Source organism: Anomalospiza imberbis, chromosome 8, assembly GCF_031753505.1.
Source record: "Anomalospiza imberbis isolate Cuckoo-Finch-1a 21T00152 chromosome 8, ASM3175350v1, whole genome shotgun sequence".
In the NCBI taxonomy this organism is placed as follows: Eukaryota; Metazoa; Chordata; class Aves; order Passeriformes; family Viduidae; genus Anomalospiza; species Anomalospiza imberbis.
Genome location: NC_089688.1, coordinates 18,910,884 through 18,971,831, shown reverse-complemented (window position 1 = coordinate 18,971,831; position 60,948 = coordinate 18,910,884). Strand labels below are relative to the sequence as shown.

The following is a 60,948-nucleotide window of genomic DNA, read 5'->3' as shown; positions in this document are numbered from 1 at the left end:
GAGCTCTGAAATGCTCTGCTGGTTATATCTGTTTGATTGGGCTTTTGGCAGCCAGATTAGGTTTACTGAGCCATTAAAAGGAAGGAAAACAGAAAAGCAAGAGGCAGCAAAATGACCACGTGCATAGATAACAATTCCAGAGCAGGAAGTAAAGAAGGAAATGGTGCAGTAAAGGTGATGTGAGGTGGATGCTGCTCAGGCCTAGGTGAGACAACTCCAGCACTGCAACCTCCCCTGCTGAGCACACATTCAGCATAACCTCGGGATCTTCCTGCCCACCTCTGGCAAAATGGTACTGTTTGATTTGAAGTGCTGAGGACACAGATGGCTTTTGGGATATGCATCTGGCAAATCAGGTCAGGTACTCCTACTGTAACCCAAATCCAAGATACCTCCTAGTAATTGACAACTCCTGGTATCTTCATTATACCCATTGATCACAAAACTGAATAGGAAGGAATTTTTTTCAAAAACTCTATTATTATTCTTCTTCAAAGGCCACTTGAAGGTAAACTTCATCTACTGGCTTGCAGTTGTACAGAGATGTGTTTTAAACTGGAGAAACCAGAAGAACTAGACTATGAAGGCACGTGTTCTTAGACACATTTTTAATAAAAAAGGAATGCACGTGTACAAGTGAAAATTTCCATGTTAGAAATGTTCTGTTGAGTTTGCATTAACTCCAGGATACCTAAGGCAGGGTGAAGAGTCAGTGTCCTGCCCTTGGCCAGAAGCCCAGCATGACCTATCAGATGTGGTGAATACTATTCAGCAGTCTCATTCACACAGTTTTCCTCACTTGAATGCTGGAAGAATAATTCATCTGCAGGCTAAGCAAGGCAGTAAGGGAAAAATTAGGTTGGTTGGAGGTTGGAGGAAGACTCAGCCCTGGGTAAAGAAGAGATGGAGGCTTCTGTTGACAACTTGTTCAGTCCTCAAGCTTGAGTCTTAGCTTTTTTGCAGGTTGGCACTGCTGTTTCTTCCTCCTCAATCTTGCGAGGCTTCTTCACCGTGTACACAACGCCACAGGCACTCTTTCGAGTTTCTGGAATACACAAGCAGAAGCTGCAGTACCAGTACCTCAAATACTGAAATAAAATGCATTTAAGGCACACTCAGTTCAGGTGTCCATGTTCCAAACCACAGCTGGGCATGTTGAGCAACCAGCCAGTCAGCACACACAGCAGGGAAGCAAGCTGCAAGGGCAGGAGCTCGGGATTCACTGCATTACAGAGTGGAGAAACTAGCAGGGGAAATAACATGGTGGATGTAGAATTATAGCAAACCAAGGAAAACCAAGGTCTGCAGGGGCTGAGGAACTGCAGAGACACAAAACCATAGTAAACCAGGCTTAGTCAGTTCAATAATCACAGAAGGACACATTCTTGAAGCACTGTCAAAAGCATTTCTGAGCCAGACATACTGTTCCTTAAAAAATACTAAAAAATGCATCCACGTACCCCAGGATTCTTAGACTATGTGGGCACAACTGTATTGGCAGAGGATCCCCTACATACCAAGGAAGTATTTCATGGTATTCAAGAATTTTTTTTACTGAACTCTCAACATTATCATGAAATACTGGTCAAATAACCTACAGAGCCCAATCCAATTTTGTAATTACAGGTGGAAAGCTTCTCTGCAAAATTTGAGTTAGAAGAGATTCCCTACAAATACTCTATTAGCAGAGAGGCTCTGCAAGAACCCTGACAAAATATATTGACTTGTTCTGGGCAAGTATCCTCTCTGGGACAAGGGAAATGACACTTGCTATTTAATTTCACAGATAAGATAGATGACAGGCTTGAGAAATCCCACATAAATTTGATAAACTCTGTATCGCTGGGTAGATGAGCAGCAGGCTGGAGGAGAACCTGTTGATTTTACCATGAGTTTGAAACGATCCACACTAAAGAGTGAGTCAGAAATAATCCACGTATGAAAGCATCAGAAAGGGACGTGACTAAGGTTGCTTCTGCACACATGCTGCAAAAGGGAAATGCAAAACACATGCATACCCATTTTTTTAATGTCAATCACTTAGTTTTTGTCAGTGTCATCAAGATCAGCATTCAAACCTTTCTGAAATGGGATAGTTTCACTATGAAGCACAGCAGCAGGTCCCTATTTTGGTTCCACCATTTATGACTCATTAATGTGGTTGCACGGGTCCTCCAGCACAGACAGCACCATCAGTTCAGCCACTGATTTGTCAACATGGCAACAAGGGAAAATAAAACAGCCTTGCCACACAAGCTCCTCTTCATGCATTGGACAAAGAAGTAAAACCCTGATCTGACTTGTTCTGTAAGGTCTCAGAGAATATACATCAACAAGAACTTAGTTTAACAAATGCAGGTTACCTAGAGGAGCTTACAAGTGCTCACCTCCATGCAGCATGGTGGCTCTGCAGTTGGTGGACACAGCTGCCTTTGCTTCACCTTCTGACAGGCCAAACAGCAAACCTCTGTCACTGCTGCTCAGGATCAAAACACACACAACAGGGAAGGCTCTCTGCACGATAGGTTTGCTTACTCTACAAGTAACTGGGAATTAGCAAAGCTGTAACTCAAAGTGACATTTTGCATAAGGTTACCCAGAAGCAGAGAAATGAGGCACCCAATTCTCCTGGCTGCAGTTCCCCAGCAGCCCTCCTGGAAAGCTCCTGGCAATGCTGCTTCTTTCCAGACAAGAAGCTGTACTTTTGAAAATAAAAGCCTGTCAATGCTGAAACATTTTAGATATGCATAATTCAGAAAAGAAATTACCCCACAGAAAATTTCAGTTTTGGGGACAGGGCACTGTCTGATACAAAAGCATTATGCTGAAGTTTCCAGCCACCTTTAGCGGGGATGACACCACCTTAGCTATGTTAATTTGGGTTGAACCTGACTGCTCATTTTAAGAGGGAAGAAAACGTTGTGCATAAAATCCTTCCAGGCCACACAGCCTCCCGCATGGGTCTCGTGACTCAGAGCACACTCCTTTCCCTTCCAGGGACAGGCCAAAATATGTGCTTCTGGGATGAGGAGAGTAATAAAAATGCATCTGAACTCCTAAAAGAAGGGAAGAAAAGACACTCTCCTTTGTTTCCAGAACACAATCACTTATTTAACATTACATGTGTAACTAAGGACTGGAAAATCCTGAACAGAAATAGTTACTGCTCAGATAGGAACTTCTAATATTACATAAAAACAATTTATAGCTTCTGCTACCAAAAATGTGACACTTTGGAGATACTAAGAAATAATTTCTCATTTGGTTCATAGTATCCTTAGATTTTTATGGGTTTTATTAATTTCTCCATTTACACCCACGCAACATTAATGCACATCACAACAAAACATTCCTGTAGCTGAACACAAACATTATTAGTTACAGTGACCTCTCATGCCAGCCCATGACCAAGATCTGTTGCTCCTTCCACACATACTCAGAGCCCTGATTCATTGAATGGGTCATAAACAAGTGCCACTGTATAAAGTTCAAGGACTGTAAAGGATAAAAAGAATTTCAAAAGCACTTTAAACTTTCCAATGTTACTACTAACTGCTGCCTTTGACTTTGGGAAAGGATACAGATTAGCCACATCGTAAGGACCTCGGAGCTCTAGAGGCTAAAACAAAACAAAGAAGTTTGGATTTGTGAACGCCAAGCTGACGGTGTGAGCAGGCAGGGCAAGGCTATCAGATAGGCAAGATTAAATTCTATATAACAGCAAGCTACTGAAGATAATAGCAAATCAAGCAAATACCACTATTTTGGCAAACAGAGTCTCCATCTGGGAGAAAACTATCATGGAAAATACCATAGCAGCAGCAAAAAAAATCCCCCAAAAACCAACAAAACAAAACAACCAACCAAAAAAAAAGTCCCGAAACCCACAATACAATTCTTTGGTAATGGCAACCATATTTAAACTTATAATTTTTATATGTTTAATGTGTAATTAAAGCTGTATTTTCAGCCACAGATAAATCTCCAAACTGTTCTGACTCAAAAAAAAATCATCTGGGACTTACCCTTTCAGCTGCACTAGATATAACTATGTTCTGGAAAACAAAAGAGAACAAACATTCATCTGTCAGACAGCATCAAGAAATGAAAAAAAAAATTAGCAAGATGCAAAAACTTTTTGGGTATTAACTAAGTTCAGGCTCAGAGCCATATTAAACATCAGAGTCTCTGATGCCCTCAGATGAACTCTGTCAGGGTGGGAATCTTAATTTGGGGACATGATAGACTTAGGTACTGCCCTGTCCTCTACACAGATGGGGCACAGGCACAAGCCCTCCCTTGCAATTACAAACCTCTCACAGCCAGATAGGAGATTAGTAAGTACATCACATTTTAGAGGGATAGACTAAGCAGTATAAGTGTGCAGAGTGATGGCATTAAGCAATCACCTATCAGCCTGTATCTCTCATAATGGACTTCAAAGTGCCCTTAAGGGTAAAGAAAAAATGCAGAGCTGCAGGCACTGTGTTAAGAAGTGTCCCCTTTATTTACACCAGCTGAAAAAGGTCCCACATAAACAACAACTCACCCTGAGCTGTAACAGAAATGGATTCAGGAGTCCAGGATCCCCCAGAAGAAGCTTACAGAAGGCAACTGTGCCTTCAGACAGTTTGGTGCTCCCAGATTTTCAGCCTATACTGTTGCAGTACCACTCAATGCTAAGCATTCATGTTAGCCTTGACCATACCCATACTGGTTCAGAAAATATATCTACACTTAGGCAGTGGCTGCCACTTTGTGCCACACACTCATTTCTCTCAACACTGACACCCCTATGAAAATCACCAGGCAGAGAAATCCTTCTCCTTTCTCTCCCAAAAGGTTTCTGCAGAATAGGTATGTGACTACACTGGGGCTGGCGGATCCCACAGCTCAGCTGCCAGAGCTCTTCTGATGCTAAGCTCCAAGGATGCTCACCTGGGGTGAGCCTGTTCAGCTCAAGTGGTAACTCTGCAGCAGCAAAATCTCCTTGCACCTTTTATTATACTGAATAAAAGGCCATGGGAATTCCTGCTTGAGTGGGTGAGAATTAGAAATGTGCTGAGGCAGAGACAGACTTTCCCTCTCTGACATCAGTACCACCAACACATCACACCATCTCTGGTTTCAGGGTGGGGCTTTAGATCCCTTCCCCACACTGCTTTGCTGGCACTGGAAGAAAATGCCCTGTGTGCAGCTAGATCTCAACAGCTGAAAGACCTATGTAAAACTGACTGCACGTTCACACTGTGCCCAGGGTTCCTCATGTGCTGAGGAGAAAAGGATGGGACAGAAGACTCTGCCTCACCATTAGGAAAGCCAGAAGCAGAAGCAATATACACATCAAAGTGACTTAACAGCACACATCCTGATGGAGCCTAGGACATTTTTTTTTCTGAATAGTTCACCTTTAAAATGACTACACTATGAATCCAAAGGTGCATTTGAGCCTAAGTCGTGCTGACTGCAAAAGTTTGCTGGGAAAATTCAAGTCTCCTGCCCCAAACTGTAGCAACTAATGCCTGTCACCCAGAGGAGCTGTATGAGACATCTCAAGCCAGCACAGGATTGTGGATCACTGCTGTGCGTTGGAGATATGCTCTGCCTGGTTCAAGGGCAACTGGCTTTCACCAGGGGAGGGGTAAGATGGAGGAAGAAGACAAGAGCAGATAAGAAAAGCACTGCTGGCAAGTGAAGGAGCAGCAGGCAAAGGCAAATCCAAGGCAAGAGCTAAAGGGAAATCTAAAAGGCAAAACACTATCTCCCCAGGTAAAGCAGACAGCAGCTGTTCAGTACACTGCTCCAGGCAGCCTCCAACTCAGTTACCAAAACACAGGAGGTGAGGGACTGTGGCTATAAACACCTTCTGTCTGGCAAGGCAGGGGAGTTTCTCCTTCATTCCCTGCACATTTTAACGTTTTATAGACACTGCTCAGTGCCAGCTCTGAGAACACAAGTAAATTTCTGAAGGTTTCTCTTCCCTGCTATAATAGAGGAGGAATAAAAGGATCCAAAAGCTACTACAGGTTCAGCAACTACATGTTACAGAACATGAGTGTTGCATGCCAGATACCAAAAGAAGCAGTCTACGGACCAGGCATCCCATGTTTCATTTAAACAAGGGCCTCTACCTCAATGACAGAGGCAAACTCTCAGTGAGGGCCTCTCTAGTAACTATCTCTGCTGGTCCACAACCCACTGAATCTGGAGGCAAAGAAGAAAGACAAGCTAGCAGTCCTCTTCTAGTGCCCAACAACAACTTGTCATGTGCAGCTCCAGCTGATTTACCTTCCAGTCACAGATGAAACCCTAGACTGACAGATGCAGAATGAAAGGGCACTGTGAACAGACTTAGCACCTGAACATCTCATTTGCCCTATCCATGACATCAACTCAGCTGGGGCTCTCCAGTTCATCAACAACCACGTGAGAAGCACATCCTGAACTGCACAGAGGAACAAGGAGCAATATCAAAAAGGGAATTCCAAGGAAAGTGGTCTGGTGTGTATAGAAGTCATGTCCAAGTCAGTACTTCATTTCATTAAGTGCCAGAGCTGGGCTTCTCAGGAGAAGCTGTGCAAATACTTAGCTCTTCTGTAGCACCAAGGAAATGAATCTGTTTGGCCCACCCTGCTGTTCTACAAAAGCTGCCATGCTTGAGGAGAACTGAGGTAATGATGGATCTATTTTAATTTACCTTCCAAGCTCTACATCCCACTTCAGATTTTTCAAATCCAGCTTCTCTGGACTAGCTACATGTGGCAGAGGCCATTTACAATACAGAAGGGGGAGCTACAATTTCTGTTACATTTGATATGACCCCCTATTAAAAAGCATGGCCTGAGAGGACACAGCATAACAGCTTAATGTGGTAGCCTGGGAAGAGGTAAGTTATGAAAGCAATGGGTTACAGGCATCTCAAAGTTACTTCTTCCTTGGGTTTCAGTAGCATGGAAGAATGCAGTTCATCTGACTGCAGCAAAGCCTTGGCTGACAGCCACCTAGCTGTTTGGTCTATTTTGGACACAGAGAATTTACTTGTCAACAAAACAAGGTTTCTACTTTTTTCTTATTGTTTTCTAGCCCCCATATTCAAAGTAGACAGTCAAAAGAGCTTTTGGTCAATGAGAAATATGAAATGGAGGATTTTAAAGAAATACATGAATTCCAGTTCTAGTGCAAACCTTAGATGTCTGGCACTTAAATCTCCCTCCATCCCCTCCCACCTTTGTTTTGGGAATTGCATACCATAACAACACATGGGTTGTTCTGGAAAAATAATCTAACAGCTTGACAGCTTAAGAAGAAAGCATGCAGTGGTGCAAGACTGGAAGTATCTGGAGCTACAGTGATTGTGTCCTTGTGTTAGTAGGCCAAGATTTAGTTACAGCTTCAGATATCCAAGCATCAAACTCATTTAAAATGGCTCAGTCTGTACAACTCCAAAAAAATTTGAACTGATTTAATTAACTTGTTTTCATTTTGAGAGCTTACCTTTCCTTTGCAGATCTGCATCAGGCTGATGGCATTTGAAATTGTGTATCTTCTCATAGTAGAGTCTTTGATGGCAGGCGTGTAAAGAAGTTCAAAGTAAATGCCTCGATCTATTGCCTTCACATGAAAGACAGTGATCAAAAATCAAAAGGAGGGAAGCCTAACGATCTAACAACTGCTATCTGTTACTGGTGCAGCTTATTCTCAGTTTAACTGTGTCACATACAAAAAAAAAAAAATAAGGCAGAATTGTTCCAGTAAGAACACAGCATAGCATGAAAGAGAGTGGGGGAAGGCTTCACTGTACACCAGATACAAGTGCATAAATCTTGGACGATAGATAAATGAGGTTTAACAAACAAATACCAACCACTTATTTGCTGTAATTGGCTATTACTAATATATACACACTGTCACAGAGTTGAGGAGACAGATAACCATTGCTGGTTATCTGTTGTCTTTGAAACTTTGAGGACCCTATTCCCCTAGTCCCACACCCTGCTGTAAGAAAGTTCATCACTTCCCTCAGCAGCCAGGTATGGCAGATGAAGAATTCCTCCTTGCACAAAAGCAGCAACAAGGACCCTTCTTCTCCTGTCTCACAGCATACTCTGGTGTTTGTGACAACGTTAAATAACAGTGAGTCACAGAAGAGGTTTCAAATAGTAATACTGGTTACATTTTCAGCTGCTTTGACACCCTTTGCTATGTGTCAAAATGCCTCACCAAAAGCTTAGTATTCTTTTTGCAAACAAAGAAAGGTTAAACAACTTGCACACAGTGTGCTGGTGATAAAACACAATGTAAAGCCAGAAGCTCTTTGTTCCATGGCAGTCCTACATTTGCATGAAATTATACTCTCTATTTACACAAATATTATTAAAATATGCTGCAATGGTAATACTGTAAGAGAGTCCAGTAACTGAATACAGCTGGAATTAATCCAGCTCCCACCCATGCATGACCTCTGTATGCAAGCACAACGGAAGCTATACGTGCATCAAATGTTTTACACAGAACTGGCCTGACAGCTGCAAACAACAGAGTCCTGAATTTATCAAAACCAAACAGGTGATGGCAATACACCAATTTCCAGTCCAGGTGATTTTTAACCTCATCCCTACCACTTCAGCTGCCTGCCAACCTGTCTGGCATTGTAACAACCAAAACTGACTGCTCCAGGATGCACAGACCTGTCCAACAGACTGCCTTGATGCTGGGAGTGTGGAAGATGAGAAATAGCTTGCAAGGAAAATGTCTCCCAGCACAGGGCTCTAAGAGCCACACAGCTCCTTACCTGGGCCAGCTGCTGTAGTTTTAGGCAGCTAGGGTACTTTCATACAGTGTTTCATACAAAATTGTTATTCCAAGTGGAATGTTGAAATCCTCAGTTTACTATAAATGCCAATGTATTATTTTTATTCTGTCTCAGAATTAATTATAGTTCACTTTGAATTTTTATTCTAGGTCAAACTTTGTAAGAAAATGAAGTAGGATTACTAGCCAATTCCAAATTTAAAATATTGAGAACTAAGTTCTACATCAGCCAAGAATGCCGATGTGGAACGAACCTTTACATATATTCAGACAAGAAAACAAGTTCCTGTAAGAGTATGTTCAGATTAAGTTTTCTGGCAAACTACCAACAGCAGGCAGAACTATATTTGATCCACACTGATAGCCATCTTGGGTCCCACATCGCATATTTAGCAATGCTACATTTGGTTCATTTACCAAGACATTCTTTTGTCCAAGTATGGATTCAATACAGTTGTCTTTCACGTAACCAGCACAACATCCTTCTCCTAAATTAACACTGCCATTCACATTTCCTTTATTTTAAATCAGAGGGCTGTTTATCTGTTTTGACACAGCTGTACCATTTCTGGTTTGGGAAGCAGCTTTGTCAGCAATCACACCATATCTCCCTGCTTAGCAGCACAGTGGCCTTAAGGCTCAGTTTCCATTCCTTGGGAACACCACTTCTGCCTTCTTAAGTGGGGGACAGGAGGAAAAAAAGAAAGAACATGCATCACTGTGTATTAAGTGCTGCGGTGGAGGCCCTGAAGTGAAGGACATTTGAAACAAAACTATACATTATGCAAGAAAATAAAAGAACCGCTTGGATAGGAATGGTGGGTGGAAAGCAGTAGGGAATTAGACTCAAATTTTGTATTTAATGTCAGTCTAACAGCAAGAATACAATTTAGATGTAAATTTACCATATTCACAGGGGGCCTTCGGAAGTAGAATGGCAGCTTTTCTGTTACATTTATGCAGACCAGATCCACATCTAGTGTTGTGCAAGCAATCTACACCAAAGAAATAGGAACAGATTATTAGATATGACAAAAAGTGCATAACCAACTTGAGGTGCACTAATATTCTCCTTCATTTCTTAATGCAACAAATGTCTCTCTGGGGTGAGTTCAGTTTTAAAATTAAGAGGTACTATGCCTTGCAGGTATGCCAATATAACAGCATCATTTGAGACTTAAAACCCAAGTCTTCCCTTTCTTACAGAACTAATTTTCCAATAAAATAATGGTCAACCCCAAAGCAGTACTTACTTCTTTGTTTTTCTCTGACAGAGAGCATGCAGAAGCAATGCTGGCTTTTGACAAAAGAACTCACAGATAATAAAGACCAACCCCAGTTTAGAAAGGGAAGAGCCCAGGAACTGCCCCATGTCCCATCATGCTCTGCCTCCAGTGCAGCACCTGTTCGTTTTCAGGATTAATTACTTTTACCAGAAGCAATAGAGAAAAGAAAGAAAAAAAGCAGAATGTGACTGCTGGTGCTGCATGCCATATACTGGAGACCAATCCTTAGAGCCTCCCTTCCCTGGCTGGTTGCAGCTCCTCCTGACAGCCACACCTCTGGGAGAGTCTGGAAACAGCACTGAAGACTACAGTTTAAGAATTTAGCTTTGAATTCACAGAACAATTTACAGGTTGTATTAAAAGATGGAGGACGTGAACAAGGGGCAGAGGCTCCTCACACTGAAATACAGGGAAAATTAAGGGGACCTAAAAGGGAGTCTTTGATTTACATTAATCTCATGCACCCAGGGTAGCCTATATGCCTACTCTGTAAGGATGATTACACAGGGTCAGATTAACATCTGTAAGCAGTGCTGTAACAAAGAAGGTAAGATAGGATGAAGAGGTTGAAAAGGAATTTTCTGTGCATAGGGGAACTCTCTGCACTCAGAAACCTGGTAGCAACTGCTCCAAATACATCTGGGCCAGGTGCCAACCATTCATTCCTCCTCCCACCAGCACAAAAGCAGTGGGGGCTGTGAGGAGCCCCAGGGGTAAGGGCTGCTCTAACACAAGGCACACAGTGCCTGGCAAACTGGTCATCTACCAGTTTGTTCACATGGAATTTGGATGGAGATGATAGCAGAGGCCCAGCTTTAGGAATGTTTCTTAGCTGTTGACAGCACTCTCTCCTAGACAAGACAGCCACAGTACACATACAAGCAAACCATAAGGTTTTTGAAGTTGAAATGTCTCTACCAGGACATTCAGACTAAACTTTTTCTTCATGCCCTACCTTTATCTTTATCCTCCGTTAGGCAGGACATGGGCTGCCTGTGGAATCTATGGCACAGAACTAGACTTGCAAGAGGAAGTTCAGCCCTACTACAGTTAGCTTCCCTCCTTTTCTTACACGAGGTACAAACTACTACACAGAGGTGATTTATGGGAACACACACAGAACAAATAGCTCCGAATCATGCCCTAGAAAATGTCAGTGAGGTCATAAAAAATTCAGGAAGAGATTATGCCAAAAATTAAGGAAAGCAAGAATAGACATCAGACACATACAAGTTGCCCTATGTGATGAGAAATCAAGCCTTTCTAATCAGCTCCAGAAACACTGGAAAACTTTACCATTTTACAAATTAAGCACAGTGGGATAGGGGGTGACTCAAAAGCCAGGATATCTACAGGATTCCAGTGACATGAACATTTCAGAAAATACCACCAAGGAAAAACAAACTGCGAGTCATATTCCTCACATATGAGGAATTCCTGCACTGTATGAAAAACTGGAGAGCAGATTTCTCCAAGAACTCTAATGTTCAGCCTAGCTTTGGCTTCCAGACAAATCAAATATGCAGTCAAGCTAAGGTTACCCTGCCTGCTGAAAAGATCTGAAGTGCAACAACTTCATCCAGAAAATGACATGCAGCAAGTTGCACAGCCCAGCAGCTGTCTGGCAGCACTGTGGGCAAGAGCCCCATCTGCTGGGAAAACTCCAGCCAGCCATTAATAATTACCTCTGCCACTGTCTGGATGCTCTGAGGCAAACGTTCTAGGGAATAAACACTTAAATTTGACTTTGCACTACATCTTCAGAGATACATATGTAGGTTTTTTTTTTTTTTATGTACTAGTGATGTGCTAAGTGCTTATGAACAGCACACAGAGCTAACCATCATCATTAAAACAATCAGAAATCTTAGAAAGCAAAATTTTTGAAAAGCAGCAACTACAGATCCTATTACCTGGTGGTGGGCATTCCTGCTGCAGGCCAAAACAATCTTTTTGGGAGTCTTAACCAAGGAGTCCATTCAACAACTGGCAAATATGGCTTCCTCATCCCCTTAAGGATATAAATTATTTGAAAAATTTGAGCACATCTTTCAGTACATATCCCTGCCACACTCGGTCACAAAAGAGCTTCCCTGGCTTGTGACAAAAGGGCACAGATTGGTTTCAAGCCATGCTAAAATTGGAGCACATCTCCAATGGTCATGTGATTTTTTCACAAAAACATGAAAAATCTTGTTCAATGGAGAAAATACAAGTGCCAAATTATTGCTGAGAAAGATGATGCTCTTGAGGTAATGCTGAGTTACCAAAAGCCAACAGAAAGTTCATTTGCCATGCAAGACCCACTCTTGAAGGCTTTATTCTTAATAATGAAATATCCATGAGTTGTAAGAGCCAAAGTGTATGTGCTGAAACCCCCTGTAAAAAGTTCCTTTAACCTGTGTGATACCTCTGTGAAACTGAATCAGCTCTCCACAGGAGACATTCTAAAATCTCTAAAGAAAAGGCAGCCATACAAACCTGCCCTGAATGTGAAGGATGGAGTCTTTCACCTCACACAGTTCGCAAGAAACATGCTTGGGTTCCATCCCCAGCTCAAAGTGCTGCCAGCATGGAAGCAATGAAGATAATCTCACTGACAATCCTGCTTCTTTCCTCACACCCTGTCCATCACCTGCCAGAGTGTCAGCTTAACCAGGCACTGTCTGCACTGGGCTGCCAGAGCGCAGCCACCCGCTCTGCGCTGGCACAACTCTCCACGTGGCTGGCTGCTGAATCACTCTGGGAAAGGGGATCTGCCTGAAAAACAACTTGGCAAAAACTCTGGTTACTGCTCAGCCAAAAGCAGGCTCCTCAAAGCAAACTGCCACTCAAGCAAACAGCCTCCGCAGCAAAGCAGACAGGGAGCTGCAGAAAGGAGTGGCTGTTTATACCAGTTTAAATGCCACCACAGCTGGATGTGCAACTGCAGCAGAAGGCATGATATGGCTGAAAATAAACAATAATAACCCTTAAGTGAGAATACCCTTTTCCCAAAAAAACAACACCGCCCATCCCAGCTGATCACATAGTTTCAGGTGCTTGTTTGAGCACATGATAAACTGACTGAACTCACTTGAGAAGTGAGATTTTATACTATTGCCAGAGATCAAAAGAAAGAGGTGGAGAGTGGAGCAAAAAATATTTTAAACCATTTGCCTCTGTCACACCCTAAAGAATCCTAAAATCTTTCAAGGGAAATAAAATTCAGAAATTAGTTTAATTTCGCTGTAACACATTATAATTAATGCTTGAATTCTGCTGAAAAATTCTTTGAAGTTCATATTCTTTGACAGCTTCTTGCTTTGTAGTTTACTTGGACAAGACTTGAAATAGGAGGGGAAATAATGTAGAAATACAAAACAGAATAAGGCAATTTTAATGTGGCAAAACGGGTACTCAGCAATACTAGAAAGTGGCTCTAATTTATTTTAAATAAACAACCACCAGACTCAGTTTTAAACTGAGAAGCACCCTTTGATAGCAAATTCTTCAAGGAAACTCACTTTTTTTTTTGCTGTCCTTGTCCCTCCTTCACACTGCTCTAAACTGCATGCCTGCCTACTGCCTGCCAAGGCTAAGAGAGATGGAACACTTCCACCTACTCACCCAATTCGACTTAATGCTAATATTTAAGAGCTTACAGCAGGTCAGACATCACAATTTTGGATTTTGTAAGAAAAATTCTGACAAAAACATAACTTGCTTCAAGGTGCACCACCCAATCAGAACATTGAAATCAGCTGTTATCAAGTATTTGAGAACAATTTAAATAAAAAATATGAAGGAAATACAGGTGAACAGCTATCAGGTAACTCACAGAACCAGATTCGTTCCACTTTAAAACCCTCCCTAGCATTTTTGAGACCAGGAATAATTAGTTGTAACAGAAGATCACAAATGCACTTTAGGGAAGTTGTCAAGAGTTTGAGAAGTTAAAGCTGAAGATAGAAGTTTTCTACATTATGATAGTACACATATATTGGGGGGAAAAAGGATGATTTCTCAGCTCACTAGAGTACAAGGCACATAAAGGCAACCACAGTGCAGTGCATACAAGTCATACCAGTCCTTCCTCAGGCAGACAAGGTAGATGTTTCAGACTTTAACCTGTCACCTCAGGGTCCTGCAGCCTCCTACAAATCCTCCCAACCTCTCAGCCTATCAACTGACCAGGCAGCCTATAATGTTTGATTAACTCCATGAGGTCTTTATAAAATGGGAAATAAAATCAAAACAAAGCATCTACTTAAATTAGCACAAGGCACTAAAGGTTACTGAACGAGCATTACTGATGAGATGATTGTACTTACATGGAACAGTTTCTCAGTTTTTGGAAATACTGCTATGATGTCATATAACCTTATATTTGCAGATGTTGATCTCTAGAAAAGGAGCAAATAATTACTTCTTTGAATTCAAACAGATGTCAAAGCCATATACAATGATTACAAACAAAACAATGAGAAGAAAAATCCTTTTTCCCTGTCAAGTACTAAAACATAGCCAACAATCATGCAATTACACAGCAGGTTTCTACAATGAAGTCATTCATTCTTAATTTGAGGTTTGTCCCACCAATTTATTAAGACACATCTTTTGCTTTAATCTTGTAGCACGAAAACAAAACCAGACACAAGGGTTGCTCATGGTCTTCTAGTTCATGCACAGAAGTCCAGAAACCAAGGAACAGAACTGTTGTTCCATACTGACAAATGAGCAACAGAAGCCATATACAGTCTTATAAGACAGGATCTCCTCATTATCACATTATTTGTTAGAGATGCAATCTCAGTAATCACTGCTGAGTGCCCAATAAATTCCAGGATGTTGTCCCCATAGAATTTCCAAAGTTTCATTCATTCATTAAGAAAAGGAAATAAAACTTGCAAAATTGATTGCTGAGTATACTTACCAAGAGATTACAGTGGGAAGGATCAGAAACAACAAGTGTTAACCTGGTCAAGACTTTAATTCTTTTAGATGTCCCCTACAGAAAAAAGAATAATATAGAAAAAAATTTTTGATAACCCAAAGCAAAAATTTGTGGTAATTTCTACCCAGGCTGCTATAAAAAGAAAATGGTGTCATGCTTATAGCCTTGCTATACAAGTTTTCTAAAGTCTGCAGTTACACTTCCCTAATTTACATTAACTCTTTGATATTATACCTGTCCTTACAAAGAATGACTTACTGTGTTTCTCTGGGGAAGGATGAATAGAAAGGGGAAAAAAAAAAAAAAGAAAAACAACCATGCAGAAAAATGGAGTATGTTTTACTACTGCTATGATTCCCCAGGCAGACCACAACTGCAAGGAAAAGCAGTTTCTGAATTAATGAATGTCAGTGACCCGAAACATATTACTGTATTTCTTTATATCCAAATTTCGCTCCATCAAAACCAAGAAGTTATTTCCAAAACTTAAATGTCAAGAATTGTACTGTAATTATTCAACTACAAGCAGATTCAAAATTCACACAAAGAAATGTCTTTAATAATTTCTAAAATAATGAATAGAGCTTACGCTGATGTGAGTTTACTATTCTCCCAATGCTTGGAGTTTTAACCATGAAATAATGGAAAAATTTTTCTTTTTTGATTCACACCTCATACACAAAACAACATATACAAACACACAAAGGTAAAAAAGGGTAACTCAGAATAATAGTGTATATATATAGAATGTAACTAGACATACTTGTACAATAGGTAAAGACGGAAACAACTCTGAAGGGGATACTGGCTTGATGATTTCCTTGAAAGAGAACAGAACAAAGTTACTAAAAATGTCATGGGTTTGGTTTACATGTAAACAAGAATTGTGGTCCAATCTTAAGAAGAAATTTGCCACACTAAGAAATCTCTTTTTGTGGGACAGTACATGAACCATATTAAAAACTAATCCAAAGGCAGTTCTACTGAAATATAAAATGGGAGTTTTGTTACAAATAGAGAGATTTGTACTTGTGTCTAGACGTGCATTCTGCAGCTAAAGCTATCTGGAAACATGCAATAAGGCAGCAGGTTTACTAAATAAAACACAGTAAGAACAAATAACCCCACGAAAAATTACCTGTTTCTTTTCTTTAAAGTCCATGACATGATTAAGTGCGACTGCCGAATACCCCACTGAAAAACACAGTAAGAACATTTTATCCAGTAAATAAAAAGGAAAGAAATCCTACGAGAAAACTGTAAAATACTCATTATTAAATGTCTTAAAGTTAATAACTACGTGTATGTCTAGATTTCACAGTATTTTTTAAGAAGACTGGTTCACCCAAAAAATGCTTTAAAATAGAAAAAAAAATCTGTTTGGCTTTTAGCACAGCCCAGGCCTGTCTACTCTTACTCAATGGCAGAGCTTTATGAACACAAATACATGGGCCTGGTGTCCTCAAAGGTCTAGCTTAGTTTGGCCCTGTTTATGACTTTCTCTATGGAAAACTGCTAAGTATACTCAGGACAGCGGTTAAAACTGCAGACAACGCAGAGCCCCGCAGGGATACAGCTGTTGGAGCAGGCAAAGCAAGCAATTCAAAACGATGCCGACTACACGGGGGAGAAGGTATGGTTCAAAAGGCTCTGAGGAAGATGACAGACTCGCCAGGGGCATTTAAACCACCCGCCCCAAACACCGGACAGGCAACACGTGGCTGAACAACAGCTCTGCAGGGAAAGATCCGAGCGCTACGAAACTGCAGGCGGAGAAACTTCCACGCTGGGAAAAAACCAACTGTTACACTGGGGTAAACAGCCAGAGGCAGAGCTGCAAGGCGCATCAGGAGCTTCCCCTGCGAGCCAGTCCCGGGCAGACCCAGCCCCGGGCACTCGGCGGGCAGAAAGCTGCGGGCAGAAAGCTGCGGGCAGAAAGCTGCGGGCAGAAAGCTGCGGGCAGAAAGCTGCGGGCAGAAAGCTGCGGGCAGAAAGCTGCGGGCAGAAAGCTGCGGGCAGAAAGCTGCGGGCAGAAAGCTGCGGGCAGAAAGCTGCGGGCGGAGCGCACGGAGCGGAGCGGCGCCGGGAAACGCGCCCGCGGCGGGGCGGGTGGCGAGGGCCGGCCTGCCCGGAGCGAAGGGAAGGCTCATCCCGGGGAGTCCGGCTGTGCCCACCCCAGCCCGCAGGCTCCGGCTGTGCCTGCCGAGCCCGGGGAGTCGCCGCTCGCGTCCCGCTGCCCTCCTGGCCGGGGAAAGGCCCGCGCTGCCCAGCTCAGCCCCACCGAGCTCCGGGCCGGCCCCGCGCCCTCCCCGCTCGCAGGACTCACGGTGCGCCGCGGCCTCCAGCAGGCTCTGCAGGGACTTCTTGTCCGTTCCCTGCGGCAGGTTCAGGTCGGCGAAGCCGGCCATGCTCACGGCGCGGCGGGCGGGCCGAGCCCGGGCACGGCGGCGGCACCGCCCCTGCCGCCCGGGGCAGCCTGGGCCCTGTAGTCCCGCCCGTCCGGGCCGGCGGGCCGCGCCCCACGCGGCCCTGGCTGCGGTGGCCGGGGAAAGGCGGTGGGGTGATGGCTTAGGCCTCAGGCGGGGGCCCTGAAGATCTCCCGTGGTTCGTTCCCAGGCAACGCACCCCGGATTCTGAGGGACATCCCCCCGGCTCTGGATCCCCCGGCTCTGCCGCTCTCCGCCGCCGCAGCGGCGCCGGCCGAGGCTCGCCGCGCCCGTCTGAGCGGCCGGGTGCCCACCAGGTGGAGCGGTAGCCCTGCTCCAGTGGCGTGTTTATCCCCTGTGAAACTGGTTCGGTTCTGTGTGAACGTTGCCAATAAAAATTAAAACCAATCTCTTCTATTTACAGTTTTATAGTTATTCTCTTTCATACAAAGGCCCGAGCTGCCATGTCAAAGATAAGCCTGACGCCCAAGAGGACAGAGGAATTCTCACAGACCGATGAATCAGATACAATTTCACAGTGTGGCATTGCCACAAAAAGTACTAATACTGTTCTATGGCTGACAAATAGCACGGAATATGTAAAATACAAATGGAAATTCTCAGTAGTCGGTTTTTGGTGACTTAGAGCGGCCGCTGAAGACAGCAAGTCTGCAATTCCTGTCAAACTTCAGGTGGCCAGACCAGGGGGTCCTTCCCTTTTTCTGTCTTCAATTTGAGCTACATGCTCACCAGGGGAAGTCTGTGGTGTATCTGGAGCCCTGAATTCTTAATAAGGAAAAAATACTTCTAACCAAGGCCAAGGCTGCTGCCAAACCCTGAACATCCCTCCTTACAGGGTCTGACCTTGATGCAGGTTGTGCAGGCTGTGTACATGGGAATTGTGGGGACCTGGGACTCATTTATACCAAAGAGATCACTTGGTTAACAAAGTATGGCTGAGAAACAACAGTGCTTTCTTGGCGTGTTTCTGGACTCCCTGTGTGATGAGTTGCAAATACCTGGGATGGTGGTAGCAGAGAAGCTACTTGTGGCTGCAGACCCTGGACTAGGAGGGTCAGTTGAAAACAGCTCCCACATCTGTATGGCAGGAAAAATCCACATCACTCTGAAAGGGATAAAAATTCCCAGCTGGTAAACCATCGTTATTCATGCCACATCAGCATTTTTTCTTGACAATATTAGATCAAGATATTTCAGTAAAGAAGTTCTGTTTTAGTCCATCTGCATCTGTAAGGTGCTTGCCTGTGACATCACATCAGCCAATACTGCTTCTCTGCCAGCCATTTGAACAAGCAGCACAGCCTGCATGGTATTGCCAAGGCTTTTCTTCGATGTGTGTGAAAATGGAACAGCTCAAGATATTATTCCAGGTTTTCTTTGGCTTAGTGTTTGATGTAACTTGATTTGTCTTAAATGAATGTAAAAAGCGATCCAGAAGCACGTATCAGTTATTTCTGAATGGCCCTACTGCAGCAGTGTTCAGAAATATCAAAGAAGATTAAGCAACCTTTGTGCTTGGCAGTATACAAGCAAAAGAAACCCTTCTTTGAGGTGCTTAAAATGGAGGACATTTAAACAGATCTTCATGCAGAAGATCTGCAGAACCCTGTTTGCTGCAATGGTGTAAGAATCCAAGTATGAAGCACTTTTAGCACCAGGTAACACAAATTGTACTCAGAGCGGGCCACAGCCTTATTTCCCATGTTATTATTTAGATATTACTGCTTTTATTTACATGAGACCCAGTGGTCTGGGGCAAGCTTCCTTATGGTCCTCACTGTTGAGCTGCAAGCTTTCTAACATGCTTTGTTTTATTGCAGTCCTGAAATTCTCCTTGGTGAGAACAGATCTTACTCCAAGTGTTTCTTTCCAATACACTTAGACCTCAAGACAGTCCTTTCAGTAAATTTTAATGCAGAAACTGTCACAATTTTTCTAATAGGTTTTTGATGGGCAGCCCATGTAGCAACTGTTAGGGTTTTTTTGCTTTAGTTCTGCATTTGGCGCTTTTTGGGTGCTAAGATTTTATTTATTACTATCTACCTCAGCAACTCAGTAACATGAATGTCACAGTCACTTTTATCATAACCTCATAACCTCCAATGTAAAGGTACAGATGGAGTTTTCAGAGTTGGGAGCTTTTGAGTGATACAGAATTTTAAGCACAAATGTCATCTTAATTGTTCATTTTCTTTTCAGATGCCAGCTTGTTGTTGTTAGTATTTGCTGGTTCCAGAAAAGGGAAGACATAATTTCATATTTAAGTTGCACAGATGAAAGTATTTATTTTGACAATGGTAAGAAATGGCCAAATATGGGAATAGTTACCTCTCTGTTTTACTGCCGCAGAGTGATGATGATTTATCTTCACAAAGACAAGAAAAGGCAGAAAAGTGCAGCTGCAACATATTTGCTAGAAATTAGACAAATGTTATTTGCTAAACAGTACATGCTGGGAATAAAAATCAAGGTTTCAGTAATGAAAAGGAAAGGGAAAGGGAAAGGGAAAGGGAAAGGGAAAGGGAAAGGGAAAGGGAAAGGGAAAGGGAAAGGGAAAGGGAAAGGAAAGGAAAGGAAAGGAAAGGAAAGGAAAGGAAAGAAATATGACAGACAAATGAAAACAACAGAGGAGATAAGCTCTCTCAGGCAAGGAAGGACAAAAGAGGGGATGATAAGAAAGAACAAGAAAAAATTCTGATCTGATTATTTATTGCATTGCATACTCATGTTACCTTCCTGCCATGTGTACAATATTGAATGGTTTAAGAAGGGAAACCTTCAGGTTTTTCAGCTAAGATGAGCAGGGCTATTGTTTTCTAGAGGCAGCTGTGTGAGGGAAGGTGTTACCATGCTGGGCTGTCAGCGTTTTCTCCTCTGCTGCTGAAGCTCTTGCACTACATTCCTTGACCCATTTCAGGCAGGATCCTCCAAGTTAGCACAGGCCTGCTGGAGGAGGGGAAAAAATTAAACAGAGGAGTTAACTACTTTGGGAGAGGGAAAAAAATCAAAGTAAAAAGTTCTCTTGCAATTTTTTTCTTTTTATAATCTGAAAGTTTTCTATATAACAATAATAAAATACCAAAGGTGAGATTTGCAAATAAAATACATTATCAAATATTAACAAAGTATTTTAACTTCACTAAGTGCAGAAAGAAAGGACCTAGGACAGAATTGGAGGTATATAGAAATATTAAGAGGCTTTTATGCATAGAGAGCCTAAATTACCCAAAGGACAGGATTTTACTAAGCCCAGCCAGAAAAAAATGTTTTGATTATATTCTTTGAAGCTTAATGGAAGGTGAAAAATAATTTCTTGGGTAGAGAACAAATGTCAGCTTGTTATTCTTGACACCTAATTGGACATTTGTTTCACTTCTGTATTCTGTCTGGAACATGTTAGAATTTAAAAATATGATCACTGAAGACAAAAGTGGGATGTACCCTTGGAAAGATGGAGTCCTACTTTCATGTGTTGTTATTTGAAGTGCCTAGAATAGATGTCATCTCATGGAATGATGGATTCTCTTTGCTTTTCCAGACACTGGCCATGTGAAACCCTGTAAACACTCACGGAAAGCACCTCACTGGATTCAGCCCAGCCTGGGAAACCAGAAGTTATTTTAGGTGTGTCCTAGTAAAAAGCTTTCAAGGAACATATTTTAGAGATGTGTCAGCTGCTTTGTCTTGCCAGGGTTTTTCACATCTTCTCTGCAATAGTACATAAATCCCTTTCTATAATGGTACATAAATTGACTTAAATTGATTTGTTTCTTCAAAGGTAAGATTACAATGGCAAATGCAAAGAGTGGTAACATGGCCTTTGAGAAGGAAAGAAATCAGGTGGTTAACTTGGAATGAACTGTAAGGGAATTTAATATACAGAACAAAAGACAAAATTCACTCCTACTTTTGCGTTGGAATGGGTAGGAGTCATCCGTACCTTACCAAATAATCCTGTGTATCATCCACTGAGAACATTTAGAGTCACATCCCAGAAGGGTATTGAAAAGCTGTGGAGAAGAATGACTGATTTAATGAACTGTGTTAACGCATTTGCAGGAAGCACCAGATTATAATTTGCTTTGCCTTAGTGACATTTTAAGCAACTGAAAAATTGCTTTTACTGGGAGTATTAAACTGTACAATTTTATCAGCTTTTGTGATAAGAATCTATTTTGAACAAAATTTACTAAGTTCCTAACTCCTTAGCTGTACTTCAGATGCTATTTTTGAAAAAATATGTTCAACCAATAAGGAAACATTCTCTCTCCAAGTTTTGCCTTAATGTTTTAATTTAGATTATGTCCTTGCCATTTCTAAAGGCCTTTTCCTTCCTAATATTTGCTTAACTGAGGAGGAAAAAAGACTTCATTTATCACCTGGTGGGGTAACTCACCTGAAGCTCAAGGTTCATGAACACATTTTGGGTGGTTAACAGGGGTTTTTATTTTTCTGATTTCGTTGCTTTTGTTGTGATTGGACACAATAAAGCAATTAGCAAAATGTAGGGAAACACTTGACTAAACAGGAAAATGCTTTCGACTTGGTAATGGTCAAGGAGCTGCCCAGCAAGATTTCATCCATATCATTGCTTGTTTTATTATTGTAGTCAAATCAAGATGTGGGGGTGGTAGGGAAGGGCAGCAATTGAACTACCAAACCCTGAATTTCTGACCACAGGAGGCTCTGCCTGTGCTCAATCTGTGTTCTGTGAGTCAAGTATGGAAGCCTCAGTTGCTATGGATTTGTGTTTCACTAGTCTGTAGGACTGTCAGTTGAGGGTTTTGTTTGTTTGGTTGGTTTTTTTCCCCAATAACTGGATACTTAACTAGGTTTGTCTTCAAAGCAGATTTTAAAGTCGGTATAATGTGCAACCATCCTGCAGCCTTTCTTACTGCTGAGCCACACAAACAGTTCTTCCCTGTCCCGTGCATACTTAAACAAAACTATCTATGTTGTTGCAAGATCTCCCCTCATTTTAACTTCGTGGTTCTTGATACATCTGGGACCAACACTTTTTATTTCCTCTCCTTCTCTAGTTCATCTGGCTTCTGTCTCATGTTGAAAATGTGAGGGACACTCAGGAGCTGGTGTTTCTTGTTTTTAGTCCTTACTGTTTGGCATGTTACTATATCAAGGGGTGTCATCTGCTGGCATCCCATGGGTAACTCACAATTCAAACAGTTAATTTTTGCCCCACTTGGAGGCAAGAATAGGACTTAAAGAATTGAGGAAGCTAGTGAGTCACAGAAATTAGCTTGTCTAAGAGTCCAAGGAATCTACAAGAAAAGCAGGTAATTCAAGCAATAGGAGTTTGTTGGTTTTAGCTTTACAGAAGGAATTACACATGGAACAGTGAGTAAATTCAAAATCAGGGTATAAAAATATGAATAAAAGAGAAAGTATAGGTGATAGTATTCACACCAACTTATTATGAAGAAGAATCTACAGGCTTGGATACACAGAGAAGTGCTTACATACACAGCAGGTGCCACAGGGCTGTGCCGGAGCCGGCAAACCGAGAGGCTCGAACCCCGCTCCGGCCGGGGCACCTCCGCCTGCCTGGCCTCTGCGCCAGCCGCGGTCACCCGCCCGCAGCTTCCCGGGTGAGACCCGCGTACATAACATACACAAATACACACGTATACATAGACACACATACACAGGGGGTTCCCAGAACGCCCCTCGCTTGGGGCGGCCGCGAAGGAGAAGCCACAGGAGGAACCGGCTCCCCGGACTGCGGGGAAGGGGCGCACCCCCACCTGCAGCTCAGAGGGCAGAAGGGAGAGGGAGGCGGAGCGGTTCCCATCCCGTCGCCTGTCGCCTTCGGAAAGCAGCCGCTGGTGGGAGGTAGCGGCCGCCACCCCCGCCCGCCCCTCTGCCCGCGGGCTGGGGGCGATAGCGCCGTGCCCACCCCGCGGCCACCCGGGATGCGCCGCGGGCGAGCCCGGCTGCCCCGGGGGAAGTTGAAGGCTGGGCCCCCACGGGCCGCTCGGCCGGCTGCGAGGGGGCGGGCGGCGCCGGGCGCCCGAGGAGGAGCCCGAGCATCCCGGCGCCGGGGACAGCCGGAGAACGGGCGGCGAGGCTTCATGGGCTGCTCACGCCACCATGGTGCTCGCCCTCAACGGCAGCCACCTCTACGGTAACCTGCGGCCCCTGGTCCTGGAGGAGCCGCGGGCGCTGGGCGGCGGCAGGATGATCGCCGGCTCCTGGCCCCCGCGCAGCCTGGCCAAGCTCGGCCCGTCGCCCTCCCCGTCGGCGCTGCCCACGGCGAGCCCCCTCCCCGCCAACGACTCCCAGTGCGGGGAGCAGATCCTCAGCTACGGCAGCGCGGAGAAAGTTCTCATCGGGGCCGTGCTCTGCCTCATCACCCTGCTGACCATCGCCGGCAACTGCCTGGTGGTGATCTCCGTCTGCTTCGTGAAGAAGCTGCGGCAGCCCTCCAACTATCTCATCGTCTCGCTGGCCCTGGCCGATCTCTCGGTGGCCCTGGCCGTCATGCCCTTCGTCAGCGTCACCGACCTTATCGGCGGGGAGTGGATCTTCGGGCGCCTCTTCTGCAACGTCTTCATCGCCATGGACGTCATGTGCTGCACGGCCTCCATCATGACCCTCTGTGTGATAAGTATCGACAGGTGAGAGAGCCCGGCGCCCCGAGCCCTGCCCTGGCCTCCCGCCGCTCCGGGGGACCGGCCCGCGCACTGCCCGCAGCCCCGGCGCGGGGGACCCGCGCTGAGCGGTCCCACCAGCGCTCTCCTGCCTCCTCCTCCGGCTCCCTTGGAAATGAGCCGTGCTCAGAGCAGGGAGCGAGGCGAGTGCCAGCCCGCAGCCTCTGTTCGAAGGAGCCCGCCGGAGCAGGGTGAGCTGCCGCCCATATGCGAGCCCAGCTGCCTGGCTGTCCCTGGCTGTCCCTCTGGGTAACTTCTTGCTGCCCCTCGGGAGCCAGGGTGTCAAAGCAAAACCGGACCTAAACCGTCGACGTTTACCATGGCTCTATGCAAGTAAATAGGGCATTTCCAGCTACTTGAAATTTTGGAACATATGTCTTTAAACTGCTTTATACCACAGGTAGATTTGAGTTGATTCTTTCAAAGTGACAGTGCAACCTCACTGGGTTCAGTGGAGTTTTAACAGACTAGAGAAGGTGCAGTAATTATAGCTTCCTAAGGTTTTATCTTTATTCTAGGACAATCCTAGAATAGCTCAATTTCATTTTTGACAAATAATGTTTTGTTTGAAGGAAAAATTACTTTCAAACGTTTGCTTTTTAAAAATTTGCATCTGCTGTCTTAAAAACCAAGTTATGCTCATTGGCATTTAGCTTCTTCCAAAAGATACAGTCACTGGGGCAACAGGGAGGTGTGTACCCACTGCAGAAGGTGTGTACATCTTAGGTGTTCAGTTCTGATGTAAAAACCATACCAAAGAGCCCACATTTGCTTGTGTCAGTCCTCTACAAAGGAAGGCTGTCAGATTCCTTTTTTCCATGCAGGTTCTATTCTAAAGTAAGTTGCAGCCTGTAGCTTCCCTTCTCCACAGCCTAAATTCTATGCCAAGAATTTTAACAGCTAGAAAGTAATTTTTCATTAAAACTTTACACAACTGGCTGAAATTGAAAAACCTTGTAACTAGATTTTAGAAGTAGTTTACCAACTCTCATATCCAACAGCAGCCTTGACTGTTTACTTCAGAAAGTTTTAAGAAAAGCTCTGCATTAGGTTTCTGCAAAGCAACAATATTTCAAAAGAGATTCCTACAGTAAATGGAGGTTGTTTCGTATCAGGGAGCATCACAGTTTGTATTCATTTCAGAACTTTAATTTCTGTACAAGCATCCTCTGTTCTAGTACTCTTTATTTTGTGACTTCTATGTTGGCCAGCAGTCAGCTGAATGCTGCAAAGCATCTTGTAGCAATGAAATCCACATTTGACAGTATCTAACGATCTGTGGTTTTGGTGTTGGTTTGGTTTTTTTTTTTTTTCATTGCTGTTACATTGACATTTGCTTAATTTTAATTTATCTAAGTTAATTTTAAAACTTAACTCCTGTATTGCAAGAGAATATGAATAGGCTTATCTACCTTCCCAATGTTATTCTCTGCTTTTCTATTCTATTTGTAAGATAGGTGATTTCCTTTTTACACTCTTTCCCCATAAAGTGTGTCTGTTCTTTGATTGTTCTTCTGTCCATCTCTGAGCTCTCCATCTCAATTTCTACCAACCTTTTGAAAACAGGTTTACATAATTAAGCTTTCTTAAGGACGTGTGATGATTCACATTGTAGCACTGGGCTTTTGCTCTTTTCTATTTCTTAGTTTAACATTTGAGGTCACTGCTGTGTGCTGAACAGGGACTTTGGCTGAACTGGTCACACTGATGACTGCATCTCTTGTTCTTTCAGTTCTCCCTCCACTCCCCTCTCCCCCTAAAATACTAACAAGAGATATATCTCTGTATTGAGAAAGAACATAACCTCTTGTAAATGACTAATTTTCACCAGCTAGTGCTGATTTAAACTAGAATTATTCTCCTCTTTGTGTTCTCACTTCTTTCACTGAATGTTTATTGAACACCATCTCTTCATAATTCATTATACTGTTGTCTACTGCCTACTTGAAATTAAAATTCTGTGACTTATGATGCTTAACCTCTGTCACCCAAATCCATTATATAGCTGAGATAGTTGGTATCATAAATAAAAGGAGACAAGTGAGCAATTCATTAACAAAATGTCTCTACTACTCGGCAATAAAGAATTAAAAAATCCCCATGATTTGTAATCTTATTTAAAAATAATTAATCTTATACTGCTGTACTACTGCTAAGCCAGCCAAATATTAGTTTTGTATATTAAGAAATCTTTGAATAGTGCATATCTACAAAACATGCAAAGCAGGGAGGCAGTATGAAAATCAAATGTGAATGATGAAATGTTGCCAGTCTCGCATTGGTGGTAATGGTGCTGTCATATCTGCAGTTGTTCTTACACATATATAGTTAGGAAATCCTTGAATGATCACTGAGGAAAATTTATCTCTGAAAACACATACCTCCAGTTTAAGTTTTGTTTGTGCTACAGGAGCTGCAAATCACAATGTATACAGTGCATTAGAGGGTCAGACCATTTTCACAAGGCTTTGGTGAAACCACTTCCATGTTTTCTGTTATGTAGGAGGAGAAGATTACCAATGATACCTCCCTTACTAGTCTTACTATCTCAGGACAACTAATGGAAATACAGGACCAGGAAATTTCAATCAGAAATTCCAGAAGTAGAGAATGTGAATGAAATTCACTGTCCTTCAAGTAGGCCACTATCCTTGGAGGCATTTAGATATACGTAAATCTTTAAGATCTTGAGGTTACATGGGAGACATTTCTTTAGGAAGAAGGGTTAAGGCAGGACAAAGAAACATTTTTGAAATATAATTAGGAATTGCACTGTCATCTGTTTCTTTAGGGCACTATAGGAAACTTTTGTTGTGATCCAGTAGCATCTCTCCTGAAGTAAAAGATGAGGCTGTTGCGAGCAGTGCAGAGAGAGCAAATAAATTGGCTATTTTAAAATTTGTTAAATCTCTAGAATCTTCCTGAAGCAGATATGAGAATTGGGTAAATAGTTGAAATATTACTACTGAATTAATCTTAAAGAACCAAATTTGTTACAAACTGTTAGGCAGGGTTTGTAAAGAGAAATAATACCTTTTATTAAACAAACAATTTAGTTAGTAAAACAGAGGCTTTGAGGAGCTACCAAGAAGGATGAGTAAATTGAAAAGGCTTTTTGATTTGTTTCCCTTGCACAAATATGTGCTACTCAGCTTATGCCACAGAGAGCACTGAAATGCCAGTAGCTGGCAAGCCTATTGCTCACAGAGTGATTTTGCTGCACAGTCCTTAGTGGTGGATGTGGTTTTTATGCTTCTGAAAGGAGCATATTAGCATAGAGTATACAAACGGGCTGGTTTCATTCTGTTGGAAAACCTTGTATTTTTTTCCTAGTTAGACACACCAAGCACTTCTTGTACATTTTAAGTTGCTTCTATTCTAAGTAGTGCAAACTATAAGGGTGCAAAGTAGATGGTAGTGTGCTATTATGGGGATAACTTTGGACAGGGTGCACAAGGAAGCAACTAGGTTGGAAAGGTCGTTTGATTATCCACAAAAATCTAAATTTGTGGAGATTTGTTTCACAACATAAAAACCTTCACAGATCTTTGTCAGGGGACCTGAGATGAACATATATTTTAGATATCTCTATTTTATTTAAGCCCTCACTTTGGAGGAAGGCTATCTGCTTACAGGCAGGTGTGTCAGAACTAAAACAGATATGATGGAAAGACAAGAGTATTTATGCCTTTTCAATTTTTTTAAGGATTAAACAGGCAAGACAACTTAATACTTAGTCAATGATCACCTTTGCTAGTCTCTCCATCCATGATATGGATATTAGCTCTGTAGAAAGGTAGAAGCTACAGAGACTTTTGCAGGATAATTGAACAGAATTGAATTCTTCTTTAAGAATTTCCTATTAGTGTTTTGGGATATTTTTTTCTTTTGCTCTTAAGGCTCCACTTTTCTGGTTCTGAATTAAATAGATTATATCACATCACAATTCCTTTACATTCCTTACATTTAAGAGTGAGAAAACATTATGAGTAAATTATGAGGGATGGATACAAACCACATCTTGGTGGGGAATGAAAAAAAAAAAGGGAATTAATTGTGTTTGAACTGGTGGTGTTTTCATGCTGATTCATCATGCTATTCTGACCCAAGATAGCTACAAAAATGCTGTTTTGGAGAGTATCCACAAGATAACTGCATAAGTAGCAATTTTTAATTCAATTTAAAAATAGTTCTTTGACTTAGAAAGTGATAAAGAAACATAACTACTCAACTACAGTTGAAGCATTATAACACTTTCCCTACACCCACACAAGTAATGAAACATTTTTTTGGGAACTTTTCCAGTCTGTATCTTGGCCAACAATTCACGAGTATTCCAGGCTTCCATTAAATTGATGAGGATTTAGAATTTCTATGCAAATAAATGGGCCTTTTTGTTCATCCTGAGATTTTTATGTACGAAGATCATCTCTCTCTCCCTGCCTGCTGCTGAGATTTTTATGTACGAAGATCATCTCTCTCTCCCTGCCTGCTGCCACACTCCAAGTATGAGTACTTATGCTTCTCCTTAGAATGTGTCAGTCCCAAAAGTTCACTGGCTTCTTTAGTCCTCATTCCATGTCTAGGACTTGCGCAGACCTCAAATTTCCTCAGAGGAAGAATTTGGAACAAAAATTAAATAAAGATTTAGGCACTTTCAATAGAATCCAGATGTCTAAATTCTACCTACATCCCAAGCTGATAATATGACCTGAAAACTGTTAGCAGTTTGCTAAACCTAATGGTAGCTAGTAGTCCTGTGAAGCTTCCTACTTGGTATGAAGACTTTTTCTGCCTCAGTGCCATGGGTGGAAAAGGCAACAGTCTGTTCTGCCAACCCTGCTCAGATCATTCACAAAATCCATGTAGAATATATATGCAGAAATAGCTGTGAAAAAATCCTCTCTGTAATGTATTTTGGATCTAGAATAAACATAGCCACCAGTAGTGCCACTCATGATATTTTGATTAGTGTATATATATATATATATTTACACAGAAATAACTGAGAAATGAGGAAAAACCTAAAAGGAACTATCGGAAAAGTGTGTGATGAAGTTATTGCAGTTAAGGTCTATATTGCAGAAGAAAGTTTTGAGATCAGTATGGCAGCTAATTGCTAACAACAGCCACCCTCACCAGAGCCTTTTTTTTCATTGTTTAGCCTGATAAATAACAGTACTCGTTTTGAGCCTGTAAATAACTTGTCTATCTTATGAAAGACACAGCATTGATAAACTAAACTAACGTGAAAAAGAACAGATTTGGTCTTACTCCTTTCCATGTAGTTTTTCTAATGCAGTCCATTTAAAGAGTGTTCTTTAAGCTGATGTAATTTGTTTTTTGCAGAGAATTTATTACTGAACACTTATGCAATCTCCATTTCATTATTTATGTGTAAAAAAAGGTACAATATAAATTTCTGGTCCAAAATTCAGAGATGAAGAAGTTCAATTGCAAGTTGGATGTATTAAGTAGTATAAGGCAGTGCAGTGTTTATGTGTCACCGAGAGCCCACTCCAAAAGAGTAAATTAATCTGGGGGGGTTTTTTTGCATTTGCATGATCCCATTTCTTTAGGTAAATTTCTGTGACATCCTTGGGTATTGTTTCCTGTGTCACAAGCACAGGAAAGAGATGCTGTTACTTACAGAGTAACCAGGTTTTAGCCACAAGTATTGTTTTATTATGTCTTTGCAGAGAACTTATGCTTCATGAACACACTGCCAGATGCATAATAAGCAGGTGAGAATTAACAAATAAAAGATATTTTATAAAACAGATGGACTATTTTGTGAAAACTTGACACAGGAAAAAAGTTTGAGCATCAAAATGAGTGGAAGTTTTGTCCTTTTGCAGAGGAAAAAGGCATAAGATCTGAAGTTTGCTGGGTGTGTCTTGTGTCTGCACAGTAGAGGCTGACAAAGTTTGGGAAGCTAAAAGATGTTATAGAAAAAAAAAATCTATAGATTGGTTATTCTCTTGCTGTTCTGTACTGGATGCATTTAAGCAGTGTTACTGCAAGTGAGTCCCAAAGTGTGGAGATCCAAGATAACCCAGAGGTGGCAGTGCAGAGGAGACTGCTATTGGTAATTTTTCAGGGTGCATGAATGGGGACTTATAGTTCAGTGAGTAGCAGGAGATTTGAGATTAAACCACATTTACCCGAATGCCTTTTCTTGAAACTGGATGGTGCATTTCCCCCCCCCGCCCCCCACACATTTGAAACTATCTTCTGTTTGCTCCTACCAGGGTTTAGGACTGGATGAGTTTTCAGAAGTGATTTTGGGGTCTCTAATTCTTGGGGGTTCATCCAGACATTTCAAAGGAGCCTGATAAGTCAGAGGTAAGGGAACATTAATTCACATTTTTTGCCAAGCAGGGCACTCTGGAGACATTCAAAAAGTGATTTCTTTCCTATCAAGGTAACAAAAATAGTTTCTATAAGTAAAGTTGGATTGGCTTAAAGATTCACAGCAAAAATGCAATTCTAGAAACACTTCTCTTTGTTTTTGAAGGGAGTTTCCAAATATAATCAAAAAAATGCAAATGCATATCAAACTGGCATGATGTGTCATGTAACCTGATTACACTGGTATCAAAATATATTTTCCTAGTGTTTTTCTTGAACTGGATGAGAATCAGAGAATGAAACATCAGAGCTTTTGTAGTTTTGTACATTGGAACAAGATTACTATATCAGAGGTAGCATGCTCACAAAAACGTCTAGAAGAACAGAAATTAATCAGGGAATGTTTTCACTTTCCTGAATTAATTTTCTCTGAAAATTATTTCCAAAACTCACTGAAACTTATATAACATATTTTATTCCTTTTAAAGAAACACAGTATTATATTTGAGATTGTTGTTGAGTTTGAAATATTTAATTGGAAATATCTGTGGCAGATTTTGAAACTTTCTTAATTTGCAGTTGATAAGTACATATGACACTGTCTGTCAGCTACAAACACCTCTTTTTTCCCTTTCTCTCAATATATAACACACAGCTCCGGTCCTTCCTCTGTGGACCAGAAAGTCTGAAGAGAGCTGACCATTGTAGGTCTTGTATGACAATAAAGAGCTTGAGAAATAGTTGGGTCTGCTGAGGTGCAGCTGTCAGAAGAAAGACTGGGGAGCAAAATCACAAGTCTGGTGTCTGCATGCCCAAAGCACAAGTAACAGTGCCCACTGCAGTTCTGTTCTAATGGTCACTGCTGTCTGTAAGGTGAGGATAATTTCTTTCACCTGGAGAGCTTACAAGTTTTACAAGTTTTAGATTTTCTTCTTGTACTGGATAGCCAACTATTTATAAAAGATTGAATAGTGTATATATATATATATATATATATTCTCCTATATGTACTGAAAAGAGGCAAAAAACAGCTGAATTTTTTTAAACAATCTCTTACTGCAAATTTTCATTTTCAAACATCCCAGGATTAATTATGTCATAGTGAAAATTTGTTTTTATTCTGTTTGAATAGAGCAAAATTAGAGAGTGAGCATCATTGATTTTCTTTTTGTACCTTGCTGTTTATTCAAGGTTTTGTAGAGAAATCTAGATTATCTGATACATCTGTGTGGCTCTGTACATATTAGCATGTATGCAAATCTGGTGGTGATTCACTTCTAACAATAAACATAGCTTTTGGGTAGTGCACAGACAAGAATGAATTCTCTAGTAGTGCAGAACAGAGATGTGCATGGAAATCAAATCACTATTAAGCATATTCTTTCTGTCTATCGTGGCCTTTGTTATCAAATGGGAGCTAGCACAAGACACCACTGAAGGGGGTTTATTTCATCACTGATAGCTATTTCACTGCTAATTGTCATAATTGTTTAAAATACAAACCAAAATACAAAGCCAAGAGGGATATTACAAAAATAGCTTTTTTAAGTTAAGGAAAACTGGGGTGAAGTCTATTCTTAGAGGTACATTGTGTCTTGAAGAGAAAATTGGCAGCAGAGTTTTTTCCTGAGCTATATCAAGGAAAAGGGTGGGATTTTAGTACTGTTAAACACCTAAATCCAAGATTTTTAGTTTGTAGAAGTTTAAAGTATAACCACAAGGAACGTTTGTAATCTGACAAAAATCCATTTTTGTGTACAGTTCTTATGACTCTTAAGGAAATTGTGGGAAGTGGAGGCAGACTCATATGAAAAGTAACATTTTTCTCACACTGGAAATTATTTGTCCTGCAGGGTGTGGCAGGCTGAGGGGCAAGCAGCAGCTTGCCACATATTAATAGTGGTGGAAAAGCTGGTCAGGGACCAAGGGAGAATGGACAGAGTATGTTATATCTCAGACATTCACCAAGCTGGGTAAAATCAGAACTGGCAGCAAATGCTTGCCTGCAAGAACACTATTTTTGAGGTAGACTTATGTATAAACCTTTTACTTTTGATTTTTTTGGTTGAAAACTCTCCAGTCTTTGAGGAAAAGACTGTAATTGGAGATCCAGGCAAACACATCATGAGGCCTCTTCCCAATAACCTGGCATGGAGCTGTGGCACCTTCACTGCCACTGGATAATACTGATGCCCTTGGTGGCATTCGAATCATAATTTCTAGTCAACCATACAAATATCTGTAATCAGAAATATGGCCTGTTGCTGCTGCAAGTGAAATTGGGCGACCAATGAAGAGCTTTAAGTGCCTTATAAACAAACAGTTTGCTTTCCATGAGACGTGTTGGAGCCTGGGGACAATGCATTTCAACCTATGGTTTGCAGACCTCTAGAGAGGGACACAAAAGGTAACTGCAAAAATTCCAAGTCTGTGGCAGCAGTGTCTGTTCACTAGAGGACTGTTCCCATGTGAGAAAACGGGAATTTTTAAATCAAAGTAAAGAATAGTGGCCTAGAAGATTTACTTTGATAATAGGTGTTCGTTCAGAAATTGTCAGTGTAAATATGAGAAGGTAAAAATGGAAGGCATAAGTAGAGATAACAGAGGTATATACTATTATCTAAAATTATTGCAGAATTTACAACCTGTCATCTTGAATATAAGCCATGAAAGGATGTTATGATTGTCATGAAATATTTCAGATATACAGTACAATTTGCCAGAATAATTTTCTGTAAGCAGTTCTCTGTGTGGGTTGTTACATTTTTTTGTTTATTTTGTGTAGAAGTGGACATTAGGAAATAGTTGAAATATTAAATCGTTGAACAAAGGGTTTGTCTGGCCATAAATTACTTGGAAATATTTATACCCATGACCCAAAGAGCTGCTGACAAGATGCAAAGCTTTCCTTTAATAGTCTAATAAGATGTTTTGATGCTAAAAGTGGTACAGCTTTGGCTCAAAAGACTTAACTTTTGAATTGTTATGTACTGCAGTTTCCTTTTTACCCTAAATATCTGCATTTGAAGATCCACTTCTTATCAGAGGCAGTTTTAGCAACAATAGTGATTGTTGTGTCTCAAGAGTGTATTGTCCCATATGAAAAAGCTATTTTTGCAAAATGAATATGATCATTAACAGAACACAATATTATTAAAAAAAAAAACAACTGAAAATAAAATAGCATTGTGGACCATTTGTCTATAAATTAAACAACACAAGAAGGAGCTAACATTTCCAAAGCCTGTTATTTAACACAAAGCTTCTGCACTGCTACTGTTGAAATAAAGGGAGGACCTTGTCAAATTTCTCAAACACCTGCAGCTTGCAGTGAGCCACCTGAGATGTCCAGCTGTGGTGATTCAGCCCACACTGATGCCAACGTTCTGCTCTTAAATTCAAATTAATCTTTGAGGTTTTCTGCCTGGCAATGAAAGCTGCTGTCATTGGAAGCTGTAGTCACAGAAATAAACCTTAGGTATTTTACTTTTTATCCACACAGAGTTGATGCCACCATATCTCAGACGAATCTTAGAGTTGCCAACTTGTTGCTGAGGAAAAAAAAAGCAAAGGAAAGACATACTCACTGAGAGGTGGGAAGAAGGGCTGCTTTCTGCTGATCCCACTTGTGTGGTGTAGCATCTGAAAATGAATATAAAAGAGAGCTCTGGGATCCTTGATAATTTTTAAATCCTGCTGTCTTTATAGGTTTTGGAGGAGGAGGTGATCTATCATCAGCTGTATTTCTGTTTTAGCATAAATGTGTAATTCTAAATTCTGAGGAACACGAAAATGCGTTATGAAGGTATTGTGACCACACAATCACACATCGAGCAGGGAAAATGGGTATTTGTGAAAAATCAATACCTGAATCTGTCCTCAAATTTTGTCATTCTATATAGAAAGCCCAGGGGAAGAGAGCTGGCAACTCCTGTTTTGACAAGAAAAAAGCAAGAGGTTCATTTTGTAGATTGGATGTACTATATTATCATGCTTGTTAAGTTGGTGGTAGCAGTTTGTATTGAAATGTGTTCTATGTTTTAAAAATATTTAGTGTTGCAAGTTTTGCATGATTTTTAAAAAAAGAAAAATATGAAGGATGTTGCTGATAAAAAGAATACACTGTAGTGGAAATTTGTTGTAGGCAGGTCTGTTTATCTAGTCAGAGAGGACACACTGTCCTCACTAATCTTTCCCCAGGTTTCCTGTCTAGTGATCTTTAAGCTTACTTGCAGCTACCTTTGCAAAGGTAGACCTGGTGACATCTTAAATGGAGAGTATGGACTTCTGGAGTAGAATTAAATATTACTGGGTCAAGCTGGAAAAAGCCACCCATGTGGAACCACAGCCTGGCAGGTCTGAGCAAGACCCAGGAGATTTAAAGGTCATTAGAGTGGAGGATTTGTTAGCTAGAAAGAAATAGTGTCCATTTGGCCATTACTTTCTTTATTCCAAAGGCTTCTGGCAAAAATGAATAAATATTATGACAAATGAACGACTAAATACTGAGGTTGGGAAAGGCTGAACATACAGTTTCACTGACTGCTCTTTGGGTTTTGCTGCAGTTATTTCTCATCACTACATCTTTCTCTCCTTTAACCTTCTCCTTCAGTTAAAGGGCACCTGGGGCTCTGTATTTAGGGATTCTGAATGACTGCAAAGGGAAGAAATATTTATAAAGTAATATTAAATTTCTGAAATTTTTCTATTTCCCATTTATATAGGAGAGCTCAACCTGACCAATTTATTTATTTATTGATACTACATTCCAAACTATCACTTAATGAGGCATTTTGTGAGGAAAATGACAACAGGCAGGAGAATTACATGTGAAGGGAGAACTTGAGACTGGGTGTTTAAGCATGCTGTAAGTGAATATGTTAGTTAAAATGAGTGCTAAGGAAATAAATGACATACGGTTGAGAAGCGTGGTAGCTACAGTAAGCCTTACATTCATTGGCATGAAAGATGATAAGACATGATAACCTTATTCTGTACCACATACTGAGCAGAAAATATAGTGCTAAAATATCAAGACATTACACAAAATCGCTGTTTATATAAGTTACAGGGGAGGAATCACCTTATTAATGATAAGTCATTGGAAAGGACTGTGAGCAGCAGTTTTCTAAAATGTTCTTGAATTGTAGACCCACAATTTGATCTAACCTCCTGCCTTCCTTCCTTGATAGCTTCTGTGCTCTCTCCAGCCCACAGCCTCTGCTTCCAAACCTGGATATGATTGTTCCTGTTAAGACTTATTCGTACTAGGAAGAGAGAAATGATTTTATGACAGTAGGGGAAGCAACTCCAGTGTGCATCTTTAAAAAACAGACAGATAAACACTATACAAGACACTTTGTATATCCCAAAGTTTTTGGAAGAATATTCTTAATTGAACCTGCTTTAGACTTGGATTTTCTGGTGTATCTAAAACATTTTATTTATATAGCCAAGCTTGGTCAAACAAGTAAAGCTTGAGGTCAACATTTATAATTTTCACATACCTGATCCAGTGGAACACAGCAAAATTTTTGTGTGATTTAAAAAAAAAGTCAGATCTGTCTTCAGGCCAATACAACTATGGACAAAACCAGAAATGTCCAAGTAGGCTGGGTCTGTACTGAGATTCACCCATAATGACTGTACATGTGTTCCTTAGGGCTCTTGCAAAATTACTGTCATGAAGAAGCACAAAGGAGAATTTGGACCTGGTCTTTCCAGCATTTTTCCTGTGTCTTCAGAGAGAGGAAAAGTAAGAAGGGGGAGGATGGAAGAAGTATTCTAGAGGGGGTTGTTCCTTAAGTGCTTTATCTGGAGATATTATGTTTAAACTGTTTGTATTCAAGGAAGGAAGAGAAGGGACGTAATATCAGCACATTGAAATAGCTATTCCCTGAGGATACTTTGTTTTAATACAGTGGTATTAGCAGTTCAGTAGGCTGTGGTTTTTCATTTCATTCATCACTTATACTATGGAAATTTCTGAAATGTTTAATTTAATTGTACTGAAGACATCAGTCATGATTTTCTAGTTAGAGTTGTGGGAGGCTTTAATTTTGAAACACTATTATAACTTTCAAAATAATTCCTTTTAAGCTGATGTTTAGTATCAATCCAAGCGTGACTCATGTAGTGAAGTTGGAGAAAATCACCTTAGCCATTTCTGCTTTATGGTAGTCTGATTGATTCAAAAACAAAAGACAGTTTTTCATAGCTCTGAAATCGAGCCTGCACACATTCTCTGACAATTCCCCTGGGTGTGAGGGACAAGAGGGTTGAGATGGGAAGAACACAAAAGGAAAATTATGATTTTCCAATTCCTATCTGCAAAACATATTCTTTTCCATTTTTGTTTTTGTTTGTTCAGAAACTGCCTCTGTTGAAAAGAGTAGGGATTTCATCTGAGCTGGTGCTTCAAGAAACCAGATCTTTAAAGGGATCTTTAAGTACCCTGTAACACTATTAAGCAAAATTTCAAGTCCAGCCTCATCCTTCCCCAGTAGCTTTCGGACTGTGCTGCTCCTCAAGCTCACTGACAGCACCACCTCCCTCCAGCCATGTCACATCATTTACTCAGATTCATTTTCCCTTTTCAGAATTAGCCAGTTCTCCTCTAACATACAAAAGGCCATATGAAATAAAACCTCTTTCCTAGCTTTTTCCAACCCATTTTCCCATGTATTCAGTTGCTAATGAACATTGTATCACAACCAGACAGAAACAAACAAGAATGCAATTCCTCTTTAATTCTTTTTCTAGAAAAGAGTTTTTCCTATCTTAGTCTCCCAGATAATACCAGAAGGTTAATTAAATATCTTCTCTGCCCTCTCAAAAAGAGGCCAGGCATGTTGTAATAACTTAATAAAATGAAATACTGCATCATACACATAAGGATGAAAATTATTGTGAAACCCCCATGTAATTAGATACTCAGGTATAATAGTTGACATGATGCAAATGCACTGCATTTGTTTCTATGGATCTACAATATTTTGGGATAATAAAAAGGTTCTCAATGTGGAATAAGTTGAAATGTGAATTGTGATAGAAGTAGTGTTTTCTGATATAAATCCCCTTATTGAAGATAGCAAAACATCTGCCATCTTTGAAGATGTTTCAATTTTCCTTTTTCTCCCTGATTGATAAAATGACTTAACAACTACTCTGAATGATACCACAGGGTATGAACCTGTATTCACAAGCTTCTGCACTTGTGAAGCAGCTTGTGTGTATACTATGATGAATTTAATGAAGAAATTTTCAGTAAATTAGATATTTCTTAAAAAGCCTAAGAAATCTTTCTCTAGGGAATATTCCTGAAGTGTTGCTAGTATGTATTGTAAATCATACTTTATTCTATATTTTGATTAATATAACTTTTTACTTAGAAAAAAAATTAGGAAAAACATTTTGAATCTCTTCTCACTTCTTCCACAAAAATAAATATATCTGTGTTAAATAAAGGAGCTTGCAAATCTGGGAGGGGGTGTGTGTGTGTGTGAAAAGGCAGAAGTGGGTAGTGTGTCCCTGACACAGTTCCGCATTTTCTTTTAGAAAAGCATGATGTTATTTTTTATTTTCCCTCATCCTTCCACATTGTTGAACAGTGTAAAGAAAAATGATTCTTCCTGTGTGTGACTTGCGTGGATTTGGAGAGCTTTTGAAGTGTTACAAATTATCTATCAAGAAGTGGGGTGAAAAGCACTTTTGAGCTCTGTATATAATTAATCCTGTTGCACTCAGTAAGCAAACCACACTTGTATACAGGAAACAAGTGATGATGAAACCCACAAAGCTGGAGTTCAGACATTTTGAAAAAAATTAAAAATAGTAAGTCTTCCATTACAGAATGCAACTTAATTCTAAATAATTTGTGTCCAAAACCTTTCCAGTTTTCAAATGTATCTGGTTTCTAGGAGGCTGGTGAAGGATTAAACAGGCTGAAATCCAACTCCCTGATATCTCCTACATTAATGTCACTGGTGATGGTAGAAAAAGGAAAATATACAGGTACAATTTTCTTCAAAGAGAGTTAATAAAAGCATTTAGTCTATAATTTAGAATATTTATAAGTGTAATTACAAAATATTGTGTAGGAAATACATATTATCTAACATTCAGGCAGTGCTGCAAGGTAAACAATCAGCAACTACATTTTGGGACATTCCCTTCCAAGCAATGTATAATTTGCAGTGAAAATGAAAGGCTAAAGAAATGGTTTGTCATGACACTGAGAACAAGATGTGACAGGTGATAAATGCTTTGACAGGCATGCAGGGTGCAAATGAAAGGCAAATGGTGAGGGCAGGTGAAAGAAATTTCCCAAGGTCTGAAAATAAAGAGTAATATGGTTTCAGAAGTACAAGTAAGGTAATAGAAGTTGAATGGAAAAATGTTCTGGCAGTATGGTATTATGTATTTCTTAGAAAGAGAACAGAGTGCATCCCCTCACCTATGTCTAAGATTAGTAGGCAAAAATGAAGAAGGAAAAATACAGAGCTAACAGAGAAAGAGAAATAAGACAGCAAGAAGGTGAAATAAAAATGAGTGAAATAAAAGTACGAAAAATGAGCTAAAATAAATAAGAAAAATATTAAGCTGTAAAGCCATACGATATGAAAGGAAGAAAGCCCAGGAAAGTACAGAGAAACGAAAAGAAATGTAAGAAAGGAGAAAGCAACCTTCTACTATGCAAATTGCATTCCTTTAGAATCAAGATATTTAATTTTGATTGACTTAATCCTCCCCCACTGCCAGGAAAGCCTACACTTCTTGAATTCATCAAAAATAACCCCCTACAATGATTTCTGAGAAAAAGAAAAATCAAGTCAGAACATTTACTATGTAGAATAAATTAAATATGTGCCCACTATAGCAGTGGAAATGAAGGGCATCCTATTATAAAAAGAATTTAAGAAAATACATTTCATTAGGAAGAAAATAAGAGGAAAAAGGGGAATAATTTAAAGTGTTAACCTTGAGAAGAAAAAGAAGAATAATGTAAGAAGTGAGAAGAAAAAGGAGAATTAAGAAGAAAAAGGGGAATAATGTAAAGTGTTAACCTTACTGAAAGCAAAATAAGTATTTCATTCCTATTTGTTCAAGTAGTAAAATTAACACCTCACCATTTCAATTATAATAATGTTGAAATTTTATGAAACGTGAAGCATAAGCATTTAGAAGAATAGATATCAAAACATACATTTAAGATCTTTTATATTTGTTTATTCACCATCAGCTGAGAAGGATGAAGTAGAGCTTTCTAGGATTTCTAGCAATTAAGATGTGGAAGCTGACCACTGTGCTTAGACTTTTATAAACTGTGTACTAATTCACAGCACAGGAAAGATGCAACATTTAACTACATAGAACACAGAACCAATCAAAGTATTTATCTTATTACTCTCTCCACTATCCACTGAGCAGTGTTTTGATTTTGTTAGTTCTGCTCTCTCAATCATCATTGCATGATGTTTTGTTTAGGTTTTAAAGTGACCTAATTCATATTCTGAAAGGTTTCATATATGCATTGAAATTAGTAATTTTGAGCATTTCTGCTAAGGAGAAAAGTATTTTACTGTCTCTGAAATATCCTCCTCTTCCCAGGAAATAAACTGGCAGTGATCATGATGTGTTTATGAGGCCAGTCTGTATTGCAGAAAGGTAAAGTACTGTTGTAGAATAATTGACAAGGCAATTGTCACATTAGAGCACCATAGCTGTGCACTGCAATACTCGTGTCCCCCATTTAGGCCTTTCTATGCTTCTGTTCTTTTACTTCTGTCTCAATTACTTAAGTATGTGGTGGGAATAGTATTTCCTTGATCAGTTTGTATGTTTGTATACCTTGTTTTATTTAAAAGGAAGTCTGAGGGACAGGGCATCTCTTGCATTGTGTAAACACATCATCTTTGAAAAGAAAACACTATTTGCTAGGTGTTTTGACATAGCCATAACAGAAAGAACAGATCTGGCATTTGTTTCAACTTGTTACATTTACATTTGAAGGAAAGGAAAAAAGTTATCTAGATACATTACTATTCTAGGGAGAATATTTTTCAATGCTGGATAGATTTTAGGAATGGCATTTTGCTCCTGTTCTTGTGAAGTATCTCTTAATGTTGAGCTGAACCAAATAGAAAAAAATTATGAAAAATGATGAGAGAACCATAGCCAAGGAAGAAAAGCCAGTAGATCATCACAGTTCTTCAGAATAAGTTATTATTGCAGGTGAAATCCAGGATGGGATTCTATAGGTGTGGGTTTGCAAAGAAATCCTCCATGGAGATACATACTGAAGACAGAAAGCTTCTGTGCTAGAGAAACAGAGCAGCAAAGGAGGAAGCATTGTTGTGTCTTTGGAATAAAGCAGTTTTATGACTCTTAAAATACAGCAGTAGGAGAACTGACAGAACCTCACATTAAGCACAACTTCTAATCAAATGGTAAGTGATAACAAAATGTCTTGTGATTCCTGGCAGAAATAGCTGCAATACACATCTGTATCCTTTCCAGTATAATGTTTCTAGTCTTATCCCATTGCAATCCAATCTGCTTCATAAAAGCATAGTCAGACAGTGAAAGATCTGATTTGATTCTGGAATCTGTTAGATCAAGTCAGTGAATTCTGAGACATAAATGTGGACTAACTGGAATGGAATTCTATCTGCCTATAAAGTACATGGAGATCAGAAACAAAGGAATTACATGTGAGTACAACAGTTGCATAAGAGATGCTGGTGTAATGGTGCATTCAATTTATAATTGAGTTGGGCAGGAAACTTCAAAATTATTTTAATTCTTTTAACTGTATGGTTTTCTATTGCTCTATGACTTTGCTCACAGTGACAGGCAAGTCCTTTTTATCTTTTAGCCATGTAATGGAGCTAGGAAGGAAAGATTTAGGACACACAATCACAAATCGGACCATCCTGTTACTATTTTCTTTCTATTGTTTAAGTCAATGTAGCTGTCTCAGGTTGTTTCCTGGATATTTCAAAAGGTGTGAGGATTAGAGCCATCTGCCTATGTGATCATAGGGATTTTTTTAGCCCTGCAGGATAAAAACTATTCTATGTGGTCATTGTAATGAATTGATAGCAGAAAAGCCAGCATGGAAAAGCCCACAAACTGAATTGTCTCAGGAGCAGACCTATATGGTTATAGTGGTTTTACATTAAATTGTGTATGACAATTTATTGTCATTGAATGTCTCTAAATGCATTTAGAGATACTGAGAAAGAATTCTATGTCACAGGGAATCAGATTTTTGTAAAGGAAAAGGAAAGGATTTGTTCATTTACCTTTTCCATTGTTGGTGTTCATCGTGTGTGGCAAATGGCAATTGTTTACAATGGCTGGTGAAAGGAGGGAATTCTTTACCCCCTCCCAGGTTTGAACAGAGCTCCAGAAAGAGGATGGGGTCATTTTTCCTCCCCAGAGCTGGGCACACAATGTATGCCTCACACCTGAATGGGACTGCAGCAGAACCCCCAGTGGGGACTAAGAGACACTGAGGAAATCATAAGAAGCCAACCCAGAGCAGGGATGTGCTCATGTGTTTATACACGTGCATTTACAAGAAGTTTACTCTGCCCTTCACCATTTGCCATTGTTTTGGTCTCTACTGTTTACCTTGAGCTCTCCAAGCAAGGGTCTGTTATCCACATATGTGATGCAGTTGAAAAGTGTTCACATCATCCTTTTTTGCTGTATCCATTAGACAGTAGTGTCATGTTTTTCCTTCTCAGTGTTTTCCACTCACCCAGCATCCTTGGAGTGGCAGCAGAATGTGACTGCTTTGTGTGTTGTGCCTCTTGTAGGGCTGGAACAGCATCCTGCACTTCAGTGTTCTGCGTGCAGCATCAGGCAGTGCTGAATGGAAAATGCCGTGACCAATTTAGAAGAAATAAAGGCCATTCATCTGCCTTTGGGGAGTAACCTAGATACAGACCTCACTGTGCTGGGTGTAACATGGAGAGATGCCCTGTCTGGCAGAACCATTGAGTCAAGAAATTCAGAGCAGGAAGAATACAAAATAGCATTGCCCTTCTTTTAAAAGTGAGAACCCAGGCACAGTTTCATCTCCACCAAGATCAAAATGAACATCTGTGGCATGTGAAAGAAACAAATCTCAGAATAACAAGTCTGAGACACTTATTTCATGTGGGGGATAGCTGAGACACATGAAATGGGCTTTTTAGGGACTCTGACTTCATTATTTCCCAGTAATAAGACCTCAAGTTGTTACTTACACTTGAATATGTTAAGTTCAGCTGATTTACCTTAAGTATTTTTTATTAAAGTACTAGTTTAAGATTAAGCATTAAAAAGTATATTTTCCTACTGAATTTGACACAATATTTTTGAAGTTCATGAATCTATTAAGCCCTGAACATTCTCTAGTGTATTAGACAAAAGTAGTGATTTACATTATTTTGACGTTGCAAATGAGGTTTCAAGGGTAATGGATTTCATATAGAGAGATTAAAAGATAACATTCCTTAATTTGTGCCTGCTGACTTCTTTCCCCCATCATACTACATTTAGCAAAATGAATAAGGCAGAAGCAATGCTGGTGTATTTTTATGTTAATTAACGTATTTTAATTTCAAATAGCATTTCTGAAGAAAAGATACACTCCAAAAAAAGTGATGCCAGGGCAAAACTAATGAATTTTCATTTTTTTCAGTATATTTATGCTTTCATGAATTCTTTTTGTTATATTCTGGTGCATGAGAATTCATCAGTAGGCACTCAGAATATGCAGCCCACAGATTTGATTTTTACAGAAATCCAGTTTAAATTTTTTAGCTACATAATAAAGTTCACCCTAAAAGTGTGTTATTTTTAGTGACCAGCTGGGCAATAGCTATAGAAGCGCACACTTCAGGAAGGCAGATAAGGATTTTTTAAAAAACACCACATTGTAAATGACAAGAAGTCTTTGCACACAAAGGATGTTCTGTTTTGTACCTAAATTGGACTGTTCTTAGACAAATTTTAAGAGTAGGCCACTCTTGTCCCCTAAAGTCTGCAGCTGAGAGCTTACCCTTGCTTCAGTTGCATTGCTTAAAGCAGTGTGATGTATATTTTAATTTGTTAAACTGAAGTTTCACTGCACTAATTCCTCTTTTTCATATCTTGGAGCACCTTGGAAAACCCTTGGCCCCCTGGGAATGAAAATGGTTTTGGCCATGGTGCTATACCACAGAAATCTCCATGGTCTCTGCATGATGCCCAGGGCTGCTAGGCCAGTGACTTTATTCTAATGCTGTTGGTGAGGGGCACAAGAAGCAGCCCTTTTTAGCAGCACGGTCCATGGATTGCACTGCTCTGATCCCAGACAATTCCAGTAAGAATTCTTAGTTCATGGTCCCTCCAGACACAGATTCACTGGCTAAATGCTGACATACTGTGATTTACTTGTGCATCCTGTCAAGAATAGGGCACAATAAACCAGTCTTTCCTTCATGTAACGCTTGTCACAACAGCGATATAAACCAAAGACATCATTGAACAGGATTGTTGGTACTCATCAGAACAGATCAATAAATGATGTTTCTTTTACTCCCATAACTCCATCATATCCAGGTGCTTGTATAAAGCAAGAGCACTGGCCATGATTTCCTGCACTGCAGTAAAATCAACAATGCATTCCACAGAGCCAGGCAAATCTCACGTTTCTCCTGCTAAGTGACTAGACAAAGAAAACATGCTCCTCAAAAATACTTTTAATCACATTGCTGTAGTTCTTGTTTGTAACACTCCAGAACTTTCACTATATGAGTAAACACTGGTAGCTCTTGAAACCAAAACATTATTCAGGAACTTGGTTTGAAACAATTTCTTTTACAAGTAACAAAACAAATCACACTGATTTTCTCTAAATTCTTTTGGAGGAAGTGAAAAAGAGCAATTTGAGAAGTTAACAGTAACTCATAGGTAAGTTCCAGTTGAGCAGAAGCCAAAAATGAAACAAAAAATTTTAGGTCTAAATAAAGGCATATGATTCCATATAAGAGACAATTCCCATTGTTAGAGAGGAAATACAGAAATTTTCTATAGTTGAAAGTAAATTCAAACTTAGGATATTCTTACCCAGCTATGTAGAGCCATAGTAATACTTTTGTAAGAAAAAGATTCGTAATTTAAAATACCACAAGTTAGGAAATATAAAAGTTGTCAACAGACCTAATTTTTTTTTCTATGAAAAAATTATAAGCATTTTTCTTTTTTGTAGAACTGTGTTTTCTTCCCCAGGTCTTCTTCAACTGGGACAGATTTTTACTTTGTTCAGTAAAAGTTTGGACATTGAATACATGTATTTTCTTTCTAGTTAAGTGATGATAAAAATAATTGTTTTAGTACTAAAATAGTCTACTCGTGGTATAAGTTTGCAGTTTGTTGTTCCTGCGTGAAACATGAAGGAAAGAAAGACAACTCATCATCTCAGCTTAGTGGCAGGGCTCTTCCTAATTGTTGAATACATAAGAAGAGTTAAGATGAATGCTTGCTTGTTATAACCGTCCACTCAATGCAAAAAGTGATAGACTTTGTGGGATGAGCATTCTATACTCCAAGATTTCTTAAGGTAGGAAAATAAAATTTAGGTTTCAGAATTTCCTTAAAAGCTGAAATATGCTTTATGTGCATGAAGATTGAACAAATTCAGAGAAATCACAGCTTGTTATGGCCAATGGGATATTTCCTTCTGGAATAAAAGACCTTTTACATAGAATACTAACACTATAAATTTAAACATGAAAGACACAGGAATTACAAGTCGGAAGTACATGAGGAGAGGACTGAAAATTCTGAAATGGAAAACTCAGCCAAAGATTTTGGTCTAGGGCAGAGTAAGTGAAATAACTATTAGCAGTTAACCCCTGCCCTCTGTAGTAACTCTGTGTTATCCTTCCAGGTACCTGGGAATAACAAGACCTCTTACGTACCCTGTAAGGCAGAACGGGAAGTGTATGGCCAAAATGATCCTGTGTGTCTGGCTTTTATCTGCCTCCATCACCATCCCCCCGCTCTTCGGCTGGGCCCAGAACGTAAATGATGAAAAGGTTTGTCTCATCAGTCAAGACTTTGGCTACACCATTTACTCCACAGCAGTTGCATTTTATATTCCAATGTCAGTGATGCTTTTCATGTACTATCAGATTTATAAAGCTGCCAGGAGGAGTGCTGCTAAACACAAGTTTACTGGTTTTCCCCGTCTGGAAGAAATGGAAGGGATTTCTGTGAATGGACTTGTAAAACTGCACAAGGAATCTGAAGAATGTACTAATTTTTCACGACTCCTAAAGCATGACAAGAAAAACATTTCCATCTTTAAAAGAGAACAGAAAGCTGCCACTACCCTTGGGATTATTGTTGGGGCTTTCACAGTCTGCTGGCTGCCTTTTTTCCTCCTCTCAACTGCAAGGCCCTTCATCTGTGGTACAGCGTGCAGCTGCATCCCACTCTGGGTGGAGAGAACATTTCTATGGCTGGGCTATGCAAACTCTCTCATTAACCCTTTTATATATGCCTTCTTCAACCGGGACCTGAGGACAACCTATCGCAACCTGCTGCAATGCAGATACAGGAATATCAACCGCAAACTCTCGGCCGCAGGGATGCACGAGGCTCTGAAGCTTGCAGAAAAGCCAGAATTCGTTCTGTAAGGTCACTCATCCTCTCCTGTGATCATTTGTTGTTTTATCACATTGGCTTTTCCCCCACAGGTTTGAAAGAAGTGTAGGAAGAACCAGCTGAGCATTTGTAATGTAGTCACCATGAAACAAGGTAGAGCCCACCAGTCCGAATCAGCCTGGAAAAGCAAGACCACCATCTAAAGAATTTGGGTGTAAGAGGAATATAAGCAAGGATGAAAATGGAATGTAGTGCAGGATATTTGAGCTGTTAGTGAGGAAAAGGCAAAGTTGGCCTAACCCATTTGTTTGGCCCAAAATATGTTTAGTTCTGAATGTTGGATGCAGCTTATGTCCCAGAGATTCTTTGCTGTAATAAAGACCTGAGAATGGTGAAAAGTTAATTTCCTTTCACTTCAGTTTTAAAAAAAATAAATCATTAAAGAAGCTGAATCAAAGAACTTCTATTCCTTAGAAATATTCTTCATTATAAAACCCCATATGTTCATTAAACATTAATTTACTGGATTGCCTGGAAATGAACCATGTTGTGAAATTCAATATTGCCTTTGCACAACAACTCTGGCACTGAAAGAATATGTAACACTTCCAATGTGATTAAAAGTTTGAGTAAAGTCACATGGACCAGCATCTACTGCTTCATACAGCCATGCAGCACAGCTAGCTGCAGTGCTGCTGTGCCAATCACACCAGGTAACCTTGCACTGTATTTCTAACATAACAAATGTCTCTGATTACACTTTATTTCAGGATCTGTCTGGTCCATATCTTCCTTCTTTAATTCTCTTGGCTTTCTCAGCTGTGCACTTCTCTAATCTAGATGGAGACTGTCTGTGCACAAGTCATTTCTGTGATGTATGGCTAGTCCTTGTGCCACTTCAGTAGTTAATTTACTGTCTATTTGAAACCTCTTCTACTTTTTGGGACTTCTTTCTCTTCTGAAGTCAGTAAGGAAAAAATCAAACATAAGACCTTATGACTTCACAGACATCTGGACTTTATCCTTAAAAAACTGATTTTAATCATCACTTGTGCTTAAAGTGATTTAAAGCCTTGCCATGTGTACGAATAAAGATAATTTACTTTTTCTGGTTTTAGCTTTTTCTGCCATCATTGCAGTTTGTCCAAGCATGTGATCCTACTTCTCCTGACTTTGGTAACAGATCTCTTCTGTCAGTGTAGCAGGGCCAAGTTGTATAACAATTTTTAAATTAAAAATTAATAATAAACATATTGATTATATTAATATATTCCTAGTAATGTATTATTATAATATGCAGCAATTTTGTAAGATATTATTATAATAACTTAAAATAATAATAAAACAACTCATAAAAACAAGATGAATTCTTTGGCCCAAGTTTGCACTGCACACCATGTTCCAGCTGAAGCAGAGAGCAAGAGTACATTACTGAACAAAGACTTCAAGCTTCAGAACTTGATCTACTTTTTCAGATATTGGGACATCAGTGAGGAGACATGTTCATTATCAAATTGCCTCAGCATCAAATCCCACTTTAGGCTAACTTCTGTCCCTGCTTTATCAAGTCTGAAGGCAAAATGACTTCAATGAGTTCAGTGATGTTCATTTGGGCTAAGCAGGGAGCAGTCTGTGCCAGACCCCTTGTTCCCAGCATACAGATGGAACTGCAAACACTGGACCCTCTAACTGGCACATAGCCAAGAGCTGGACTGATGTGCTGAGCCATCTGTACTGAAACGTGCTTAAGTAATTTTAGATGCATTCATACACTACAGCAGGGAGTACATTTTGGCCTCATTTTCATAACAGAATTGTAGCATAAGAAGCTGTATTCCAGCTTCAAAACACTTTTCTAAAGCAGTTTCAAATTGATTTGGGACAGTCCTATTTCTTTTAAATGTTCCAATATTATGCACAGGGACAAGAAGAGATTTGGGCCCAGAAGATCCATAAGCTCTGGAGTATGGAGAAGAGCTCATGTTAACTCAAACTTATTTTCCATAGCAAACATGAAATTATTGCTGTTTCTTTATTACTTATCAGAGTAGCTTTTTTTGTTATTGTTTGTTTGTTTCCAGCATTAATGAGAAGTTTTCAAGGCCTTCTGTAAGTTTTTTTTCCTGTATAAGGACATATGTGGGAATATACAAATAGATGTATCTGGGAAGACTCCAAGTGGGACTATAAAACTCTGAAGGTGATTTCAGAATTCTGGACAGAAGTTTCAGCATTTTTATTCCGCAGGAAAGCCTGAAAATCTGTGTTTCCTCCAAATAAGATGATTTTTTTTTAATGGAATATGTGTCTTGTGAGTCAGAGATTGACATTTGCCCAGCTGTCACTAAAGGCAATTGCTATCCTCTGGGAAAACATCCTGCAGGAGTCCAGCTTTCCTCTACCATCTGTTTCAGGTAATGAGAGCCCAGGAAGGAATAAGAGTTGTTATGATGTTTATACCAATTCTTGAAGTTTTTGGAGATAAACATCCATATTTGATCTCTGGATGTGTTCGGAAAGAAAAGAAAAACCAAAGGGAAAAAACTCCAAAACCCAAAACACTACAAAGTTTCTTCATACACCCAAATCCAAATATAGACAAATGGAAGGTGTTTCTAGATGGAGCTGTATTTGAGGGGAAAAGTAAAAAAGTTGAGAAGATAGAAGAATGTCCCATTGCCCAAGCACACAAAGAAGTTGAGAAGAAGAGAAATTTTGCAGAGGGAATTCTAATGGAAAGAGGCTTTAAGAAGAACAAGAAAGACATAATTGTTTGGGTTTGTGAACAGGACATTTCCCTTTATTTAAAGATAAATAAATAAATTGAACTGCATCACAATATCTAACTGCAGCAATAGCGTATTTCTCACTTAGATAATTCACTACACATCTGAAAAGGGAGTAATACAAAAATGGGTGTATGAGAAGTCTATGTCAACATGTGCTTGTAGCACATCCAAGAAGAGACTGCACTCTTGGTCGGTGTGCTCCTCCATGTTTCCAGAGGAAAGCCAGAAGGGTGAATCAAATAGATGGAGTTGTGAAAAAATGGAAATAAAAGACTCCAGGAACCAGCCAGAGCACAGGCAGGCCAGCATAGCACTAAGTGAAGAGGGAAAAAGTGAGAATTGTACTCCCTCTGCCCACTTAGCACAGTTTTTAAGAAGGAGACTCTCTGTGGTAGGAACCTGATTCCCAGCACTTTTTCCAGCTCCCACCACCTACCAGCCTGTAGATCTAATACTGTAACACAGTATTGGCACTTGCCAAACTCCTCTGTTTAGCAACAGCCTTACTGGGGAGTAATAGAAATAGCAGAGTAGTAAAGCATGTGACTTGATAATATCTTATTATTATGCCTGAATTGCTTCACATTTCAGTTTCATAAAAAGAAAAACAATGTTTTTCATGCTCTGTTCAGAGCTAGCACCAGCTGCAGAAAGATGTGTCAAAGAGTGACAAATAAATCTACTGCAATGAGACAAAGAAAGGAATTATTTACCAAATTAACACTATAAATAATGCAGGCAAAATCCTCTCACTCTTTTGCCCCTGATACCTGGCAGGAAAACAGATTTCCAGGCAGCCATTGCTCCAAACAGTGCAGCATTATTAAAAGAACATTATTGAGTTAAGTTTTTGGATTACTGACCAAAATGCTGCAGTTACAGAACTGGAGGGTGTTGGTAGCAATGCCATTGATTTTTGTGCTTTCCCTAGCTATTAAATTTGCATATAAGTTTTCTAATCTTTCAGGAAAAAACCTATTTAAATTACAGCATGCTCGAAAAAGGTGCAAGATCAATGTGTCATCAAATCCTCTTCACAGTTTACTTAAGAAGCAATTCTTGTCTTTTAAATTATTCTTAGGAAGACACAGAGAAAGAGAAAGGAGAAAATTAAGAGATTTGGGGAATGGTTTTAATATGCAAAATTATTAATATCCTGAGATAGAAGACACCTCTTATTTCAAATGTTGACGAGGTAGGGATTGTGAGGACTAGATTTTTTTTTTAGAGAAGGGCTCAAGCAAGTAAATTTAAAAATAGCTTAAGAAAAATTGAATCAGAAGAGTAATCTTTACAATTTGCAAGAAATACAAACTTAGGTCCCTCTTCATGGTTTTAAATCTTCTAAGGTTGTTATTGCCACTAAAGAGTGGGTTCAGCATGAGTCTGAAGTGAATTGTATTTTCCATATCCACTTTCTAAACTTTTGCCAAATGGGCCTGTCATTCTCCACACCCAAAAATTCAGCTGCTCTGCTCTTTTGCTGAATGCCTTCTCACATAGGGATAGTTCCAAAGGACAGAATGGCTTTTATTTGCTGAAAACTGAAAAGATGCTTATGATTCCCAGATTAATTTCTCAGTGCTGCAAGCTAAAAAAACCCCATTGAGCTACTTCTAAAAGATATTAATATATGGTGATTGCCTAGGATAATATTTTGATTTGTGTACTTTACTGATTGAAATTATACTTTCTCTCTTTTGCAGTCTTTCACATAGAGCTAGTCAAGTTACTTCAGAGAAAAATAGCATACAAATGTATCAAAGTATCAAAGTTTCCAGAAGAGTTCTTGCAGTTTTATAAACCAACATACCAGACAGAATAAATATTTTGCCTTTCGTTTTCTATCTACTCAGTCAAAATCAACGATATTTCATTAATTCAGTAGTTGTGTGGTCTTGCTAGTTCCAGGAAATTGTGTTTACAGTATACTTATTTTTACCTTTTGCAAGAGAAGAGAAAGCAAGCCACTGAAGTATACTTAGTTCAGCCCTTTTGAAAAATCTGTTTTGAATCATGGAAAAATACAAAAGAATGCATCTGGATAAAGTAATTATTGCCTCAGAAAACTTGGCATCTTTTGCTAAACTAACCAGGTCTGTGTCAAAACAACAGGGATTCCTCAGTCAAATCTACCATCCTGAAGATGGTTGCAAGGAAAATACAAAATTAGGCAAATTAAATGAACATTTACTTCCCAACAATAGTTGCAAAAGCTGACAAATCCATAAATTTTATTTCTGTCTTCAAAGAAAGCAGTAAATGCAGCAAGTGAAAACCATGCTAAGGACCTTTCACTTGTCATTACATGAAGAAAAACTCAGAAGTTCAATTATGCACATAAAGTTAATGCTGCAAAATAAAGTTGTTTTTTTTTTTTAATATTAGTATGGTCTTTCTGAAATAATCTCCTATCAGCCCAGAAAAGATAGAAACAACAAACAACATTCTCTAGGGCAAATTATATAAAATCCAGAATTTTATTCTGGCATTAAAAGAAAGTCTAGAATGGCATAAAACATAGAATTTAAAATATCTTTATCTTTTCTTCATATCTAGTTTTGAACTTGGATATGATTACCAGCCTTCCTTTAATTTGGATAATTTTTTTTACCAGGATGTGTTTTAAGGTAATAAAATATTTGAAATAAGTGAGAATGCAGGTGTGTCTGTAAAAATGCCTGCTCCTGCTACAATTAGAGATATGAATAATTCCATGATTTGAACAGGGAGGCTAAAACAAGACAGAACAGTACCTTGCTGCAAGACTGGAGAGGGATGCCCTGGACACCCTGTCTTGTAACCTTGCAGATGTTTGTGTTACAACATTTGGTTGCTGTACAAGAGTGGTTCTTCCCTTCATCCAGCCTGAGGAGAGAGGCAGGAATTTGTATATTCCATGCAAAGGCTTTGCAGTAATTCTTAGTCTACAGACAATTTGATGGAAGCAAGGATGAAGTCTTCATTAGTGCTCTGGCTCCTTCCTCTCTCTCATGTGCGGTCTCCGTGAGCAGTGGCACGTGGAGGTTTGTGCTGCCACCAGAGGCTGGAAGGCTGCACTAAATGCAGGGCTCTCAATACAGTCACCTATACTTAATGAAGGAATTTAGGGCTTTTGCCACTGAATTGTGTAAAACAGACTGAGAACTTCCTCAGTTCTCACAACAACCCAAAACATGATGAGTACAAAGGACTGAAAGCCCCTAGGATGCTCCACTTTCCCCCAGCTTCCTCATTTGTATGGGATTTTAGAGAATTATCTCAATAGACATGATCTAATTGCCTCTTGAGAAATGTTTCCATTTATTTCAGTGGTAAATTTGGTCAGAGCTTTTAGTTGCTGAAGGATATTTCTCATCTAATTCATCCACTTTTTTAACAACAGGAGAAGTTCTGATTTCGCCAGGGAAAAAGAATCATGACCAAATGTGCTTCAAAGCAGCCAGAAAAAGTCAAGCCAGACCAGGAAGAAGAAAAATGAAGAGTTGGCTTCCGAAGAACTGGATAGATTTATAAAATGTACTTCATCTTCCTTTGATGGGAGTGTGCTAAAAATAATCCATAGGCTCAATACATTACGTTAGATATATTTCTATTGGAAGTACTCACATCTTGTTTGTTATGGAGGAAAATGCTGTTACATACAAATGAAAACAGTCTTCTGCCTGAGAAAGCCAAATAATTTCAGCAATAAGTTTGACAGGGGGTGGAAAGAATGCCACTAAAACTCAAAGATAAAGCATTGTACAGATTTCCACCACATTTAACTATGTAGAAGAACATTTATATGTTTACCATGCTTGTGGATCCCAACATTGGTATTCATATTCAGGGATTGTCAATGAAACTGAATGTATTTTGCTGTACTAAAAAAAGAGGTTTTCAGGCAAATGCTGTCTCTGTGGATGCTTTCAGAACTTGTTTTAAAGAGATGCTGTACACCTGCAATGGGATGGAGAATGACAATAAAAGACCAATTTTTGTTAAAGATTTCAGTTGTATTAAGTAAATGTCTGTTACTAGTTAGCATATATGTCGTTGGTTCTCCCAAACGTTTGTAAAAATCTGCTTTCAGTTACACAGTGATGAAAGTTCAGGGGCAAAATTAGAATGCACATGTATTACACCACAGCTAATTTACAAATATGATTGCTTTGCTTTAATATAATTTTAATGACCTGCCAATTTATAAATTTCTGTCATTTCAACTCAAGTATGTATAAAAGGCTGGAGAATTTCCACAGCACTTGGCTTTTTGTCTTACTGGCTAGCTAGAGAGAGAATTAATGTGTTTTTGTTTTTTTTTTTAATGTGTTTAAGAAGTGTTATTTCTGTCAATGGTTTGTTACAATTAAAACAGATCCCTTTGGCTTGACAAAATCTAAATAGGTGAGTCTAAATGACCATTTTTCCCAGGGAAAATGGAGTCAAGGCATTGTTCCTTAAGCATAGCTTTTAATATTTTTTGTTTGGTTTTTTTGAGCTTCTCACATATTAATCTCCCTTCTAAACTATGTTTAGAGATTCTAAACTATGCACAGTTATACAGTGCACAATGCAGAAGCATATCCCATTCCCAAAGTCTGTCTTCTTTAAAGGTACTCCTTGATGAGCACTTGCCTTATTTCCATAGCTGTGGGATTTGTGATAATTTAATCCCTTACTTGCAGTTTAACCAAAATGCTGCTGGTAAATCATCCAGTGGCTACATGTGTCATTGGGGCTTTAATTTCCTTTGTTTATATCAATGTAAAAGTTCACCATAGCTGCCTAAATAAGGAGTCAGACATACCAGAACAGGCCAATGAGTTTTTTATTGGCAAGGAATCAGCATAGGAAGCAAATCAGAACTATGCTAAGCCTATGTAAAACCTAGACCAGAGAGCCTAATCCTTCTTCTACACACGATCCTGACACCCTAAGATAACTGTGGTTACACGAGAGCACCAGAGTGGCAGATTTTCATTTCACTAGGGCAGCAAGGCTCATTTCAGTATTTTACTGATACAACTACTCACTGTGAACTCTACATCTGAAACAAAATTAGTCTTATAGTTTATTTTCTTTTCCAAAGGGAATGTCACAGAAATGCTTTTTACTTGGTTAGCCTGAATTAACAGGAAAATGGACAGTTATTGGCAATGGCCAGTGGACCCGTTCTGGTTGCATTTTATGAGAGTACATTCAGAGGAACTCAGCTGAAGACAAAACTACATTGGCAGATAATATTATAATATTATAATTAAAGGGAGATGATAGTTTTGCAAATGCAACAAGAAAAACGGGGAAAAAGGCAGGGAGGGGTTTACTTTAAAAAAAAAAAAAAACCTAAGCCTTAAAATGAAGGGCAGTGACCATACTCTGAAACTCATTTTCAAGCTTTATGGTCTCAGTTGCATGTCCATTTCACAAAGACAATGAAGCAATTTTACTTTGATGAATTTTAATTTGATGAAAACTGTCATTTTCCTTGTTCATGATGCTGTGTCATAACCTTAACTTGAAGTGAAATGGAAAAATTACACATTATATTAATATTTTAAAGGATTTAAAAAAATATCCAAATAAAAATAGCTACCAGTAAAATTTTTCTGTGAAAATTTATGAGGTTCTTAATGTCATTATTTTAAGTGTAAGGGAAAATGTGTGTTTTAAGAGGAATTTAATAGAGGGCAAAAGAGTCAGAAAGAGCTTTAAGCTGCTAGGGAGCTACAGTTCCAGGCAGATGTATCTAAGCATATACTAACACACACACATTTATGTCCCTTGTATTTTAGGATGGTACTTCCTCATGAAAAAAAGGTAGTGAATCTATTGTTACCTGATAAACATTTGTTTGTTTTACTACCTATTACATCCCCAGAATCTCACAGAAATTATGAGGCTATCTTAGGACAGGCTGTGGCATCACAGACTTAGAAAGTTGCAGTTCTAACTGTTTTTCCAGAAAAAGTTTTTCACCCAGGATCTTTCAGACACAAACAACACAGAGAACATTAGGAACTACACAGTTCTGATTCTTTGCAATAGGAGTTGAAGCTCATTTTTTTTTCCTGCTGTCACTGTCAAGTCTGTCACCTCTCACAACAATGCACAAACTCACACAGCAGCTGGGAGAGAGACCCGAGGCTAAGTGCATGTCCAATACCAGCAAATAATGCACACATTTTATAGGATTAGGAAAGAAATAGGGCTGATCAAAAGAGGTCAGGAGAGGAGACAGCCTGGTGGGATAAGGAGCAGAGCTTTCAGTAGTTCCTGAAGCCCCCACTCCAAGGGCAGCACAGAGACCTGCCGCACACTGAGATAATCCAAGTCCCCAGGCTGTGGATAGAATGACAGCAGAGTGGATGATGCCAGAAGCAAGGCTCAGAGCCACTGTCCTGGATCTGCAGAGGATGGCCCTCAAGCTCTGTCACTAAAACCTGTTCTGGAATGTGACAGTGAGCAGTTTGCATTTTCACAGGGCTGCCTTATGGTAGTTACCATTGCATTTATCAGTTACCATTGTCATTTAATAAAATAAATGACTTTAAAAAATTGCATCCCCCTTGACCTTTCACTTTCCACCTGATCCTGTCTTTCCCCCATATACTCCTGTGGTTAACAGACCATTGAGCTATGTGGTGGACAAGCCTACTACACCTTTGTTATATCTCTCCTGCACTTCCCTTATAGTCCTTTTTTTTCCCCAGATTAATCTTTTATGCTACAAACTTAAAGCCTTTTCCTAGCTGTCCCCTTGATTCTACTGTAAAGTTCTTACTAAATTATGTGGCTTTATCAATATGACAAAGTGATTAATTTGCTTCAGACATGAGCAAAAAAATAAATTCAGTGATAGAAGAAAGTGGTTTTTTTTATTATCCTAATATACACTGATAAGAAAGTTATGTGGAAGCACAAAAATCATAACTACATATACTATGTAAACAGTCAGATGGTCTCAATTTTAAAAGATAAATGTGAATTCTATGTATTATTTCAGCCAGCTGGGACTTTTAATATGCAAAATTCACCAGAGGATTGAGATGGAACTCCATTTTAGGTCATATATTTTAGCTTGAAAAGGTCTGGTAAAACATAAAGATGGGTAACATAAGAGACTCTTTTCCCCAGGTAGCTTACCAAGAAATCCAAATACGATGAAATTAAGCTCTTCACGTTCTAATTAGCCTGTGCTGAAAACATTGAGCATCTTTTGTTGTAATATGAGTTTTATTTGTAAGAAAAAGAATTGCTGCCACTTACATTGCAAATTATTCAAATTTATACAGCAAACTAATTTAGCAGAAAAGGAAATAGGGTTCTTCTATATTAGGTACCAAGTTATATTATGCTTTTAAAATGTATAAACCTAGAGGAATATTAAAATGTTAATTTGGATAGTATTTAAAAGGTAATTACTTTTATACAATAAAATAAGTCTACTGAATACTAATCCCTGTTTCATGTTCTTTTTTGAACTAATGCTACATTAAATAGAGAATCCATTCGTTTAAGTGATTTTAATTTAGATACATGGAAGACATTATCTACAAAACTGCGTTTTTTCAGCTCAACTAATGGAAAATCCTTACTGTATTAAATTCAGTGTTGAAGAAAGTACCTATACTTGTTGGAGAATGGTGAACTGAAAGAATGAGAGATTTTTAATGACTCTCCTGAAGAAAGCGTGGTTTGGCTGCTCAGCACAAGTGCTGCTACAAAGAGCACTGGCAGGGGCCATACGGAGCAGGTTGAGACTGATTGCTCCTGAACAAAAGCCGATTTCATCTGTTCAAGCCTTTTCAGGGAAGGGTGAATGTGGAAAGATTTTATTGGCATCTCAGTCCAGAGAAGACTGCTCAGAGTAGCCAGCATATTTTCTCCGATTTCTTGAATTATATGATCTAACCCCTTGTCTGTGATAAGCTTTTCAATGCACGGAGGGCATCCATCTTGGGACATCCTCAGAAAATGATAGTCAGGTATTTTGTAACGTATTTCATTCGGGTTAGTGGGGTTTCTTTTATTTTTAAATCTGTTAAATCAATCCTTATTTCTTTAGCCAGAATATTTTCTTTGGTTGACTACCTATATGAACTATTTTGTTAAAAATACCACTTATCTAAATTGGGTATTTAGCCAAATAAACAGAAATTATTTCCAGCTGAATCAAAAAGCCAATAATGCTCTTTAATTTGTAAGAAAGCCAGAAATTATATTTTGATTTATTTTTAAACATATTACAAAAGATATTTTTAGGAGACAGAGTGTTTTGAAACTGCTCTCAAAAATCAGTTTCTCATGTAACATCTCAGTTGTTCTGAGCAAATCTCATCTCTTATAGTTTCAATTACCAGATGCAGGAAAGATGAAGGACGCAAACAGCAGCACGAGCCGCGATGGGAAATCACACCAGAGAAAAGCTGTATTTGAGACACTGAGCAGGTACGTGCAATTGTCCAGAGCAAGGGCAAAGCAGACAAGCAGCTTACAGCCGTGTCCTCCGTGCGGGGCTATTCCCAGAGCCGGACTGCAGATGGGCACATGGGGAGCGTGCCCCACGGCAGCTGCCTCCCAGCTGTGCCCACGGGGAAGGAGCAGAGCGCCCGGGTGAGACATGGCACGCGCCAACACATCCCTGCTCTGGGCACTCCACGGGCACAGCTGTCCCCAGAGCTCAGACTGACGAGGAGCAAGAGCTCAGTAAGCTTTATTCTTCTCAAGCTGGAGATCTATTGAACATTACTTAGTTTATCGCAAAAATATGAAGCCCTTTTAAAAATGATTTCTGATCAAGTTACAGCCAGTGCAGATTAACCACGTAAGAGTCTTTCACACAGTGAAACTCAGGTTGATCTACGCTTAAAAAGAGAAATGTTAAGAACCTCTCTGCTCTCCTAGGTCATTTACATATGCCCACTCTATATTCATTAGTTTGACATTTACTGCTTTTATTCTGTCAGCAGAAAGATGACTTGATTTTCACTGTTGCTATTACAATGTCACAGGTATAATAGCACTATGAACAACGCAATAGATTTACAGAGTGAATAATATGATTTCTGAGGAGTAATTGCTGGTAGGAAACTAAATTTTAATAACAACTTACAACAGGTTGGCAATTAACTAAATGGAATTATTTTATTATCATGATTTATAGATGAATCATTAGAGACAAACCCCCAACAAAAAGCTTATCTCTCATCTAAAACATTATGAAAGTAAAGATATGGTGAGTGATCATTTTCTTGAAAAGGACAGCAAAAGCAAGAAGCAAGCAAAGAGAAAAATGGTAGAAAATTTGTTGCTCGTTTCAAATCACTAAAAGCTCTGATGCTGGTAAAGCTTGTTTTCAAATTTGAATGTGATAAAATGAAACAAAGCTCATTTTGATGTATATATGACCAAAAAAAACAGTATTTTTTGAGCAGAAATATGGTCTATCTAATAAAAAAATTATCCTGAGGCAAAGGTTTTGTGGGATTGAATGAAATATTTCTGGAATTATGATCCAATAAAGCCCTACCTAGCTGCCATCACAGTATGGGTACCTCTAAACTGCCACTTCTCTGTCTCAGCTCCTGCAAGGCACAGAGGTCTGCAGAGCCAGAGGCAGTCCATATGATCAGCTGTGCAGGTCACCCATCCAGCACAGTCTGGCAAGGGGGACTGTGCATCCAGCAGAACCCGAGCTCTGCTTGCCACTCGTCACCTGCTTTGAGAGATGGTTGTGGCAGTATCTATGTTTTTTATAAAGTGCTCAGACCACTTACTCAACACATGGAAAAGCTATGACCAAGGCTGACACCAGATCCACAAGTCCTTACTTGGAGACTGAGAGCATTAGCAGGCTGTTCCAAGTGACAGAAGCACTGCCTGGCCCTTCTGGGAAGAGCCTTTGCAGAAAGCAATTCAGTATTTATCAGACCAAAACAGAACTGAAGGAATGCATGACTCCATAGCCTACCACTCCAGATGCTAATTTACATTTAAGGAGTTGTTTATCCAGTGAATGTATTGTAGAAGTGCAGTCAAAATTGTGGATAAAATTCCTGGAGTAGAAAAGAGGACTCAAGTTTACTGTTTCCTGGTAAAGCTTTATATCCACATATATGAGCTTTATATCATCCTACAGATGATATAAATCATAATCAGAAAATCCTGAAAATGCAACTTACTGCTCCCCTAGGGAGGGCTTCAGACCAGAGGCACTTCTTCAGCCATAACATAATGATGTGGTATTACCTGCCTCAGTAAGGCCTTATGAAGGATATTTAACATCTTAATACTTGGTAGCTGGAATTCATGAGAAATTGGGCAAGCTCCATTGTTTGGACTTGTCCTAACGAATTTATCCCTAAATCCTAGCTATCCACAAAAGTTTAGATGGCAGAAATACTTTCACTTTTACAACTGAAGCCAAAAAAGTACCTGTTGCATATAATAAAATAATATTTTACATACTGTGAGTTAGGATTTGGCAGGGGAAGCCTATGTAACACAAAAAACCCCCAAAATGCCACATTGAAAACCTGAGAATTTAACACAACTTTTATAATGTACAGTCTCTTATTCTTCTGATCCAATATGACTTTTCTGAGTTAAAGTTCTCCAGATCATTAAGCATAAAAGCTTTTATAACAAAGCAAGTATTAAAATGTTTATCAAAATTATTCTGTTGCTACAAAGGTACATTCTAGTCTCTATAATGTTCCCTTTAGTACAATCACAGATAATTGGCAGGGCAAAATGGTTGTTTTTTAAAATATCACCTAGAAGAGGTGGTGAACAGATTATAATGTCCTCTATTTCCATGAACTGGCCTACCTAATTTACTGGTTAAGCAGCACAGCAAATTGCAGAAGAAAAATAATCTGAATGAGCTCCAGAAATATATTTCTCTTTATCTGCTATAGTTCCATAAACTGCAGCTCACATAGATAAATATTTTTCCATTTAGACTTCAAACTCTTATCTTCATGTTACAGTCTGTAGAGCCTAAACTGTGATTTAGTGAACAAAGTAGTAGAAAAGACTGACTAGTTCTGATAAAACACAGAGAAAGATTAAGGCTTCATTGGAGCAAATAGTCCTGAGATTACTTGGGACACAAACTCATATGGGTATCTCTGTCCTCCAACTGACATTTGATAATATTTCAGCCGTTCTAATTTGTAGTACAGATTTTTCTTCTTGGCTTTGAAAGGCACTGGAAGACATTGACCCTTTGTGGATTATAGTGGAAACAAGCAGCTCTGCCTCTTGCTGGTGCCAAACAAAGATCATTGCTGGCTGGCTAATTTGGATCCATGAGGGCCCATGAAGCAAATTTTTTCCATTTGTTGTTTATTAGAAAATGAAGGATTTTTTTCACTATAGGAAGACAAGCCAGAGTATAATTTTTTTTTTTTAATATGGATTTTCCCCCAGCCCACAACCAGCTCAAGCTGATGAGTCTGTGATTTATAAAGCATCCTGTGTGCTGCACGGTTGAGCCTGGGTGCACCTCCCTGCCTCCCTGTGTTCTGTACACCAGGCCAGTAGTTAGTAAATTTTAGTATATTCTTCCAGAAGGGTCACAAATATCAGAAAAATTTTTTTTTTCCCTATACTTTCTTAGTCTTCCATAATGATTATTCAGCCAAAAAAAAAAAAAAATACTCTCATAAGTTCACTTTCTCTTTTGAGTTATTTTAAAAATCAGCAGTTAGACCAATTCTTACCTGTGGTGCAATACTGGTAAATGGAAAGTTTCAAAGTCTTTTTACTCAAGATTTAAGCCAGCAAAAAATAAACCCAAAGTTAACAGACCAGTTTTAGTTTTTACATTTATACTTCCTGCTGTCTTTGAAAAGGACTAGTTCTCATTAATTAGAGATTATTGATATATACAGATTCACAGATAAATTTACTTTAAGTAAGCCTTTACAGTAAATTTGATACCTGCCTTTGCTGACCAAAAGGATATGATGCAGATGTTCAAGAAGTTAAATAATTTAATGCACATGTACTCAGAATCTTAAAATT

The 60,948-nt window shown here is 39.5% G+C and overlaps 2 protein-coding genes across 4 annotated transcripts; one reads left to right on the top strand and one right to left on the bottom strand.

The window, feature by feature from the left end:
* Positions 1-590: 590 nt before the first annotated feature.
* On the bottom strand, positions 591-17,474 carry RPP30 (ribonuclease P/MRP subunit p30). Of its 2 annotated transcripts, none has more exons than XM_068197631.1 (11): positions 17,360-17,474; positions 16,172-16,227; positions 15,797-15,853; positions 15,013-15,087; positions 14,411-14,482; positions 9,717-9,806; positions 7,495-7,611; positions 4,026-4,055; positions 3,582-3,619; positions 2,388-2,467; positions 591-1,045 (listed from the first exon to the last, which is right to left on the bottom strand). In XM_068197631.1, exons 1-11 carry the CDS (start codon positions 17,439-17,441, stop codon positions 936-938), a joined length of 807 nt encoding a protein of 268 aa, XP_068053732.1. In that variant the 5' UTR covers positions 17,442-17,474; the 3' UTR covers positions 591-935. The 2 variants fall into 2 exon arrangements, with proteins under 2 accessions (XP_068053732.1, XP_068053731.1); XM_068197630.1 differs by having other exon boundaries at positions 17,315-17,456.
* Positions 17,475-23,328: 5,854 nt separating this feature from the next.
* HTR7 (5-hydroxytryptamine receptor 7) lies at positions 23,329-52,923 on the top strand. Of its 2 annotated transcripts, XM_068197627.1 has the most exons (3): positions 23,329-24,115; positions 45,426-46,172; positions 52,319-52,923. In XM_068197627.1, exons 1-3 carry the CDS (start codon positions 23,589-23,591, stop codon positions 52,353-52,355), a joined length of 1,311 nt encoding a protein of 436 aa, XP_068053728.1. In that variant the 5' UTR covers positions 23,329-23,588; the 3' UTR covers positions 52,356-52,923. The 2 variants fall into 2 exon arrangements, with proteins under 2 accessions (XP_068053728.1, XP_068053729.1); XM_068197628.1 differs by lacking the exon at positions 52,319-52,923 and having other exon boundaries at positions 45,426-47,429.
* Positions 52,924-60,948: the final 8,025 nt, after the last annotated feature.

What these genes read in the sequence shown, in the direction of transcription:
- RPP30 (XM_068197630.1), bottom strand. Translation starts at nt 17,441, where the DNA reads ATGGCCGGCTTCGCCGACCTGAACCTGCCGCAGGGAACGGACAAGAAG. An exon ending in CGTCTTTACCTATTGTACAA is followed by an intron (nt 15,088 to 15,796) that starts GTATGTCTAGTT and finishes TTTTTTCTGTAG; the next exon opens with GGGACATCTAAAAGAATTAA. An exon ending in GAAGGCCCCCTGTGAATATG is followed by an intron (nt 7,612 to 9,716) that starts GTAAATTTACAT and finishes TTTCATGTGAAG; the next exon opens with GCAATAGATCGAGGCATTTA.
- HTR7 (XM_068197627.1), top strand. Translation starts at nt 23,589, where the DNA reads ATGGTGCTCGCCCTCAACGGCAGCCACCTCTACGGTAACCTGCGGCCC. An exon ending in TGTGTGATAAGTATCGACAG is followed by an intron (nt 24,116 to 45,425) that starts GTGAGAGAGCCC and finishes TTATCCTTCCAG; the next exon opens with GTACCTGGGAATAACAAGAC. An exon ending in GAAAAGCCAGAATTCGTTCT is followed by an intron (nt 46,173 to 52,318) that starts GTAAGGTCACTC and finishes TTTTAACAACAG; the next exon opens with GAGAAGTTCTGATTTCGCCA.